Raw genomic sequence first — 72,089 nt, 5'->3', positions numbered from 1 at the left:
ATACTACAACTCGCTCGCTCTCTCTCCATAGAGATGCAATTATTCAGATGTGTTAATGTGTCTTCCTTCATTTTATAAGGAATATTCATGAGTAGGCTATCAATATCCAAACAAGATACATTAAATTTTGCTCCTGGGGAAAATCTGTGCAAGGGTCAATCAGGCAATTAAGATCTTGTCTGCTCTTAAAAAGGATGATGTTTACTTCCCCCTGCCAAAGAGAGTCCAGATGGAAATGGAGATTTACAAAAGATGGAACTGCTCTGTGACTCATTTCTTTAGGGCTGAAGTTTGGCTCTCTGTAAGTCTTAAAATGCTCAGAAGATGCTTGTTCAGATTTCTCAAAGATTTATGATAGTACTAGCAATATCTCTCTTCTTCTCTCCCAAATCTGGAGGAGTAAGTGAATATTTTCTCACTGAAGCATTTAGAATAGGTAATTGCTTTCATACCAGGCATTTTTATGAAATCAAGTAATAAACAGGGTCTTAAGTTCTTTGTTTGCCTTAAGTTTCATGAGCTTATAAGAATTTCTATTGAGAATTTTATTTCTTATGCTGTCACTTTAATAACTCCATTATAGCCTTGCCTTTTCCCCAGATACCCAGCTGTGTATATTTGGGTATGGAATGTAATTTTCTCTGGTCACAGTGAAGAGGAAGCTTCTTAAAATGTTTAATTTCTTCTAAAATGTGAAACACAAACAGAATTCTCCAGGGAAAGTAATAGGTGTGATTGACTAATTCAGAGGTCTGTAGACTCTTTCTGTAAAGAGTCAGGTAGTAAATATTTTAGGCTTTGCAGACTAACACTCTCTGTTGTATTAACCTTATCCATGTAGCACTGAAGCAGCCACAGACAATATAACCAAGTGAGGAAGGCTGTCGTATGAGAACATTGACATTTTAATTTCATATTATTTTATATGCCGTGAAATAGCATGAGTTTTGAAAACTCCCTCCCCCAAACTTTAAAAAATTTAACAATTGTTCTTTGCCATTGGCTCACACAAAAATTAGGCAGCAGGCCAGACTTGGTCATTGAGAAGTAGTTTTCTAACATAAGTATTAAGTTATTGCGTCAATAAAATATTTTTCGAGTATCCGATATGTGCAGGGAATAAAACAGACACTTCTGGTATAGAAGAGAAAACTATTGGCTATTGGAAATATTGAAATCAAGAACATTTTCAAGATTGGGGAAAATGGTAACTTAGGTTTTGTACTGTCCCTTGCAGTGTTTCCCGAAATCTTGACCATTAGCTGTTCATAGGTGTTATCTTAGGCATCACTAAAAACTGACAGTTAATTGACTCAAGATTGATGGTATTTCTGTGCTACAGAAACATTTTCAATCTATGAAATGCAGGATTTAATATCTCTTCACAGATTCCAACTAAAAACTGTAAACTCCTTGAGAGTTGGACATTATTCTTGATCTGTGTCCCTTCCATAAACACTGCTCAGCTCAATGAAAAAGGTCAGTGAGTAAAAGCACTCAGATTTCAAAAAGAAATATGCTGTAAGACATGGTAGCCACTGGCTCCTCTGTATAGATTTAAATTAATGAAATGAAATGAAATTTAAACTTCAGTCTCATCTGCATTAGCCACACTCAGGGACTCAATAATCACGTGGATTGGACTGTGTCCATGTAGACTTCCATCATCCCAGAAAGTTCTTTTGGACAGAACTGCTTTAGAACATAGAGTTGCTTTGCTTCCCTCTGTTACTGCACTAAGGCAAATTCATCATGAAAGTGAAATCAGAGTTCTTCTAATTCTAATTTATGTTTACATGTTTGCAAGAATTCAGCAAACATTGATTACGTAATCCATCCTGAAAAATATACCAGAGAATGAACTTCAGATCAAAAGAACTAGGGAGGACATTTACATAAAGACTAGTGGGCATTAGAAATAGTATTAAAACCAGTTAACAAGGGAGAGAGTATATAAGGTATAGCTGTGATAGTGTGGAGATGGCACAAATGTGTTTAAAAGTAGGGGAGAAGAAAACATATGTAAGAAATGATTTAGCAGTTTTTAATAATCATATTGGCAGTCTTGGTATTGGTATTCTGAGCTGTTGGGAGTATATTGTGAAATGAAGCAAATAATTAATCCCCTGTTTCTGAGGATTTCATTAGGATTCTCAGAATGGAAGAAATAAGATACAGATATAATGTACAAAGGACCTTAGAGCCCTTTACTTAAAGTAGAAATGACTGTATAAATTCATTATTTTATCTTGTAAGTACACATTTGTAATGGGAATACATATAAATCTCAGCTCCTTACACTTAAAAACCTAGAAATAATGATTCCCCATTAGTGACCTAAAAATATTTCCTATTAAAAGGAATCATGACTGATCCCTACCCTGGGGCAGAAAATGGGAAAATAAGCACTGAGCATGTTGTTAGTTAAGATGCCCAGAAAGTTCCAAAGCCCACTAGGATCATGACAAAAGGATTCGTTGACCACACTGAATAAAATCCCATTTGCCAAAGATGGCAAGACATCTGCTTCAACATGGGTAATAATAACAATGAATTAAAACCCACTACTATATTTTATGTCCATGAATTCATGATAATAGTTTTAAAAAACTAACTGGTAAACTTCATGGACTTTTATTATCCTAAAAACTGGTAAATAGGGCCTCCCCTGGTGGCGCAGGCGGTTGAGCACAGCGCTGTGAAGCTGTCCGCAGCCTCTGCAGTGCCAATTCGATTCCAGCCAGCCGGAAAGAATCCCACATGGCACAGCAGACCTCTCCTGTCTCGCCTGCTGCTCCCCTCAGGAGTGTATTTTGTCAGTCTGCCTGTTCTGTTCCCTGCTCTGTCTCTGGTGAATCCTCCCACCCTCCTGCGCATCTGGCCTGTACCCTGGTTCTTGTATGCATGAATAAATAAATCTTTAAAAAAATTTTAAATATTTTTAAAAAGTGGTAAATAAAGGGAAAGAATGATCTTTTGATCCTTTTTCCATTTGAACTATTCTGCTGGCTAACTGATTAATAGATGGGAGAAAGCATATCTATAAAATCATTTCAATTAAAAGCAGAAAAGAAATGTTGCAGTCAGAACATTTTGAAATTCCCAATGAATTAACACACCTGGACATTTGGATTAATAGCTGCTAACATCACAAAAAGAGATGACTAGGGAGCTGATGCCTCTTGATGAAATAGCATAGCTTGCTCACCTCTTGCCATCAAACTGGAGTGTGATCGAGTCTTGGGATCCAGCTGCTGTTTGCAGGAAACATACAGAAAGAGAATGTGCTGAACTGCATGGCCCAGTCTGCACATTCCGGGCTGTTGGAACAGTCCGCAGGATACATGACCCAGGCTTGCTTTTGATTTATTTATTGATGCATACAAGAGCTGGGGTGCAGGCCAGAGGTGCGGGGATTGAGAGGATTCACCAGAGACAGAGTGGGGAGCAGAACAGGTGGATCTACTGAAATATACTCTGAGGGAAGCAGCGGGTGAGACAGGAGAGGTCTGCTGTGCCATGTGGGTCAGCTCCCTGGTGGGGATAGAACTCATGCAGCAGTGGCTGTGGATAGCTTCACAGTGCTGTGCTTAACCCCTTGTGCCACCAGGGAGGCCCCACCCAGGCTTTCAACACATAAATGCAAGGACAAGGAAAGGATGGTTGTGACTCTGGAGATAAAAAGAATTTCAAAGGTATATCAAGTCATTTTTTAAATGGGGAGGTGAAGCAAGTCTGCAGGGTTATACACTTGGGTGAAAAAACTAAGAAGAAACTCAAGGAAGTGTTCACTGTCAGTGTGGAGGGGACTGTGATTGGAAAGGGCACAGGAGCAGCTCTGGGGAGGCTGACGAAGATCAATTTCTTGACTTCTCTGGTGGTCACAAGGATGCAAACCATATCATAATGCACCAAGCTGGACATTTGTTTTGTGCGTTTCTCTGTCTCTGCTTAATAGCATCTGTTTCCAGGAGGCTGGTTTAGCTCATGTCTCAGGACAGGTAGCTGTGTCTCCTTTACCCCCAGGGAGAGGACCTGAGACTCACCAGTTCTATAAAACCCCCAGGTGATGGCAAAGCACAGTTAGGGCTGAGAAGTGTCAGCCACACTTGGTTCTCCAAGCATTGGACTAGCAGCCTCAGGGTCACCTGGGAAGACTGTAAGAAATGTCAGTTTTCAGGTGCGACTGCTACTAAATCAGACACTCATGGCAGGTAGAACAATGTTTTTAAACAAGTCCTCTGGTCATTCTGAACCTAGGTCTAGTTTGAAAACTACTGGGCTACTTATACCTAGAGCTTTTCTGCTCCCATTTGTCAAAGTCTCACACGCATGCAGTGATGAAAAGGCCAAAAGTTCTGGAAAATGCTTGATGACTATAATGTTCAATGGGATTCATCTGTACAGAGAGGCCCTCCAGAACCAGTGGAAATGCAGATGCATGTTTGAGCTATTTTTAAAATTACAGCAATCTGGTAAATGTAATCTGCCTGATAAATGTAATATGTGGCGATGATGATTATTGCTTTGGAGCAGGCATATTTTCAACTCTAAGCTGGTTCCATTACTGAACCTTAATGAATCTTGATGGTAACATCGCTGAAATGTGTATGTAGATTTAATATGTGGAAATTATCCTTTTAGAGCAACTAAACAATAACAGCAACAACGGAGCATGAATCTGTCCTCATCTGAGCCCTCCCAGCACTGCCATCTCCCAGCCCATTAGGAAAAGCGCACAGCAGAAGCTCGGGCCCCACAGGCGGAGGTTCTTGGCCAAGAAAGTCATTTCTTTCTTATTTGTAAATGCTGGGGCAGGTTTTCAGCAATCTTTATCTGAATGGTATGTAAGCAGAAATGTCTGCAAATTGTTGCTTTTCTTTCAAAGCAACTTTTAGAAGACCTGGCTCTACAAACTAGCTACTTGATTCCATTTGATTATTTGCAAAGAGATATATTTAAAGTAATGTCATGAAACGAATGTAATCCTCTCCACCCCCCAGCTATGCCTGGGCTCTCTGCAGTCAGTCACTAGCGAAGAGCTGGTGTCCCTGCTGGCCGTGCACCAGGAAAGCACAGGTCTCGTGCTGTCTCTGGGACTGGGTGACACCTGCATGGACACGCCAGGGGTCAAGAGTCAAGGGCTCTTCTGCGCCACAGCGCTCCTGCTCCAAGATCAGCATGAGTTGGAGAAACCTGTGTGGCAGGCCTGGTGCCAATGACTTCTTCCTATCACCTGTAGACCCTGGGATGCCTTTTCTAGAATGGATCATAAAAGAAATTGGAGAGAATGACTTTCTCCAGAAACATCTGTACCTTCGTTTTCTGTTTTCTGAGATTAGGGGCATTAATTGCATCAACACTTACTGATCAAAGGTTTACAGCATGACTAGCGCACCAGGGTCCATGCAGACAAGATGGACAGATAACTCCTGGCCACAGGGTCCTGACAGCCTAATGGCAGAGAGACTCTAGAACAGGAACAATTCAGTGTGACGTGTGTCTTAGCTCAGAGAGAACATACACAAAAAGTCCCTTCCTGGGGAAACCAGGGATTGCTTCACAAAGAAACTAGCCTTTACACTGGGGTGTGAAGAATGAGGGGCCCTAGAGTAGGCAGCAGGAAGGTGCTTCAGATATAGAGGGATCAGCGTTGGCAAAGGTTTGGAGGGTGGAGCCTCATCATCTGGTTTATTCTGTTTGATTATAAGCTGCAAGGTGGGGAGCAGAGAACTCATGAGCAGAAGGTCCTGAAGTTAAGTTTTGATCCAGCTGGCAAAGGATGAGTCTTTGAAGAATTCTGGGCAAAGGGAGAACATGAACATAGTAGTTATTCTCAACATTGTCATTGCTATTGATGCCTGTCACTGCACTAACCGATTCAGGGAGATCTTACAATGGCTCCATGAAGTGAATATTCACCTCCTCACTCAGAGACGGCAGGCAGCTGGCCTAGTCACCACTTGCTAAGCCAGAGCTGAGTCCTGACTAAGACCCAGGTTGGTCTGACTCCAGAGGCTGAGCCTGTGAACTCTGCGACTGTTTAGACTAGATGGAGTTGTTGGGGCTAGAAAGAGGGGTGAGCTGCCACATGGGGGATGGTGGTAGTGAGTTAGACCTAAAGGTGTATGAAAATAGAATCTTTCAATAAAAGTGGTTTGACTGTGCCGAAGTTACAGCCTCAGCACTCTGCCTTCTCTGTTCATTTGCCCCCTGTGTCATCTGCCAGGCACTGCACAAGGTGCTGGGGACTCAGGGTGAATGAAGTGTGCCTGGATGCCTGTACCCCCCGGGAGCTTAAACGTCAGTGGGGATTCAGCGATTGATCAAGTACTTACTCAAACAAGGTTTATACCAACAACCATGGCTGGCACTCTGAGGCAAGGCCTTGTGAGCTTCGGGGCCTTGGAAGAGGGGGATGCGGGAGCCCAGTGTTGGCGGAGGGGAGGGCCAAGGAAGGCCTCCCAGTGGTGTCCTTATGGTCTGAAGGGTGGGAGCAGCTGAAAGGTGAGGTGGTCAAGTGGAGAGGGAAGGACACTCCCTGCAGATGGAAGTCCACTTGCCAGTGCCCTGTGATGAGAGAGATAATGGTGAGAGGGAAAAAGAAAGATAGAGTAGCCAGAAAGCCAGCAGACAGAGAAGAAGGGGCTGGGAGGGAGAGGAAGCTGAAAGGCAGCCGGCCTTTGGGTTAAAGGGGCTTTGGATTTCAACCTTGTCACATGGTGGTGTCACCATGCCAGCTTTTAAAATGCTGGTTCCTGGGCCCTGCCCCAGAGGTTCAGATTTTGATTGGGGATCAGGATTTGAAAAGGTGATCGTGTGATTCTCATGGGAAGACGAGCTGTGTCTCTGTGCATACGTGTCATCCGATCTCCACTTGGACCATCGGTCAGGCTGTCCTGCAGAGCACAGGTGGGCGGGGCAGGGTGGCCGGGGAGGGAGCCCCAGGAGCAGGCTGAGCACCACCTTGCAGCTGGCGAACCGGCCTCTTCAAGGGCACTTCACTGTCATCTCTGCAGCCAGACATTTCTCTCTGAGTGCTAGGAAGCCGTGGGGGATACTTTTCTTCTGTCTTTCCTTTTTAGCTGCCACTTATTTTTAAAATATTACGTCCAGTCTCTTTAAGATTTGAAAAATGTTCATTCTTTGGGACAAGGCAGAGCAAACCGCCACGTCTGCGTGACAGCTCGTCAATCTGGCCGGTGGTGATGACGGCCGAAGCCGCCTCTTTTTACACAAAATGCTTGAAGTGAGAAATGGTTTCCCATGCCCGTGGGGTCTCCAGCCCTCCACGGAGGATGTGTTCATTTGTCACCAACATGTCCTCTCCAGATCTGCTCCTTTCTTGTCACTTCATCATTTTCTTTCTCGATTTTGGATAAATAAGCCATGTCAGCTACTGAGGCAGAAATGCGAAGAGAGGATCACGTCTCAAAGCTCTGAGGCTCAGAATTACCCACTCGCCTTGTCTAACAAATGACACACCTTTCTTACCCTCCGGTGGTTTTGACTTCCATCTTCAAAAGCAACTTTGCATCCTATTCAAGAGCAGGGCCCTTATTTTAGCTCCCAGGCAGAGAGTAAGCTCTGTGATGGCCTCTGCTTCTCCCATGCTGCGGCTGAGCCCAGAGGGCGGAGACTGGCCACTGGGTGACCTGACATCTGAGCTGAGCCCTCTCACAGGTGGGCTGTGACAGCATCACTGCCTGAGCAGTGCCCGTCCCCAGCCAGGGCAGCGGTGCTGTTTTTAGTAGGATCATGTACATGGTGTTGAGATAGCCCCAGCCATTAGCTTTGATTTGTTTGGTGCTAAATAAGCCTGAACAAACATGACACTATAAAATTAAGACTTCTTTGACTCCTTAATATCATCACTATTGATGAGTAGCTGTGAATGCTAACTCAGAAGAACTGCAAATGGATTATTTATGTATGTATGAGACAGGTAGATGTTGGGATGGGCAGGACATTAAAATGCTGTTACACTGCTTAAGGTCTCCTGTTACAGGTCTACTCGGGGGTCATCTGTTTTTGAGACTCTTTAAACATCAGCTGCCGTGACATATGCTAGGTATCTGTTTTGTTTTCCTCTTGTAAAATTCTTATTTTAATTACAAATCACATTGTGTGGTCTCGTTTGGTTTGGATTTTTTTTTTTTAAAGATTATTTATGCATATAAGAGCTGGGACACAGGCCAGAGAATCGGGGGTTGGGGGTGGTGATAGGATTCACCAGAGACAGAGCGGGGAGCAGAACAGGCAGAGTGACTGAAATACACTGCTGAGGGGAGCAGCAGGCGAGACAGGAGAGGCCTGCTGTGCTCCCTGGCCGGCCAGGTATCAATCTAGGGCAGCAGATTGCTTCATAATGCGGTGCTTAACCCCTTGCGCCACCAGGGAGTCCCCAGAAATAGGCTTTTTAGTGCCTGCCAGGGTTCCTTCCAGATGCAGGCCATGGCTCTTGCAGGCAGTGCTATTTCCAAGCTTGGAAGTTGGTTCATTTGAAGCCTGTGTGTTGCCCTGGGTGTTAACTCAGCTCTCACCGTTCACTTTGATTTGTCTGATGAGTGGTCGTCCATTGCATGAATGTATCGTTGTTAACTATTGTTTTGTTGTTGGTTATTTAGATTCTTTCAGATCTTTCACTACAAATAAACACCGTCATGTTTTATTTAATATTTATAAATATAAATGAAAGGCATTAGGTCTTGTCATTTCTAACAGTAACATATTTTAAGTAGATAAAAATATAAACAGTGCAGCTGTGATTTAAAGATCAAACAACAGAGCAATGAAATAGGGACGACGACTCAGAAAAAGACCCTAAAATGTATAATGTATCATGTGACAAAAAAATGCTCCCACGGCAGCAGGGCGGGCATGATTATTCAGCAAGCAGCGTGGGAAATCTTAACCTTATACTGTACCAACCAAATAAATTTTTTATAGATGAATGAATTAGATACTTAAAAATTGAAATCATAAAAAAATGCTAGAATAAAATCTTAATGACTCTTTGTTTCTCAGGGTTTAGAAAGACTAGGAATTAAAACAAGGGAAGAAATCAATGGGGGAGATGTTTTTGCCTCCACAAAATGATATAATTTAAGTCATGAGCGAGTAGATTTGCTTGGGTCTTGGGATACACTGGATAAGTGGTGGATAAAACAAATCTCTTCTTGGTGTGTTCAGGAATCATGTTGTTTAGTTGAATATGGTTTCATTGTTATATTGACGAGAAAAATAATCAATTTCCAGCCAGGGCCACTTCTGTGTGGATTTTCTCCTGGAACTCCAGATTTCTCCAACATCCCAAAGATGTGCCAGGAGGTTCTTTGGCTTCTCCATTGTCCCATTTGCAGTGAGTGGGGGGTGTGTATGATGGAAGGGCCTCCTGTCCAGGACAGGGTCCTTCCTTGTCCTGGGAGCTGCTCAGTGGTTGCTCAGGCCCCTGAACTGGGATAAGCGGGTCGGAGAATGAATAAATGAATAGATACAAATTAGTGTGTAATAATAGAATTGTTTGAAGTCTCTATTTTGAATTTGGTGATATGTTTGTGACCAGAAATGTGCTGTAGGAACTTAACGATTGTTTATATCAATTACTTTATGGTCAAATTTGTTTCATTCTATGTGGTTTCACTTAAAGGCAATTTCCAAGAACCTATCTTAAGCGAGGACTTACTGCCATGGAGGAAGACAGCAAACATAAATGTGTTCAGAAGAAAAAAGTAGGGTAGAAAGAATGGACATACTTTCTTTCCTTTTATCAGCTGTAGTGATGTAGAAGGCACACATTCTGATTTTAATTGTATTCATAGCAACTATTAAGTCTTTAAGATAGGTTTTAAGTTATGGTTCCCTTATTACCCGAGATGAGATGCAATATTGTCTTTTTGTTCTGTCTTATTTCAGACAGAGAAGTTAGCACATTTTTATTCCAACCATCATCCTTCCTACTTATTTTCTGTTAATATAAGCTGTGAATTATATAAACGTTGCCTTATACAGTTTTGTTTTATATTACCCTTCAGTAATTACTCTGAAAATTTCATTTGATAATTAGATTTGCAGTTGGACTTAAATTTTTCATTAACCTTAGGAATGACCACAGATACTTTGTACCAGCATTTCCCCATATTAAGTACTTAATTTTGAGTACAGCTCCAAGGGAAAAAAAAAAAAAAAAGCTTGTTACCCTTTGAAACAGGGTAACAAGCTTTTGTTGTTATATCTTAGTAGTTTTCTTTTTTAAGATTTATTTTTTATTGATTTATGCATACAAGATCTGAGGTGTAGGCCAGAGGCATGGGGAGTGAGAGGATTCCCAGAGACAGAGTGAGGAGCAGAACAGGAGGATTGACTGAAATCCACTGCTGAGGGAAGCAGCAGGTGAGACAGGAGAGGTCTGCTGAGCCATGTGAGCTAGTTCCCTAACTGGGGATCGAACTCATGCTGCAGTGGATGGTGGGTGATAGCTTGATAGCCCCGAGACTTCAATCCCCGCACCACCAGGGAGGCCCATTGTTAACTTCATTCTGTTTTGATCTTTAGCATTATAGAGGAGAAAACCCACACCATAGTTTTTAATTCTTTATAAATAATCAATGGCTATTAGGCTTGATTTGTTTTAGATGCTTGTGGAATTTAAAAAAAAATAATTTTAGAACATTTTTAATTCACAGCATAATTGAATGGAATGCACAATGATATCTCTGCCCCCACCAATCCATAGCATCCCCGATTATCAACACTCTCCCACAGATTAGTATATTTATTACAATTGGTGAGTGTATATCACTACATCAACATATTATTGTCACCCAGATTCTATATATTACATAGCACTCACTCTTGATGATAGATGATTAATTGAGATAGATAGATAGATAGATAGATGATAGGGATTTTGCATAATACATAATGACATGAATCCATCATAATAATAGCATAAGACATTGTTTTACTGCCCTAAAGCACATTTCACTGTGCTCGTGTATTCATTATTCTCTCACTGATAATTTTCTTTCTATCCCTTTGAATAGATGTCATAAAAAATGAGTTTCCCAAGTACCTTACTACCAGGACTTCAGTCTCAGACCCCAATTGGCACTTTATTCACCAATCAAAAACAATCTCAGGATACATGCTTCCTATCCCTGTCTCTACCACTCTGTGTTCTGTTATTTTCTTTTTTTAAGTTTAATTTTTTGACTCATGAAAAAGGAGAGTTGACGGCTGGGGCAGATAAGAATGTGCAGAAGGAGGTCTGCCCAACTTTCAGATTGGTATAGCATGTGGTGATACAATTTAAATGTAAATTTAAATGAAATGTAATTGTACATTTAAATTAAATTTAAAATTCTGTGGGTTCTAACCATATTTCCAGTGCTTTGTATCCACGTGTGCCTGGGGCTACTGTGTTGAACAGCACAGACTGGAGAACATTTCTGTCATCACAGCAAGTTCTATAGGATTTAGCTCCACACATGCTGGAGGAAAGTATCTATCACCATCACCTCCAGAATCTTCCTTGTTCCCCTTTGCTTTTTTGTGGTTTGCAGCAAGAATACTTAATAGGCGATGTGCACAATATAGTATTGTTGATAACAGGCATTATGCTCTATAGCTATCTTTAGAACAAATTTATCTTATGTTAACTGAAGCTTTATTTATTTATTTAAATTTATTTATTTATACAAGAACTGGGATATAGGCCAGAGGCGTGGGAAGGTGAGAGAATTCACCAGAGACAGAGCAGGGAGCAGAACAGGCAAATGAACCAAAGACACTGCTGAGGGGAGCAGCGGGCGAGGCAGGAGAGGTCTGCTACGACATGTGTGTTTCTCCCTGGCTGGCCGGGAATTGAACCTGCGCTGCGGAGGTTGCGGACAGCTTCACAGCGCTGCGCTCAACCCGCTGCACCACTGGGGAGAACCTGTTGACTGAAACTTTATAGCAATTGAACAGCAGCTTCCCATCCCCCCATACCCCGCCTCCTCCCACCCCAGTGCCGGGGATACACTCTTCCCTGCTCTGCGTCTACTAGCTTGACGGTTTTTGATGTCTCACATACATGGAGTCATACAGTATTTGTCTTCTGCTATTGACTTATTTGCCTTATCATAATCTTCTTCAGGGTCATCTATGTTGTCACAAATGATGGCTTTTTTCTTTTTAAAGACTGAGTAATGTTCTCTCTCTCTGTTTCCTATATTCAAATAATTTGAAAATGCACATTTAAACTATTTATTTATTTATTTGCTTGCTTGCTTGCTTATTTATTTATTTATTTGTTTGTTTGTTTGTTTATTTATTTATACAAGCACTGGGTACAGTCAGAAGCGCGGGAGGGTGAGAGAATTCACCAGAGCCAAAGCGGGGAGCAGAGCAGGCAGAAGGACCGAAGGACACTGCTGAGGGGAGCAGTGGGTGGCAGGAGACGTCTGCGCGCCATGTGGGACCCTCACCGGTGGCTGGGGATTGAACTGGTGCTGCAGAGGCTGCGGGCAGCTTTGCAACCCAGCGCTCAACCGCTGCGCCACCGGGGAGGTCCGCTATATTTAAAATTTTTATAGATTTGTTGATGGGGTTTTTAAGACATTAATGTGCTCATTTTCTCTCCAGTATAGTCGTGTACTGGATATATTTCCTTTAAAAAGAAAATTTAATCAGGCAAATCTCAGCATTCAAGATGGGGATCAGATGCCTCCTTGCAAGCTTGTTGACATCCTAGATGATGCCCTTTGTTGAGATGACTCCTTGGGGTGGGGCCACCCTGTTGTCCTGTGGACTCAAATAAACCCACAAAGAATATAGGAAGCTTCTGTCAATTCAGGGTGTACACATGTTCTCCATCCACAGAAGAGATCTGGACACATGGGTGCTTGAGCTTGCAAATGCATCTGTCTCCCATCAGTCAAAAGATACTAACCATTGAGCCACATGCTCACCTCCAAGCCCACATCCTTCTCACTCCCAACCGTCCCTCTTTCTTTGTTCTTTCTCTGGGGGCCACTTATATGTTGCAACATAAAACAGTAAGGACTTTGAGAACTTGTAGCTCTAAAAACTGTGATTAATTCAGAAGGTTTATTACCAGGCAGCAAAACTGTCAACTGATGGGGCTGCTATCCATTGCTGTTCAGCGGAAGGCATGCTCAGGAGTGGTCTTTCCCGCCCTCAACGCGGGAGTGAGTGGAGACTGGGGACCTATTGCTTTTTGATTACTGACTATAGCCCTTGCTCCTGCTTCTTTCAGGCATGGGATAAATGCCATTAGTCTGAGACAACACTTCCTCTGTGAAAGCTATTTGTTTGTTCCAATCAACAAGCGTTGGCCAGGCGCTTAATGAAGTGGATCCCCATTATTTTGTCTCTCTCATCCCTTCCCTTTATGAATCAATCCTTCTCCTACTTTATATAGTTCTGAAAGCTGTTTTTTTTGTAACTCCCCTAGAACTCTGAGTGGGGAGAAGCTTTTGGATAAGAAAGGCTTCAGGGCCTCCCCGGTGGCGCAACGGTTGAACGCTGGGTTGCGAAGCTGCCTGCGGCCTCTGCAGCACCAGTTCGATCCCCGGCTGCTCCCCGGCCACCAGAGGAGGGTCCCACATGGCGCGCAGACCTCTCCTGCCGCCCGCTGCTCCCCTCAGCAGTGTACTTCGGTCCTTCTGCCTGCTCTGCTCCCCGCTCTGGCTCTGGTGAATTCTCTCACCCTCCCGCGCTTCTGACTGTACCCAGTGCTTGTATAAATAAATAAATAAATCTTTAAAAAAAATAAAGGCTTCAGAAGATAGAACGGCAAATAGCAGTTTAAAGGGGGACAAGCATCAGTGACAGCCACACAGTGGACGTTGGCCGGGGGATGGAATTCTCACACATGCTCTGAAATGCTGTCTAAAGTCTTAGTCCTAAAGGAGGAGAGGACTTGTATTAGAGATAATCCTCACTTGGGAACTGTGACCTCCCTTGGGGGGACAGCTGTGTCTGATTCAACTTCATGTCCCCTTGTATCACCATTTACTAGGAGGTGAACAGATATTAAAAGCATTATTAGATGATTAAGCAATTAATAACCACCACTCTGTATACTACAAGCCAGCCTCCTCACTAAGTACACCATTGCCTTGATTCTCATTCACCCCAGATGGTGCTGGTGCCATCTTCCCTGTTATACAGATGAGGAAAGAGGAGACAGAGGAGCTGAAGATACCTGCTGGGGGACAACAGCTGGAAATGACAGAGCCAGAATGGAGGCAGGATCCCTAAGGGCAAAGTGGGTGCTCCTGATCACACAGGCTGTACAGAGAGCAAGCAGAGAGGAACCACTCAGACACAGGGTTGGGTAGGGAGAGAGTCTCTTCCTGAACCCAAGTTAGAGGTGACACCAATGGACAGGGGAGTCCCGTTAGGAGACATAGCTGGAAGTCCTGTCCACCGTCCTCCACCTGCCCCTTGGCGCCCCTCTTTGGGAACTGTGTCTTCATCTGAGTACCCCAGTGCCGGGGTCTCTAGGGCGTGCGGCACACCTTACTCATCTGAAGTGGGAGCAGACAGCTGCTTGGTGCTTTGTGTTGGGCACTCCAGGCTCCAAGATGCTGAAAGGCAGCATGGTGCCAGATCCTCTTTGCTTTCCCACAGGAAGCATGTTCCCATCGGAGCTCAGGAACACAGTGGTTTCCAGGAGGAGAGCGCTCAGCTCTCTTGATCTAACAGCTTCCGAAGCATTTCTTATTTCTCAGCTGCAATACTGATGGATGCTTTTATTCAGCTTTGATGTAGTATATTTTAAAGCCAATATTCTTGGCAGCAAATATCAAAACAAATTTAGCCAAGCTGAGATTTCTACTTACAGACTTCATACCTGCAGCTGGTAAACATCTCCCGAATTACACAGACATAAACTCAGCAATTCATTCTTTCAACTAATAATACAAAAACGTCATCCAAAAGTACTCATTTTCCTTTTCACTGAGTTGAGATGAGGTCATTTTAACTTTGCCAAAAGGCATATTTATTTTATCAGTGAGTTTTAATCCATCTTTATAAAATAGCCCCCTCCAAAAAAAAGTCTTTTCACTTGTTAGTTTTATTAATACTTTCAGTTCAACTTTAGTTTTATTTTACTGTCATTAAATAAAAACCTCAAATAAAAGTAGTTAAGGTTTATAAAACTTAGTTTAGTTCATTAGAACATTTAGTTAATGAAGTATCATCCCCAATGGAAGAAAAAAGTTAAAATGAAAAATTAAGCCTAGACGATATGCCAACTAAATGCTACCTTGGAGCAGTCTCCTTATAGGGAAGCCTGGGTTATAATGTAGATTTTTCTCCCCTCATAGAAAGAATTTGCAGCAGAATGTCAGTGTGAAATGCTGATTTTTCCTATCTCACCACCTTCTGTGGGTGAGGGCATTCTGGCCTGTTCTGGGCAAACATTTCCTACTTCATAAGGCTGGAGAAAAAATGATTTCGATGAAAACACATCTCTGCACTTTATTCACAGTTCGCATCTTATTCTGTCCCTATTTTGAGATGCATTTAATTCAAGAAGATGCCATCAAAATGAGTTACATTAATTTTTCTGGATGAAGGTATTTCTCACAAAGCAATTACACATTTACCAAGAGTAAACATCCACCTCATTTCTATCTGGAACCTCTTGTTTACTTGCAAAATGGAAGATACAAAATTGGTTATCTCAGTTCTAAGAACAGAGGATGTGTTTCAATTACCTAAAAGATGTTTCAGGCCAGGATATCTAAACTGATGACTGCAGAGTGAAGCAGCCAAAGAAAGGAGTCAGCATGGACTCATTGGCCTTCTCAGAGCGAATTTTATTCTGTCTCCTTTTCTTATTCTAACCTTCTCATGGAAATGCATCTACTGAATCTTAATGTTCAGTCTATCCTCTTCTGATTGTGTGGCTTCTCATGACAAAAAAAAATTAGCAAAAGGAAAATAGGAGTTAAGTATATACTCTTGTTTCTTAACATTATGGGGACTGATGATGGCACAGGATGATCCTGTTTTTAAAATCTTTTGGATTATACCCAGAAGCATGAATATGCAAAACAAAATTTGGTTTTGCAGACAACATAAAATCTCCATTTTATAGTTAGCGCATACTTGATAAGTTGTTCCATAATACTAGCAAAATTCGATTTCACTATGGCGATTCAGGAAAGCAGTTGGTAGTCAGTCTTGTTTGGCTCCTGAAGTTGGGATCATGATGAAATACAATTTGATGCTTGGCTCCTACTGTTTAACCATGTTGAGTAGAAACTGTTACTCTCTTCATCAGATGGTGAAACCTCTCAAGTAGCTAAGCTTACCGTGCATCTAGGTGATGCAACACTCAGGGCTTTCTTCCTGAAGCCAACTACTTTTAACCCTTCTAACCATATTCTTTTGCATTTGCCTGCATTTTTCTAAGAAGTATGCTTGCATACTTTCATTTATCAGTTTTAGGTAATACTTACTGACATCGTGCTGTGATAGCTGAATATTTAGCTTTTACCATCATGAACAATGGACCTTCAGTTGTCACAAAGGTGATATCACAATTCTCAGCAATGAGGGTATTTTGGGGGCCCAGGGGACTTTCTTCTCCACACCTGTGTGCACCTACTTTGGAAGGCCCATCTAAGTCCAGAGGATCTTCTCCATCCAAGCATGACCACCAGGACTCATTTCCAAGTCTGTATATCATCAGCTGAGTGAGGCTGGGACAGGCAGAGCTGGCCAAGGGCCTCCATTCCAGCCCTGAATTCACAGACAGTCAGGGAGTTCTTCCTGCTCTGCCTCCCTGCCCTCTCCCGCCCTGCCCCTGCCTCCTGTCTTGTATCCTCTGCTGAGCCTGGGAGCTGGTCAGTCCCCCTACCTCCTGCCTCTCCCTTGCTCCCTGGAAGTGACTTCTAGCAACATCCACAGTGTCCTTCTGCTTCAGCAACACCTGATTTTATTGGGAACAACAGTCTATCCTTCCCAAAGTGACATTTCCTTCTCTTGTCAAGCGCCACACTTCTAACCAAAGATGTAAACAGAAGTTGTTGGGTAGATTTTCTAGTAAAGTTTCTTGAAAGAGGTGGCCTGCCTCCCTTGAATATTTATATCTCTGCCTCATGAGGACAGATGCCTTTTCTCCCCCTCCGCCCTGACCACGTGGCCATGCCCATCAGGAGAAAATAGATGCAAAAATATTAACTTTTGCAACAGATGATCTGATTCATCATATTACTAAGTGTTTCATTTTACTCAAAATACTACCCACTTGGTTTCTTTAAATATCATATATTCCTCCTAATTCAGTCACATTTAAAATAAAATTTCAGAACCTTATTTTTCAGTGCCACATAGTGGTTAGGGACACACTCAGCTGGACTTGAATCCTAGGTCTGCTATTTCCTGCAGGCGAGTAACAGAGACATTCTGAGCTATGGGCTCCACATTGGGAAAATAGCGACAGAAATACCATTATTCAGAGACTCATAAAGAGGATGGAATAATATCCATGAAATGCCTGGGTTATAGAAATAGTAACTAATGGTAGTAATAATTCCAATCGGTATCACTGATCACAAATAGCAAAAACACATTGATTTAGCCCAATGCATACACGGGGAGAGTCATCTAATTTGCAGCAATAAAGGCAGCATTCATAGTGATTATGCAGTTTACTAAATGCGTTTTCAGAATGATACTTGGGAAGTAAAAACATTTTATCTTTCTTGCTTGGAAACATAATTCTGGCTGCCTCCTCTAGAGTCCCCCCCCCCAACCCCAACCAGTCCTGGAAATATTTTTGTCAATAGAACACCTGACCAATATTTTCATAGTTCCTAGGAGAGGTAGGGTTATTTTTATTATTTTTATTTGAGGTTCAAAATGTGCGAGCTGTCAGTATTCAGTTCCAGAAGTTTTGACAATTTTATAAATCAATGTAATCACAATCCCAAAGAAGATAGAGACTACTTCTCACCCTGGACGTGTCCTTTGCGGTCAATTTTTCCCCAATTTGTGATATTACTCTCAATTCCTTTTGACTGTTCTAGAATCTCCTATAAATGGAATCATGTCACAGGTACATTTTTCTCACTTCTTCCGTGAGTGTGGGCTTGAGATCTACCCCTGCCCTTGCTGTGTGTCAGTGCCGTGTCCTTCCTTGTGGCCTCTCCATTGCACACGATGGGTAAATACATGGGGCAACTCTTCGCCCACAGCCCTGCCCTGCAGAAACTCCCATTTCCGCCACTAACACTAACTCCACCTACATTTCAGATTCAAGTCCCCAAGGGCTGGGCTGGTGGGAAAAGTGAACTCAGCTCTTCTGAAGTCTCTACCCGCTGCACCTCCAAGCTCAGACCCCCACCCCCACTGCTGTGCTGGGGGAGGGAAGGAAGACATGGCAGTGATCACAGTGACCGTTGCACAACAGTGACCACAGAGCATCCTCTGCCTGACCTCGGGCCCTCTCCAGGTGGGGGCTTGCTGCTGACCCCGAGCCACCCACGATGAGGCCTGCTAGCTGCCAATGCGAGCCACGTCTCCTCTATTTTTGGACCCATCATCCGACAATTCCCTTCTCAACTGCAGCCTCCTACTGGCTTCCTTCTAAGGGTCCCGGAGGCCTGAGTACCCACCTCTTTCTCTCCCCACAGTTCTCTCGGATCTCATCCTTTCACTGATGTCTCCCTAATACTCCCCTAAGCGCTTCGGGGGATTTGGCCTGTTTGGGAAGGGAACCACTTTGCCGGTCGTATCTTTCTATCTGGTAATTGAGTCACTGGGACGAGCAAACACAGAGCTTTTCTCTGCTGAAAAGGCATGGAGGGTAGAGAGGAATGGCGGGGGAGGCAGAAGGAGCAGAAACATCAACTAATTCCTCAGCTTTGTACATCATGTGACATGGGCTCTAACATCAGTCGTTAAAGTTAATGACGTGGGAGATGGTCACCATTTACAAGCTATAAAGAGCAGACTCGAATGAGTATGTGTCCAGGAAGCATTTCTGAAAATTATGAATATATACATTTTAGGAAGGAAACCTCTCCTTTCTTAGCAGACAGCAAAAGAGTTATCTTTGTTCTTTTTTAACTTTTTCAGGGTGAACTTGCTTTAGTTGTGTGAACAAAGGGAATAAATGAGAACAGGTAAACATGTGTATTAGGAAAAAATAGCTTTGAGACGCCTCTCTCTTTCTCTGTGTCTCCCACACAGCCTTTCAGGAAGGGCTGGGAGTGGCTGGTTCATGTCCTGTAGGGAGTCATCCCTGGCAGTCACTGTCCCAAGTTTGGGGACTCTGCATCTCTGCTGGTGGGGAGAGGGACCCACGCATCTCTGGCAGTGGCGTCAGGCCTGCCCAGCCAGCTAAATCTCACATGCCCTCAGGGGTCCCCACTTTGGAAAGGACTCTTGCCCCAACAGGCTCATGCGGCCATGTGGGGTGTGGGTGGAGTGGGTTCTGTCTCCCGGGGTGGTGAGGACTCAAGCTGAGTCAGCTGGGTTATGAAAGCACACGCGTGGCAGCCAGCATGCATGTTTAGTATCTGCTCGTGGGCTCTCTTGACTCCTGGGCAGCGAGTGTCCCGAGGATACAGCAGGAAACCTGCACTGCGGCTGTTCCCAGCCTCACCCGTGACCTCAAAAAGCACAGCTTCCACCCTCAGAACATCTTTTTTCAGCTAAAACCAAAGTGGCCTCTAGAAGAGAGTGATGGAAAAAACAGGCAAATCATTTTTATGCTGTGCTTCGGAGCAGAAGTCACTAATGAGTCTAATCCATCGACTTTCCAGATGCCTTAGCTGTCTGCGACTCGCCCTCAGAGAGAGAGAGAGCCCTAGCAAACCCCTTTGGATGTCCATTCATTTACCTGCGGCTCTGCCAGACCCAGCTCTTGAGATTACTTTTCAAATGATGGAGTGTTCCAGAATGCTCTCTGCAAACCAAACCAGGCTTTGTAAATGTGAGGGCTGATGGTGGCTGGCATCTGTAGCTCACAGGGCTCATTCCCAAGTTGCAAGCTTCTCTGTTGGAAGGAGACGTGGTCCTCCATGGCGGCCAGGCTTCTGACTGTAAGCAGCAAGATTGATGGAAAGTGTTGGTGGAAGTAATTTCTTCTAGAAGCACCAGGACCCTTTTCCTCTCATCTTGGACTAAAATACAAAGAAAGCAGCAAGTCACTTATTATTTATAGTTTAGCATCTTTCTGATCTCTTGGCATACATTTTCTTTCACCCTAACCCAGTTGCCATCATGACAAGTCAATTTTAAGTAGATACCTGTCTGCATGGCATGTGAGGTGATGGCCGGTTGTATCAGCAAAGGTATGGAGCATGGAGGTCATTGCAGATTTAAGGCCATCTCATGGAACTGCCTGGATTGCTGGTTATTCCAAGTTTCCTCACCACACTTTTTTGAGAATGCAATAATGGAAATGAAACTAACCCTATTAGCAAAGCTGGTTTCAATGAATTTGGCTTGTTATTAAGAAAGAAGATTCTTGACTGATTTCTCAGCCAGCCAAGAGCTCCAAAATTATTTCTTAAATGTCTGAGGCTGAAAGGTTTTGGAGATTTCTAAACAGTTCTGACAGTCACGTCATGAGCTCCCCTTGGTTCTAGGTGGTTGCAGTGTCCATTGTTCCTAGGGAGGTTGGGATCTGTCCTGCCCCTGTAGCTGTTGGCAGGGCTCTCTGGGGCAGCCGGAATCTGTGGGAATGACCTGAGTGTCAAAAGACCACATCTTCAGTATTGTCCTGTGGCTGCAGGTGAAGCTTCCAGGTGCTCATGATGTCAGGAAAACAGACTCCATCAGGAGCAAGTGTGTGTGAGATCCAGGTTCCTACATCTTCCAGTGATTCTACCACCACCATGCACTTAGCATCTTCTCTCCAGTGACCTTGTGGTCACTTGACTCAGCCTAACTTGACTCACCAAGTTCCAAATTACAGGTACTCGACCTGTGCCCATCAGAGTTACACGGTCAGTTAAAACAAAAGTTTTAAGCATAGTTTTGAGCCTAGTCAAGCCCCATTATGATCCTATTTGTGGCTACACCAATTCATATTACAGATCAAGCCATTTCCTTTCAAAACACCTCTCCTATAATCAGAGGGAACTTGACAGTACCAGCTGAGGAGCCCATCAGCTCATCAGTAGTCAAGGCTGTAGATGGCACATGCCCCAGCCTCACCCTCGCCCTGGGCTGAAGGTAAGGCCATTTCAGAAGATGGATGGTTGTGATAAACATCCCCTGTCAATGACAAGCATCAAATCAAGCCCATCACTTGGTCTGAATAAAGCAGGAGAATGTGAGGAAGGGAACATAATACCAGTGGACATTAGTGATGAGCTTGTAAGGTCAAGAACTCCAGGGAAATGACAAAAGGATGCTCAAATTGATGGGCTGCTGGGGACACTTACTATTTTGTATACAGATTGCCAAGGGCCACAAGACATGCAGAATGCTTCTCAAGCAATTTTCAGAACAGCAAAATATCACTTCCTGCTCATACTCGGTGATAGGACTTTTTTCTACCATAAAAGGTAATGGGATTATTTTTTCCCATGTGGGATAGGAGAAAGGAGAGAGAGTAGGAAACCACCAGGAGATAAATCTCAGAGTTTGCAGGTGTTCATGAAATTATTTCAATTTTGAAAAGCTTGCTTAAGATCAAAGAAAATATGTATCTACCCTTAATTTGTCTAGCAAGGAAATATGGTGGGAAAAAAAATGTAAAACTGGCTGAATTCAGCTTCCAGAGGATGATTTTAAGAAAGTCATCATCATCATCATCGTCGTCGTCATCATCAGTACCTTCAAGAGCCATACCAGAATGAGTGGAAATCTCCATTAAACTCTAACGTACCACATAAAAATGCAAAAGCCACAGATGCAGGCCTCTTCTCCGATGTGCTTTTGTGTGTATGAGAAACTAATGAAAGTTTTTTAACTTTTCAAGAAAATTCACTGGGGTTTCCACAAAGCCATCTTCAGCGTGAGTGCGTATTTCCTGAGCACAGTCTTGTTCTCCTAACCTGACTCACTAGGTTGGTTCCCAGCCCCTCCCTACAGGTAGGAAGTCACGGGGACTGTCCTCTGGATGTGACTCAATGAATAACTGACCAGACTCCCTAAAGCAGGAATTTTCAACCAGAAGTGAATTTGTCCCTGTTTGGCAAAGTGGGAGATTTTTTACAGTGATCGTAGCTTGAGGGCTGGGTGCTCCTGGAATCAAGCGTGGGGAGCCCGTGGAAGCAGCTAAACACCCCACATGGCAGAGGGCAGCGCCCCACAACAAAGACTGATGCAGTGTCACCTGTCAAGTGGAGACAGGTGGAGAATTCCTGTCCTAGTGACATGAGCTTTCTTCCGAAAGCGTGGAGCAGGGGGAGTCAAGTTTCACCCCAGAACTGTGAATTTGCTGTGCTGTGACAGTGTGACAGCAAACAACTGTTGTGGGAAAGCAAACACGAAGATCTATAGGAGCCTCGAGCTGGTGGGCATGACAAGCAGCAGCAGGGAACGAGGAGACGGAGATTACTTCTGAGAGATGCCAGCTCTGGAGGAGTTTGAACAGGAGGCTGATTTAGGTGAGAAGGCAGCCCCGCTCTCCATTCCAGAAGGGGAAGGATTCCTGGGGGCAAGATAGTGAGGGTGTGGCACCAAAAGGAAGGTGGTGAGAGGTCTGAAAACTGACCTGGGGCCTGAGAACTGATCTTCCCTTTTAATGAAGCAGTTGCTGCATTAGCATAAAGGAGAAAAGAATAGTAGCTGTAAGCTTAGCAGTTTCTTCATTTGGGGGCTAAACTCACTCCTTCTTGGAGAAGATGCAAAGTTCATCTCAAGGGAAAAGTTGTAGATTTGGGGTTGCTATAGAGACTCCTTGGAGGCTGCAAATTTTAGCTGAGTCTTGGAAGACAAGGAAAGCTTAGCAGGGAGGACACTGAGTATTCCATCACTGATGGTTGAATAAAGTTGGTCAGTCCCTTTAGCCCAAATATCTTCATTTATCAAGTGGAGATTGTTGCACAAAATTGGATTCAAAAAACTTGTTGAGAGCATTGCCTGTCTGCAGAGGGATAATGAAGGATGCACAAATGAACAAGCCCCTATCCTGCACTTGAAGGGCTCCAGTCTACATGATGTGGAAGGTCCCAGCTTTTGAAAGTCCTCAGAGAATTAAAATTCTATTTACAATTCCACTTTCAGCAATTTAGCATTCATTTGATAAGACCTTTAATCCTTAAGAATTGCACATCTGGAACTTGCAGAAGGGGAAAAGAAAAGGCAAGCCCTACCCAGTAGTAGCAGATAAGCGTCCACCAGCAGAAAGGGAAGGAACAGGCCAGTCGTCCCTGCTCCTTTGCAGGAGAGCCATGCAGGGCTCCGAAACCTGGCCTTGGAGCCAGCAATCACACGGTCAAGGGCCTGCGTTCACCTATCTCTGAAATGTTCCCATAAGTTACCAGAAGTAATCTGGTTGTTGGCCCACACCTGCATGCACCTGTCGAGGGGAAAAGACTTACTGGCTTTTAGAACTTGGGCTTCTGAGCTATAAAACCCATGTATTCTTCCGACTTCACCCAAATTCTAAAAGCCAAAACAAGTGAAAATGGAAATAACTGGGACGTTTCAGAGAACAGTGACCAAGACCAGAGTTCCCATTTGGCTAAAACAAAGGTGAATCACAGGAGGTCCAGGAGACTCACTTTATATGCCTCTTAATACTCATGGGAAAAATTATGAGTTTCCCTCTCTAATTAGAGACAAACTGAAATGGGCCATTGTGACTACTGTGCAGTTCTTAAGTAAGTCCCACTGGGGCCTGTAGGTACCTTTCTCCCAAGTATGAATCTCTCATTATTGCACCAAAGGGAACACATGATGGTTGCAAAGTTCATCAGAGAAATCTTTCCCCCAGGGTTTTGTCAGCTGTTTCCCAGGAGAGACAGCACAGGGCCTGCCTTTCAACCATCTCCAGTGGGCTGAGAGGGTTGTCCTAGTGTTGAGCTACTTCTGTTGACCCCCTAAACAAGGCAAAGGGTGAGTCCTGTTCTGCTGGGACATGTGAAAAATCTGACCTCACAATCAGAAGGCTGACACTGGTGCAAATGTCTCTAGAAGGTGGATTATATTGTTTTTATTGAGAAGAAAAGGGGCAGCAGGGTAAGACTGGCTATTTTCTAGGTCTCCTGGTATCATGCAATTTCTAAAGAAAAATGTAAGTTCAGCTGAGAGGAAGAAGTTTACCAATTTTGTCAGGTGTCTGATGCAATAAAAGTTGAGTTCTTTGAGGCTGGGATTTCCAAAGGCCTGGGTCAGTGTCTTGACATCCTGAAGTCAAATGGCATCATCCCATTACCCTCTCTGCCCATAGAAGATGCAGAATGCATTGAGGTTTGTTGTTTATTGTATTTTTTTTTGATAATAGGAAGCAATGAGGGAAGGGATGGTGCTTGTAGGGAAAGTAATCATCTCATCCAAACTAGGAAGGTAGTAAAAGACTGGAAGAAGGTATTGTTATATATGAAGGATATCAAGTCTTGAAAAAGGACCTAGAATAAGATAAAGTGAATGTCATATTTTCTGAAAATTATTGCTCAGAGATGATTTATTTCAATTGTAAATTTTTGTATATCCCTGTATGCTTCCTTATCCAACTGCGGTAACACTAAATGCCTTAAAGATCTCTTATAATTCCCAGATTTTAAGATTCTTCAAGGCATGATAATTAATGTGAAGTTTATGTGATGCTTGATAAAAGTGAATACTTTTAAAAATTCTATCTACAAATAAACTATATACATATTAAAACAAATCCTGAGAAGGGAGACTTAATGCCAGCCATATCGATAGTTACATTAAATGCAAATGGACTGAATATCCTAGTTAAAAAACAGATTTCAAATGGATTAAAAAATGAAAGACTCAATTATATGTTGTTTGCAAAAACACATTTCAAGTGCTTTTAAAGAGCTGGAAAAATATATTATACAGAACTAAACCTACGAAAGCTGGTGTGGTTATGTTAATATCCTATTAAACTAAGAAAAAGATTATTAGCTCTAAAGATGAACATTTCTTATTGATAAGAGGATCAATTAAACAAAATCAAGTGGAACTTCTCATGAAGCAAAATGATTAAGTATGAACTGTTCAATATATTCCAAAGCGAAGAGTATTTTAAAGCACATGACACTATGATAAGTCCATATTCAGTGCTTAATCTTGAAAGTGAATTTGCTGTCTGTAATTCTTATATGACCAGACAACAGATTATCTTGGTAACAAGAAACTGTCTCTCAGCAAAAGAATGTAAATGAGCTAAAACTTCTCTTTGCTCATTCCACTCTATCACCCATTTGGCAGAGAAATAAAAAAATTAAAATGAATGGGCTACTGCTTATCTTGAAGGAATATTTTTTAATTACTCTGTATGTGAGTGTTTCCTGCAATCTAGAGGAACTTAAAGAAGCAGAAAGTACTAGCAAGACAGGATCCCTTCTCTTACCCAAATATGAGAGGTGAGAATAGGGGAATAAATTCCAGGGGGTTACCCCAGTTCAGTATTTTCCAGCCTAATTCCATTGACAGGACTTTCTAGAAGACTAATAAACACTTTAATCCAGGAAAGAAGTGAACAAAGTTCTGTAGAAAAACAATACCATCCCAGAGCCACCAAAGCAGAAAGGCAGCATATTGGGACAGATGCTAGCAGACCTGCACAGGAAAGTTGAGAGTCCGGTGATAGTGCACAGAGAAGAACAAGGCAGACATGTCACCCAAGAGCTAAGGAGAAAGAGGAGGATCAAAGTGACAGTGTCAGAAAATGGAAGAGGCTCTAAAGGAAAGTACAGTTGGATGGTGGAGTGTGTAAGGACTGTCTGACTGCAGGCACCAGAGACCCCAAAGCCTGCACCAGCTCCTGACTGATGGGAAGGGATGGGCTGACCCAGTGGAAGAAAACCCAGACCAAGGCATACAGTGACACCCCTCCCCATGAAAGGGAACCCCTTCTCTGACCTCTCAGATGCAGGTGGATCTGAATCTCAGAGTGTCCCTGTCCCTCTCTCTGCAATAATCCACTTCTGCCCAATGCAATACTCTCCCCTTGGTTATAGACCTTTTGAGTAAAGTCTCCCCTTGCCTAGTCTGGATTTGGTTTTTATTCCACAGCCTAGATACATTAGGAGGGACCTGCGCCAGGTCATTGTCTGCAGAATGACTGTGAGTCCATTGAAGCAGCACCATCTCTCTGTCTCTGGTTCCTGAAGTCGTCCTTTGGTTCACGTTCCTTGTTAGGGTGGGGGTGGCGAGGTCCAGTAGAAAGATGGGATCTGTGTCCTTAATCTCCTATCTGTCAATTATGACAGGAACCATGGCTGTGCGGGTTGTGTGGCTTCTTGGACTCAATAGAAATAGCACCTTCAGACTCATCTTGAATTTCACTTTAGTTCTAACAGCCACAACTTGGTGATTGATTAGCTTTTTCCTGTCACTGCCATCTTGAATCCTAATAGCATGTCTGTCCAAATCTTTCACTTATGCTCATGTCAGTGAGCTCTGTTGCTGTTTAAGGGTTCCCTGTGTGCATGTGTGTGTGATATTCTTAGGAGACTGAGATTCATTGTCTCAGTTCATTGTCCATGATATTCTGGACAATGCATTAGATTATCTTTCTCCCGTCAATGACTTCAGCTACCTTAGTTTGCTCCTTGGCGTGTTTCCCTTGAGGTGGTGGAGGACTTGGCCCTGGCATTGAATTACTGTGAAAGAAAGAGCAAGGAAGGGATGGAGGAAAGAAAGTGAATCATTTTTTATAGGTGCCAAAGCACTACAAATTCATCTACCTATGACTCCAACATTTTTAAAATGCAATTTATAGAACTATGATAGCAGTGCTGCTATTAATACACATTCTTTTAAGATCAAGCTTTAAAACTGCATTTTTGTTTCAAAGGAAATTAGTACTACTGCAAAAGGATCATCTCTTTCTCTTGGGAAAACACCAGAGATTATAGATAGGTAAGAATCTGAATAAAAATTTAAACTCCGAATTACATCATTAGTATTATTACCCCTGCAGGTGACACTCCTTGGTGGCATGGCATGCATCACTGCCTGGAGATTATGAAGTAAAGAGGAGGCAGAAGTGTTGCAGCTGGTGGACTAAAGAAATCCATCAGGCTGGTTTAGTGTTGTGCCTGAGAGACACCAAAGCCTGATTATCTAAACTTATTGTGTGTAGCTTGAATGTGTCATTTTTCCCAAGGCTGCAGAATCAGCACTGTTCACCAGATCCCCTGGGATCAACCTGGCTTTTCCACTTCCCAAGTCGTTAGTTTGGGAGCACGTGACTATGGGTTTTGACAATGGGCCAAGGAGGAAATTGCAGGTGTCACTCCAGTCTGAGATGTTGAAGAGCAGGGCTTTGTCTCCACACCCTCTCCTCCCCAGGTAGTCCAGGAGTTCTACCTGCAGAAGGAAGCATCATTAGACTGTACAGACTAGACCATAGAGATAGAGTGCATTTTCATTACATCATATCTAAGGTACAAACTATCAATATGACTTCTCACTGCTGATGCTGACCTTGATTCCTGGGCTGACGAGATGTTTCAAAGGTTCCTCCACTGTAAAGTTTCTCTTCCCTGACTCCTTTCCATATTCTGTTTTGGAAGAAGTCACTGCGTGTAGCTCACACTTAAGGAGTAAAGAGTGATACTCCCTGTAGATGGAGTCTCCACATAAATTATTTAAAATTCTTCTGCATGGGATATTTGTCTATTCTCCTCCATTTATTTACTCAGTATTCCATTTATATTTGTGTGGACAATGGATATTTATTTTATGGTTTGCACTATAATCTAATGCTTCTTTATTTTGTTGCTCAAGTTGTTCTAGCTCTGCTCATTGAGAGTTTCAGTTGACTCCTCTGTCCTTCTGGCATTCTGCATTATTATGTATTTTGCTTGTTGGTTGGTTGGTTTTAGTTCATTCTTTCATTTTGGCATTACTAGATGTTCCAGCTTCCATATCCATTTTATATATCTTATATGTCAGATAGAATCAGCATTTCTTCAAGCTTTAGGAGCTATATAGGTTTGTTGCTACTAAACTTCCTTTGCTTCCAGGTTCCTCAGCTAGCAGAGCAAGGAAACATGTATATGGAGCCCATGTACATACATCTATGAACATTCCTATATGGAACACTTCTTTAGTTTTTTTTTTAATCGATATGCTTAATTTATTGTTTTTCAAATTTTCTTGTTTTTATATAATGTATGTTTGGGGTTACAAAATTCCCTCAGTGTGGCATTAGCTATATCCTATAAATTTTGTATGCATTTTAAATTATTCTACACATGAAAATATTTAATAATTTTTATTGTGATTTCTTAACTAACCCATGAGTTTAGAAATTAAAATTTTTTTCAAACATGCAGATTTTATATTTGTCTACAACAGATTCATAGATTTATAGTTGTATTGTGATCAGAGAACAATGGTAATTATTTAAAATTAATTTGTATCAATTTTTGGTAATGTTTTGTGCTTGAAAAGAATATCTGTTCTGCAGTTCTTCATGCATGTTTTATATGTATATATTCATTCTGTTTTCTAATGATGGTATTTGAAGTCTTCTAAATCTTTACTGAATTTGTCTGTTTGTTCTATTGATTACCAAGAGAGTTGCATTGATTTCTCCCGTGATTGTGGATTTGTCTTTTGCTCTGTAGCCCTGTCAAGTTGTGCTTTTGTGGTTTATGAGTCTATCCTTTTAAGTATTTGCAAATTATGAATAGTTATATCTTTCTGAACACTTGAAACAGTATATATTATGAAATGTCTTCCTTTATCATTTGTGATGCAATTTGCCATAAAGTATGTCTTGTCTGATATGAATGTGGCTGTCTTTTTGTAGTTTGAATGGCTTATCTTTTACTTGCATCTTTTTTAAAAACTAATACATGTCAGTCATCATTGGATCTTTTTCCTATTTTGACAATCTTTTTCTTTAATCAGATAATTTAACCTGTTTATATTGAGTGTAATTACTAATATACATTTAATGTACCTATTAATAATATATTTAGTAATAGATTGGATTTAAGGCTACCATCTTAATTAGTGCCTTTTGTCCCCTCTGTGTTGTCATTTCTCTCCTTTCTTACCTTCTTTTAGATTGGTTGAGAGCTTTTACTCTGCCATCTTCCACTTTTTTCACTTGCATATTATCAATTCTTGATGCCTTCAAGTTAATTTTAAAAATATTTTGTACTACTTTTCTAGTTGGTCTCCACAAAAAGGTTGGTCTTGTTTTCTTTGGCTGTATTACTGGAAACAGAAGTTCTGTGCGTCTCCTTTTATCTCTGTAGACTTGATATGGTGTAAGCAAGTAAAATCTCCAATTCTTCTTTCAGGCTTTTTAATCAGTTAAGCTGAAGGAAATCCAAGGACTTCAAAGGAAGTGTTTAAGCTTTTGTTATAAATTTCCACCATTTCATTGTTATGAAACAAATATTTTTCAAAAGTACAAATGAAAACAAAATAAAGGGTCTTTTCAGTCTCATTCATCGTCTTTATAATGAATGTTATAAGTTTGAACACATGAAATAAGAAGCCAATGAGACTCCACATTTTTTTTTATTTTCTTGAGATTAATTTTGATAATAGGCTTTTCATGCTCAGAATTTATCAGTAAATCTAGACAACTAACTTGAGCAAACTATAAAAGATCTTGGTCCTCTGTGTTAGTACAACAAATAAATCAGAGCATTAAAATGGGAGTCTACCTGGACCTTAATCCAAAGTAGAGATGAATAAGAATGTCAAGATAATCCTTCACATTATTTTAAAATGGCAGATTTAGCAATCCATGAAATAGAGGTTTCTAGCTGATAACTTGTGGACCAACATATTTTGCTTTAGAATCTAGCAACAGCATTTCTCACATGACAGTATTGGACTGGAACTTAATAGATGCTGTCACCTCTTTGGTTTCCTAGGGCAGCCGTAACAAAGTATCACAAACTGGGTGACTTAGAGAAATTGATTGTCTCAGTTCTGGATGCTAGAAGACTGAGACCAAGATGTGACAGGCTTGGCTCTTTCTGTTGGCTGTGAGGGGACATCTGTTTCATGCCTCTCTCCACACTTCTGGTGGTACACTGGAAATCCCTGGCATTTCTTGACTGTAGACTCATCAGCCTCGTCTCGGCCTTCATACTCACAGGATGTTCTCCCTGTAAGTGTGTGTGTCCAAATGTCCCACTTCAATAAGGACACTAATTATGTAGAGCTAGGGGTCCACTTTACTATGACTTCATCTGAACTGATTACATCAGTAATAACCCTACTTCCAAATCAGATTACCTTCTTGGGTACTGGGGATTAGGACTGAAACGTATGAATTTGGGGGAGACACAATTCAGTTCATAGGACCCACTTAAGCAGGACATGCTTTCCTCTGTTTTCCATAGTTGCAATGTGATCAAAGATTTTTTTTTTCATTGCTCTCCTGGTTCATGATGCAGTTAAAAGTTGGTGACATTTGTCCTAATTCTGAAGGGCTGCACACCTGACAGGTACATAGGCCTATATCCTGTGGAATCAGGATCATGGGGTGTCAGAGCAGAAGGAACCTCAGAGATTGGCTCTTGTCACTCACTTGCCATATAGCAAAGGGATCAGTCTAAGCAGGTCTGGGTTGAGCTGTTTCAAAACCGCTTTGACAAAATAGGTTCCCGAATTCTTACTATTTGCTCACGATTTTTAAAACTTCCATTGCATTGAATTTATTTGAGGAGGGAGACAAATGTGACAAGCTCTGCTTTCAGGTTCATTACATAGGAAATAAATCTTTCTACTCTAAACTTTCCCCAAGAATTGGCACTGTGAGATTTGGTTTATCCAGCAGGCCCTAATTTGTATTTTTTGTTTGTTTGTTTATTAGAGTGTTTGTCATGGATTTATTCCTTAGGAAATAAGAGGCTTTCCAAGTAAATGGTACCACTGTGTGCAAATTAGAGTTCAGGACAGGATGCTTCTCAATGGTCCAGCTGTTTATAGGCCACTTAACATACTGCATGGGTAAACATGAGTTCCCATCTCTCAAGAGTTTTTATAAATTTATAGCTTCCAAACAGCCATTAATTTTGATACCAGATGGGTCACAAAAGCAAGCCGATACATCTTTCCTCTGCACTGGATCATGCCTTCCCATATGCATGCTTATTTTTGTAATCCATGCATTTTTCACCCAGGGCACAATTGACCTCGCACAAAACCAAGCTACTACGTGAGAAGGAATCAACAATACCCAGCGCCCATCTGCTTTTGACAAATTCTGACACCTCACGTTTTCAAAGGAGACCCCTAAAGAGATCCTGATGTCACCCCATATAACAAACTATTATAAAAATGGATGCATAATACAGCTTGACCTTTAAGAAACCACTGATTTGCATCAAAGCCAACAGTAATCAAGCTTTGATCAGAAGTTATCTATGAAATTCCTTTCTCCTCTTCAGAAATTTTGACGTTCATCTTCTCTTTCCAGAGCTACAAAGGAATAGAATCGTTGTTCATTAGTATCTCATAATAGCCCAAATAAGCCCCTTTAGGTATTTGCTGTCAGTTTCGAACTTTCACATAGCAAATATTAAACCCCATATTCCTCTGCTTCACACAGTCATTGACTATAACTTGTATGGCAAGACTCGATTGTAATGTCAAGTGTATGGTACAATTTACATAACAAGAATGAGCGTGTTCTTGCATAGAGGATGGCAGGAGTCACAGAATCACCAATGTACTGACCCTTCCTGGTGTTTGACATTTGGTATTAGAAGCGGGCCTCCCCTGTGGCGCAGCAGTTGAGCGCTGGGTTGCGAAGCTGCCCACGGCCTCTGCGGCGCCAGTTTGATCCCCGGCTGCTCCCCAGCCACCGGAGGAGGGTCCCACATGGCGTGCAGACCTCTCCTGCCGCCCGCTGCTCCCCTCAGCAGTGTACTTGGGTCCTTCTGCCTGCTCTGCTCCCCGCTCTGGCTCTGGTGAATTCTCTCACCCTCCCGTGCTTCTGACTGTACCCAGTGCTTGCATAAACAAACAAACAAACAAACAAATAAATAAATAAAACATGCCTCTGGAAAAAAAAAAAAAGAAGGTTCTAAGAATGAAAGATGTCTTGCAATACAGATGGTATTTTATAATTCGCCAGGTGCTTTCACAACATTTGCTTCAGGTTTTTCAAGAGGAGTAGTAATTTTAAGAAAGAGCTAGGGCGATTTCTGTTTCCCAAAAGAAACTGAGCATCATGAAATCTAATGACTCATCCAGAGGATCCAGTAGAAGAGCAAGCTGGGTTCAGGCGCATGTTTCCTGCACTCCCCGTCACCCCAGTACACTGTTCTTTCTTTTTTTTATTATTTTTTTTTTTAAGATTTATTTATTTATACAAGCACTGGGTACAGTCAGAAGTGCGGGAGGGTGAGAGAATTCACCAGAGCCAGAGGGGGGAGCAGAACAGGCACACTGACGAAGTACACTGCTGAGGGGAGCAGCAGGCACAGGATAGGTCTGTGCACCATGTGGGACCCTTGCTGGCGGCTGGGGATCAAACTGGCGCTGCAGAGGCTGTGGGCAGCCTCGCAACCCAGCACTCAACCGCTGCGTCACCAGGGAGGCCCCAGTGTTCTTTCGTCTATACTATGTTGCTTCTCAAAATACTATGCCTCAGTATTTTTTTAAACCCATTAATTTTAACAAGCACCACTCCAGGGCACACTAAAAAGAGTGGCATACACTGTACATTGTTGTTTGCAGGCACTGTACTAGTCTTTCCAGACAAACAGCTGTGTGCTAGGATTTACTTATGGTAATTCTGCCTCAGTAGGAAGAAGCTTAAGAACTCCACGTGTCAACAGCCACCACAGACGTGTGTTCTCTGCCCTTGGTCAGGGTGGGGCAGGGGTTAGATTTGAATTCAAAGAGAGAATTTCCCCTGTAGCTTCTTCAAAAGGACAAATTCAATTCCAACAAGAACATCTTTAAATAAACTACACTTGTATTGACTTCCTTGCATTTGCATAGAAATTAAAGGAAGGCAGTATTTTTGTTACAAAAATAACTTCTTAATAACAGCTTGATATGAACTAATTGCTTACAAGGCTCTGCAAGCAGGGGCAGGAATTATGACATTGATCGTGCACTTTGACTTCAGGCTTGCCCAGACTTGGCGAGGGGCTCAGTTCCCAGGAGAGTCCCCAAAGTTTTTTTCTCTCCAGATAAATCATTTCTGTGCCCACTTTGCATTGACTGGTGATTCATATTGACTATGAAAATACCATTGGCCCTACCTCCATGGATTGGCACAATTTTATTTAGTAATAATGAAAATAATAATTATAGCTCTATTTTTTGAGCATTGCTGTGTCAAATGTTGGGATTAGTGCTGTCCATAGCACACAGATTGAAATCAGACCCTTCCTCCTCCACTGACTAGATTTGTAGCTGGAGTTTTTATGCCTCAGTTTTTACATCTATAAAATGGGAACAATAAATGTATTTAGGTTTTTGTAAAGGTCAAATGAGTCATATTATACCAAGCCCCTTAAGAACAAGGGCACAAATGGCAGTTATTGTCATTGTTATGATGACAAGGAGGCAGTTGACCTCTACTCCCCAAAGAGCTGAGAAACATTCACTCTGACTTTATTCTTTTATCCCACTTTCAGGAAACTTAAGGCTTAAACAAAATTTTAATGACTTGCTCAAGGTCTAACAGCTACCAAAAGGCTGAGCCAAGAGGAGGGATGATTTATTTGCCCAGGACTATCACATTAACTGGCCACATCAGCCAGTCCACGGACCAAACTAGTCAACAGCCAGTGGTCATGACACAAAAGGGGGGTTGGGCTGTCCATGAGCTTATGGTCTGTTGAATGGATCTTGGATTTGGAATCTCAGTCACCTGTCACCGGCTCAAGCCAGTTCACTTCTCTGAGTTTCGATTCCTTCATCAGTAAAGTCACCCCTGATCTAACTCATCCGAAACAATTGATCTGAGAAACAAAGAAATAACATTTGAGACCATTTTTGTAAATTAAAATGTCATGTACAAGATCATTCATTAATTTTTGAGGTCTGACATGGTTTTTGCCTTTTTCCTCTTAGTTATTGATTAGCCTGACTAAGTCATTTGGTTGTTTCTTGCCCCATAGGCAGACTCCAATAGTTACCTGAATCTACAAGCACTCAAAGCAGCCTTAAAACAAAGGATAGAAAATATCCCAAGCCATAAAAAAGAAACCCTGCCCCTCTCTCCCTAGGATATGAACAATTTATTTGTCCACTGATTGAATAATGTATCCATCAATGTATTGTACTTCCTTCATATACCAGGCATTATGCAGGATATCAGTGTGAATAATGTACAGTCTTTGCCTGAGGAAGTTAACCAACCTCTTAAATAGATCATCGTAATCCACTGTGTTAAGTGTGTTGCTAGAAAATTGAGTTGTACTAAGGGTTTCTCTGGGAATTAATAGAAGACTTCCTGGAGGTGGTGGCATTTTTAGTATCTAAAATAGGGGTCATTTGACCATCCAGGGATAAAAGGCAAAACATGGTGTGTAGACTGCCCTTACTGATCTCTAGCCCTGAAATGGCTAAGGGAGATTAATAACTTAGCTAAGACTATTCTTCAATAATTTGCTGACTGCCTAGGGCTGCTCTGTCACCTGCATGTCAGCACAGATGTGTGCAAACCTGGCTTATTTAGCTTGAAAAATTTCTACAGTGGCCCATGTTTGCCTTTAGTTAATGGGATACTTTTCTCTCCTCAAATGACCATAAAGAAGCACTCACATTTATGTAATGCAGCTCCTTGCTAAGGCGGAAGATAAGAATGGATTCAGATGAAACTCTTGCAGGCACTAAAACAAAATGAAGGGAATAAGATGCAATCAGAGCAGAATTATGGAGCGAGTCAAATATACATCTCCACCTACAAAGAAATCATCTCATTATCACTCTAAAAGATTCTTGCATTGGAACACCCTGTAAATATTGTTCCATAAATACCATTTAACCAGCAGTAAGAAGAATTGGGTCTGCACCAGCTTGAGAGTTTATTGACTTTTCTAAAGACAAAGAGACAAAGGCTTTGGGCTATTAGGATGGAGGGAGAGGTAGGACAGGATCAGAGAAGAGACCCAAAGCCTGCCAAAGACACAGCCATCTGCTCCACAGTTGGGCCAAGCAGAGCCATTTCTGGTTCCCATATGCTTGCTAGAACGACTCAGAAAAATGGGTTGAACTTTTGGCATCTGCAGGCTAGGAGCTGCTTGTTTTGTGGCTAAGAAATGTGTGTCCCAAGACCAAAGATAACCAGGTAGAGGTGGGTACGGTGGCAGGGGGGGACCTAGTTCAGGCTCAGATTTAATATGGAAGCGGTGGATCTGGACATCCAACTACAAATAGGAATTTGCCCTCTGGATATTTATACCTAAGGTTAGTGTTCACATTTTAGTGAGTGGTGTTTGGATAAATACCATAAATAAATTGTTGTAATAATTGCAGTGGTAATGCACACTTTGAGCTAAGGGGAGTGTGCACTGATGTTTGCCTAGCAGATTTCAGTACACCATCTAGTGGAAGGAGGTGAGATTTTCCAATTGTCAACGTGATCTTGGTAGCGGGACTGTTTCATGAAATATATGCTAAATGGGTCCTCTCCCGGGGAGTCAGTTCCCCGTGGTGGAGTGTGGTTAAGATTGTTTTGAAATCCTTCCATCATGTGAGGTTGTTGCCTTCTCATCTTCTGTTATCAGTTTGGTCTTCACATGGTGAGCTGAAGCCAATTTAGAGGGTCTTGAGGGAGGGGTCAGAATTTCCAAACAGAGGACAGAGTAGAACAAGGCAAAAGGACAGGTGTGAGCCGGGGTCAAAGGATATGAAGGAGCCCCCAAGGCCTAGTCTCTACCTGCTCCCCCGGAGGACTGCAAAAGGGGGCTCGTGAAGTGCCTGGCACAGATTGTCAGGTTTGCTGTTCCCACTAGAGGGGCTGAGGGTTTGGCATCGAGGAGCCACTGGGGTGCAAGCATGATGTGGTGTGACAAGAGCAGAGCAGAACTGCCAGCAGACAGCCTGGCAATGTGCAAGGAGAGGCCAGGGGCAGATGTCCATGAGCTGGGTGTGACAGCGGGGCCAGCCTAGAGTGGACTGAGTTACAGACATGCAATGGGAGGGAGTCGGGTACAGTGAGGGTTTTCCAGATGGGCTTGGCAGACTGGGATGCCTGTTGGGATGAGGAACGGGGCTGCAGAGGCTGAATGAAGGACAGTCTCATCACTGCTTCATCCAGGCACCTTGCACGGCAGGAACCCTGATTCATTGGCAGGTGCTGAGCAGCAGGTAGGGAGGGATCACTTCCACTTTCTCAAGGAGGAGGAGGGATGGTGTGCTGTCGAGGGCTTGGGAAGAACTTGGAAGGTGGATCTGAAGAGGGGGAGCCTCACTAAATCCTGCTAGTCCTGCTTGGACTGGACAGCACGTAGTGACAGGGACATCTGTTCAGCAGGGCTGTGCCATTCTCCCTGACCACCCACAGCTGCCATGGCAGAGAGAAAGATTTCAGAGGGCAGAGGAGAGAATGCATGCCCACCCCCCTCATCGTCACCATCCACCCCCGCTCCTTTAATACCAAACCATTCACTGCAGTCAGCCCCTGGAGGCTGACAGCTCTGTGGCTAAAAGCTGGTCCTGCTCAGCAAGGCAGATCTTAACTTTCCAAGCTTCAGTTTCTTCATCCGTAAGGTGGAGACAAGAACAGAATCTGTTCTGCTCAGTGTTGGCGGAGCGGAGGGCAGGCACCGGGACCATGTATACAAAGGGCTCGGCAGACAGCCCTGGCGCTGCTCTCAGAAGCTGATAGAGCAGCTACTAGTTTTTGAGCAATGAGCATCCCTGAGAACCTACAAAGATGTTCTGTGAAGAACAAAGAATACTCTGCATCCTCCCCACGCAGGGCATCGGGATTAGCACTTGCTTTCCCGCTTGAATGTCCGGGGCTATGGTTCTACCACTATCTCTTTTATTTGGTTTTTGTGTCAAAATATGACCCAGAGAAAGTTCAGATTGCGAATATTTGGGCAGGCTGCATTGACCCGGAGCAACTCCCTTCACTCAGTAGCCACATACGTTTGCACGGAGGCTAATACAAATCCCAAAATTAAATCCAATCTTGACTAATTGTGTAGTTAATTAGCACACTTCTTTAGGCTCTTGATGGAAGGAAGAGAAAACCCTTCCCCTTCATTCTGCCTGTGCCATTTGGATGGGGAAAGGGAATCGCTGTAATTAACACTGAATTTTAAAATAACAACCTGGGAAGAGAGCCCGATCTTCCCAACAAGGTGGGAGTCAGAGCCTGGGAGATGGTAAAGTGTTTAGGTAAATGTGATTTATGATACACAGGAAAGACCTTAGGAAAGGTAGCAAATGGGGAAATGAAGCCACACACCAGCATGAAAATTGCAAGCCACACTCCTGAGTCAGAGACAGGGTTATGACTCTACTAAAGGGACGTATTCCTAAATCTAAATCTAAATCTTCTGACCAATAAGGGCAGGTGCTGTTACCTACACCTCCAGAATTCTGGGCATCGTTTTGATGTCTTCTGTGCTTTGAAAATAACTAGAACCGACCCCCCCACCCCCACTGCCTCCAATTCTTGGATCATCCTTGAGGAGTAAAAGCTGAAGAATCTCAACTTCATGGAGTCCTGGAGACTATCCCCCAACTCAAGAAATAAATCCTGTGAGGGTTTTACTGTCACTTTAAGAACAAAGAAGTTTCCAGAGGGGTGATAAAGGGTACAAATGGAAGCGTTTACCAGGAGACAAAATGAAGGTTGTGGGTGAGGGAAATAAATCGTAGAAGAGCTACAATCCACCAGGTGTGAAGGAAACACTTTTTCTGCTGGCTCATGGGTCATGGGTTATTTAACCTGCCTGCATGGGAAGTGGGAGCACGAGGGGGTCCGGGTCCACCTGGGACTTGGAGCTGCAGAGTGTCATCATTTCCAAGGAGATTCTGATTGCAGCTAGAACTAGGATTCCCCAAACTAGACCAGACTTTCCTCTTGTCCTAAGATATCTGACCCTCTCCCATAAGTCACTTGCTTGAGCCTCATGGTGAAGGTGGTGATGGACATAGGGGACACTTGGAGGAAAGTGTACTTATCACCAATACTTTAACTACAAATAGCAAAAATCCTGGCCAGTATATGCCAGCAAATATGGGTTTATTTTCTTCTTTTGTCCACACATTGAAAAGTCTGCAGAGAGGTGGTGGCTGGCACTGGTTCTAGTCACTCCATCATGTTAGCACTTTCGGCATCTAGAATTGTCTTGAGTTAGATTCCGTGGTTGCAGAATGGTTGCAGCAGTGCCAGCCATCATGTTTATACTTCAGCAGAACAGAAAGAAAAGCACCTGCAGAAAGACAGTCATTTATATTTAATCAGTTACAACGGAGTCCTATGCTATCCACAGCAATAAAAGCAGGGGACTGAGAATTTTGTTGGCTGACCTTGATAACTGGCACCGATGAGGAGCACCTTTAGTTTTTAAAGGTCCTCTTGGTGATTCCAGTGTGCTCCTTCCTAGCTGTTTCCTGTTAATTAGGAGGCAGTGATCTTCTAGGTCAGTGGTATCAACTAAGGGCAACTTTGCCCCCTACCCCCAAGGGATTGCACTGGGCAATGTCTGTAGATATTTGTGACTCATGACTGTAGAGGTGACTTTGGCATCCAGTGAGTAGAGTCCAGGGATGCTGGAAAACATTCTGTAAGGCAAGACAGTTCTGCTCATGAAAATTTTTCTGCTCTAAAATGGCAATAATGCTAAGTTCAGGAAACCCTGTTATAGACCATTCCAGAACATCCAGGCCCCTGGAAAACCCCTGCTGAGTCTCCCTAGAGTTCTGCATTAGGGAACAGTCAGCTTTATACCACTCTTCCTGAATCCCTGCTCTAATCAAAATGACCTTATAAATATTACCAAGGTGAGGTGCCCAATCCTAAAAACCCAAATGCAAAGAAATCGTTGTAGTGTTCCTAACAATTATCCAGACTCAGCCTGAATACTTTCAGCTCTAGGAAGCTTATTCTATTTCTTCCCTAAACCTCTGCCTCTTCTTCTTTTTCTTTTATTTGAAATATAACTTACAAAAAGTAACTCATACCATTAAGTGTAAGTCCTATGGCACTGGACGTGTGCATGAGCCCCTGCAGCTGTGACCTAGAGCAAGACCCAGGGCATTGCCATCACCAAACTTTTACACTTGCATCTCTTACAGAGGACCATTATTTGGCTTCTTTAGCACATACAGACACCACCATCTATTTTTCTATTATCCTGTTCATGGACTTACAGATTGTTTTCAATTTGGAATGCTTATGAATATTTTTGTGCATCCCCGCCCCCCCCCATAGGTCTTCAGTTCTCTTAGGCACATACCTAGGAGTGGAACAGCTGGACAATAAGGTCAACTATGTTTAGCCTTAGTGTAAAATGCCCAACAGTTTTCCAAAGTGGTTGGACTAAATCAAAGGAAAATGTAGGGTTGTTTCGGTGGTTCCTTATCCTTGTCAACACCTGCTATTGTCTTCGTAATTTAACCTTTCTACTGAGTTCATACTCCTACTTGTTGAGAGTATTTATTTGTTTCCCCTAATAAATAATGATATTGAGTTCCTTTTAATATGCTTATTAAGTTATCTGACATCCTTGTTTAAAAGGTACCTGGTTTTTGCTCATTTTTTAAGACTGGTTGTTTATGTTTTTGTTATTGATGTCTAAGAATTTTTCATATATTTAAAAAGATTTTCTATTGACTTAAATTACTGAAATTTCTTCTTCTTCTTTCCCTTTGGAAATAAGGGCATGTTTGCAAATATAAACTGTCATGCACAGAAATTGAATGTGGCTTCTTGCTGTCAAATGATAAATTCTCTTGCTAGATTATAAATGAGAAGTTTGCCCTTTTGTAGAAAAGTAAGGGCTCCTGGTTTTTATTAGGATTTTGACATAGTATTAAGACACTCACTGTACCTCATAATCACCACCTCTTTGTGATTCTGTCATCTAGATTTTGATGGTCAGGGAAAAAAAGGCTTAATGGAAAAAATGAATAATTCTATAGTTAGCTCTTCTGGATCAAGAAATTGTTCAAGTCATCCATTTTAATATAATTGATTTTAAGTGGGCTTTTATAATAATAACACCCCTGGTTACATTCTTTGTACCATATTTTGACTAGGTACATTACATACTTTATCCTTATAAAGGGCATATATCTCTATATAGGAATTTATACACAAAGATTCATATATATTTATAACTTTTCTATAAATATTTATACACATATTTATAAATATTTATAATATGTACTTAAATATATAATATATATTTATACTTTATTATTTTTTACTACAACCCAGCAAAATAAGATGAAGAAACAGAACTACATAGAAGTGAAAATGTCCCCAAGGTCACAGGTGAAACTGGGATTTGAACCCACATCTAACTTCACGGGCCATCTTCCCCCAAAGAAGATATTATATTTTTATATGGGATGAAATTTATACCTGAGAATAAGCCAACAAGACTTTTGCTGATGAGCATACTATAGTGTGTCCAGATCTTGGTCCCTAAGTCTGTATACCTGAAACCTATATAATGTTAAAAACCAGTGGTATTTACATTTTATTTTAAAGATTTATTTATTTATACAAGAACCAGGGTACAGGCCAGATGTGTGGGAGGGTAAGAGGATTCACCAGAGACAGAGTGGGGAACAGAACAGGCAGACTGACGAAATACACTGCTGAGGGGAGCAGCGGGTGTGACAGGAGAGGTAGGCTGCGCCATGTGGGACCGTCGCCAGCCTGCTAGGATCGAACTGGCACTGCAGAGGCTGTGGACAGCTTCACAGCACAGCGCTCAACCACCTGCGCCACCAGGGGAGGTCTGGTATTTAAATTAAAAAAAAATGGGGAAAAATATGTCCATCTTGTCTGTGTCTTATCCTATAAATTTCTCTTTCCAGCAGAGTACCTTGGAGTTTGTGTGCCATTTCTGGCATTAATTTCCCATCTGTCTATCATGAATTTTCAAGTCAGTTTGAAGGCCAGAGTACCATGTATCTGATGAGCAGATGATTATTTAAAAACCACAGTGAGATGCCACCACAGGCCTGTGACTGGTCCACATCAAAAAGACGAGAAATAAGGGCCTCCCTGGTGGTGCAAAGGGTTAAGCACCACATTTTGAAGCAATCTGCAGCCTCTGCAGCACAAGTTCGATCCCCAGCTGGCCAAGGAGCAGCCCACATGGCGCAGCAGACCTCTCCTGTCTCCCCGCTGCTCCCCTCAGCAGTGTATTTCAGTGGATCTGCCTGTTCTGCTCCCCACTCTGGTGAATCCTCTCACCCCGCCCCACCCCACAACCTAGCCTGTACCCAGCTCTTGTATGCACAAATAAATTAATCTTTAAAAAAAAAAAAAGACCAGAAATAAGTGTTGGTAAAGATATGGAGGAAAAGGAACCTTGATGGTGGGGATGCAGACTGTCCAGCCTCTATGCAAAACAGTATAGAGTTTCCTTAAAAGATTAAAAATGGGCCTTCCATATGACCCAGCAATTCCACTCCTAGGAATGTACCTGCAGAATATAAAAGCACTGATTCAAAGGCAACTTGCACTCCTATGTTCAGTGTAGCACTTTGCAATAGCCTAACTATGGAAGCAACCTAAGTGTTCAAAAATGGCTGAGTAGATCAAAAAATGTGGTACATATACACAACGGAATACTACTCAGCAGTCAAAAATATGAACACACGACAGTTGTGGCAGTATGGATGGATGGATTATGCTGAGTGAAATAAGTCAGAAGAAGAGACAATATCAGACGGTGTCATTTTAGGTAGAATTTAGAGAAACCAAACAAAGAGTCAGAAAAAGCCAAACTTAAAAACTAACCTTTGAAAGCTGACCATAGAACTGAGGATTCCAGATTGGGAGAAGAGGGTGGGAAACAGGTGGAGAGGGAGCTCTGTGGACTATGGTGGTAGACTATGGGTGCTTTGGTGCTGGGTTACACGGTAATAACGCCTGAAGGGGGAATCTTATATCTTATATACAAACAATGATGTAAACCAAGATTGCCTCAATGAAAAAAAAAAAAAAAAAGAAAAGACTTCCTGCCTGTTGGCCTGGCGGGCGGGCGGCCCAGGCATGAAGGGAAGTGGCTGGGAGGAGGCTGCTCTCCCTGGTACCAGCTTGCAGGGAACTTGCATTTGTCTTTCCCTTCAGGGCCTGGCCATAAAGGCACTTCCCCCCACAAGAAACTCAGGCTTATTGTTCTGTTCCAACTGTCATTGTGAGCTGGAGTCTTCTTGCCAATTTGTTATCCCCATCTTCAACAAGTTTCATGCCTCCAAATTCTTTTCCTGGGGGAAATGAAATTCAAATAAAGTCTAGTGATTTCCGGCTCCCATTAAATGATGCTTCCCTCTGCCTTCTGCACCATGGGAAGGAATCGGTGCAGACCAGTAATGCACAGGAGGAAGACCGAAGCTTCCACTAATGTTATTCTAATGACTTCAACATGTCTCCTATGTTCCCTTAAGATTTGAGCTGATATTTTTTTTTTTAATCACCGGGTAAAATACAAGGTCGTGCTCATTAAAAGTTCCCCAGGAGTGATGAATGCCTTAGATGGCTTTAACTTGATGGGGTGGGGGGGGATAATTAAATTGAAACAGCAGTCTGACTTTCTCATGCGGATGGGTCGGTGGCCCAGGGTAAACCTTGGACTCTTTGTTTACATTTAAAGGTAATGACTAGTGTTCCCCCCACCTCCACCTGCCCCCCACAAACTCTTTCCTCATCACAACTGATGTGTTGACCTTGTGGCAATCACTTCCTTGACCTTCATCGTTTTAACACCTTTCTGTGCATCTCTAAACAATATGGCGTTATTTTCTTGTTTCAAAACTTTGTATGCGTGGAGTCCTACGTATATGTCCTACATATATGTCCTCTAATGATTCATGACATGCTCAATATTATATTTGTGAAATTCTTAGATGCATATGCCTGTTACCCTGCTTGCTGTAGTATCCCATTATAAAGCCATGCTGTGATTTATCCATTCTACCACCCTTGGGCTGATGGGCATTCAGGTTGTTTGCATTTCCTCCCAGGCTCACTCTTGCCCCCGTATTCTGGCATACTTGTGCAGACGTTTCTCTAGGATATTTTCCATTGAAAAAGTGTCTGGGTCATTAATTATGTGTAGCCACAAGTTTAATAGGGATGCAAAACTCTTTTTCCAAAGTGGTTGTGCTTTTTCACCACCCCATCATTAGTGGATTTGGAATATTTGAAGGCACCCTACAATTCTAACTGCAGGACCCCAAGATAACCCTGGTTGCCTGCAAACAGGGAGCCTCAGGTAGTCTTTGGAGCTTGCTTCACTCCTAGAAGTGCATCCTATTAGAATGTAAGCCCCATCCCACAGGATGGGAGAGCATCACACATTGTTTTTTAAAGATTTTATTTATTTATACAAGAACTGGGGTACAGGCCATATGCGCGGAAGGGTGAGAGGATGCACCAGAGGCAGAGTGGGGAACAGAACAGGCAGATCTTCTGAAATATACTGCTGAGGGAGCAGCTGGCAAGACAGGAGAGGTCTGCCGCGCCATGTGGGATTCTCACTGGCTGGCTGGGATCGAACCCGTGCTACAGAGGCTGTGGACAGCTTCACAGTGCAGTGCTCAACCACCTGCACCACCAAGGAGGCCCATCACACATTGTTAGTAAGAATCCCTGGTCTAATTTGGAAAGGCAGATAGATGATTTGATAGCTAATACATAGGTGTTTTTCCCTCCAAAATTTCAAATAAAGAAGTACAGTAGATAGGTTCTTGGAAACTGACTTTAATGACATATTACAGAATTTATTTAAATATAGACTAATTGATATAAGCAAGAGTTACATTCCTATGGAATATTTCTGGTTACCAAAAATCACCAAAATACTAAATAAAGACCCAAAACACTTCTGATATTCAACAAGAATTTATATTCATTCATTCATCCATCCATCCATCCATTTATACAATCCACTTACTCCAGTTAAGATTCTCTGGTGGGGCCTCCCTGGTGGCGCAAGGGGTTAAGCACTGCACTGTGAAGCTGTCCACAGCCTCTGCAGCATGAGTTTGATCCCCGACTGGTCAGGGAGAAACCCACATGGTGCAGCAGACCTCTCCTGTCTCACCCTCTGCTCCCCTCAGCAGTGTATTTCAGTCATTCCTCCTGTTCTGTTCCTTACTCTGTCTCTGGTGAATCTGCTCACCCCCTGCACCTCTGGCCTGAACCCCAGTTCTTATATGCATAAATAAATAAATCTTTAAAAAAAATGATTCTCTGGTAACTGGAGCCTTTCCTGGCTGCTCAGGCTGTATCACCCCTACACTCTCAACACACACACATACTCTCTCTCTCTCTCTCTCTCTCTCTCTCTCTCTCTCCCCCCCCCCCTCTCTCCTTCCCTCCCTCCCTCCAGGACAACTGAGACAATGAAACTCTAAAATTTTAGGGGCAAAAACATGTGGACTTGTCTGAAGCTCATTGGCTACTTACAAAGGCAGCTCCTAGATGAAGTCTGAAGAGGTTTTCATCAGAAAAAAAGAGTTTTGAATTTCTGTTAGTGGGTGCCTTCCCCTCCGAATAGCTACTCACCCTAATATTTGCAGGCTCTAGACTCTAGCTGGTCTTGGAGCTCTGCTCAATACTAGTTGCTTCTGATAAGACCCAGAATTTTCTTTCTGAAAGTAAACCTCAAAGGGAGAGAGAATTTTTTTCTCTCTCTTGTGCTTTAGGGTCTGAAACTAATGAAACTATTTAGTCTTGGTTTCAAGAAAACCAGCACTGTATCAGTTCAGGAGGTTTTTCCAAGAGAAGATACAGCTCTGTTTTGACCCTTTTTGCCCAGTGTGGGCAGAACCAAAGATCTGACATGACAGAAGAATTTCAGAGAATTCCATTACTGTCCTTTCATCAAGTAAATAAACCAAGCAGTACTGACCTCCTGCTCATTACGTCTTCTTCACCTCATATCTCTATTACCTAACACAGGCCTGGCACTCAAAAAAGTTGAATGACTAGAGAAGATGTTCTTAAAACCTTGAGCTGAGGAGACGTTTACCAAAATGAAGAAGCACAATTTATTAAAACTCCTATTCTTTAAGACTCAATCCTATCTGGTTACTGCCCTCACCAAAAAAGGGAAAAAAAGGTGGTGGTCTCAAGAAATTTGCCCACATCATTTTGTAAAGAAACATTAATTCGAGGCCTAGTTATGAGCCTTCAAAATATGTTATCAAATTGAGGTAACCACTAGCATGAAGGAGAGCTCCTTTCTTTCTCCTTCCTTGTCTGTTATGGTCAGCATTCCCCTATGTGTCTCCCGAAGTTATTGTTTGGAAGCTGGTGGCATTACTGAGTCCTCTGGAATAAAAATGCCCTTCTAAGCAGGAGTCCAGACTACAGGGCGATCACAGTGGAGGTTGAATCAACTACAATGAGAAGCTAATAACAATGAAGGAAATATCTGCTGAGACAGCAGTAAATCCTCTTCCCTTAATAAACCTCTGACAGAAAAGAATCACATGACATGTCAGTGCCCTGAATCTACAAATTAAAGCAGAGGCAGTGTCTTGTTGATGGATACTGCAGGTAATCAGATAATTGACCAGGCTTGGGCTGATAATAGATACTTTGGGCTAATTAGAGAAGGACCAATGAATTGAATTCAGATAAAAACCTGTGGATAAAAGCCACTCTAGAGAAAAGGGCAGGCAACTGGAGAAATGGAAGGAAATGGACATGCGGAATGGAGGTCACAAGTTCTAGTTAATGATTCATTTGTTATTCACTGAGCCAGGCACAGAAGCACCAAAACACAGGGAAACGCCCATGGATCTAAAATCCATGGGTCTAAGAGTGGGTTTGGAAAAAAATATTGAAAACTATATTTTAAGAAAGCCTTTATGTTTTGCCTTTGACTTCCCTTAAAGTGTGACTTGAGTATGGAATGTTCCCATTGGGGTAGGGGAGGCATTGGGAATAAGACCTTCAGTGGAACATGACTTTCAGAAATTAGGTCCCAGAGGGGGCTCATTTGATCTGAAGGGTACAATATGAATGGTTACATGTTCTAGGTACCAGGAGAATATGTTTTTGACCTCTCAGATAAGTAAGGCAATAGCTGTGTCACACTTTCCTCTGCATCCCATCTGCTCTTGCCCTACCAAAATGCATGCTCTCTGGTTTGGTTTACAAACTCACCCCAATACATGGAGAGCAAGGAGAGAACAAAGAGATACAGGCAGGCCACTCTGGATTGGCAGGAGGCAATTTAATGTGTAAGGGCACTTGCATATGAGGCTTGTCTTGGACAATTGAGAGATGAGTAATCTCCATACTCACTTGCCAGAATCTGAAAAGTTTATACAGAAACCATAACAGGGTCTAGACATTTATATCATCCATATGGGCTCAACAGCACATGACTATCTCAAGGCTGTGTCCTTGGGGCAGCTCCTAGTGAGAAGGCAAATGGACCCACATCTCAGGATAGGGGGTGAAGTGCCTGGACACTGTTGCAGCGAATATCCCCTTCTCATGCACCAGTAGGAGCAAAAGAATTGAAATTTCTTCTAATCATGAGTGTGCATGATTACAGGGAACTTGAAGTTATATCCCCATTAAATGCACATTGTCTAGCACATAGTATGTTCTCACTAGACACTCCGTCAATAGATTAGTAAGTTCATTCACAGATTTTTTAGATGATAAGTAAAATCATGTTTTATTTTAACTTTCATCTTTATGCTTTGTTTGAGAAAAATGTTATTGCTTCAGGTAGACTAAAAAGGTAGAGTGATTGCATATTAATAACCTAATCACAAGGAAAGCCCTAAACAGAGTGTAAGTAGTGCATGCAGATACAAGGCTGAGAGAGAATTCCAATTAAATTCACATTTTTCTTTCTGATGCCTAAGCTGCTCTGGCTCTGGGGTCTATTTCCAGGATGTATTTCATTATGCTAATGTTGTAAGACTTTCAGCTCTTATTAGTGCTATTATTTCCCTTTATACAGCTCCTTCTTCAGATGCTCTCAGGATGTTTTATAAGAGTGTACAGAATGGACATCACTTCCTTAAGTTTCACAAGAGGGTAGAAAATACTGAAGAAGAAAGGATTAAAAACTACTGCTTATTATTCCTGAGAGGAGTAAGAAGGAAGGCATGAAAGGATGGTAGGGAGAATGGGCTGGGAAGAGGAAAGAAAAAAGGAAAAGACAAAGGAAGGAAGGGAAAGACAGATAGTCTTCCCCTCTGCTCCTCTGTCCTCTCTCCTTTCAATTCTGCTCTGTCCTAACGCACCTCTGGCCTGGATTCTTCTTTTTACTTTAAATGGACTCTGTGTCGACCATGCAGTCTCTTTGCTTATCTCCTGTGGCTCCTTAATAGAGTCGCAGTGGCAACTCTGGGCCCTTTTATCTCTCTTCTAATAGTCCCCTCCCTGCTATGTTTCAAAGAAAATCATCCATCCTTTATTGAGGAAATTAAAATGTCCGTTTTTGCTTTGTTGTGTTTTGTACTGTTATTATTTTTTTACACTGATGCCTTATTGGGTTCCCCTATATTTCTGCTATAAGTGAAACCACCCGATATTTTTCTTTTTCCTTCTGGCTTATTTCACTGAGCATCATTCCTTCTAGCTCCGTCCACGTTGCTGCGAATGGCATGGGTTTATCTTTTTTGATTGCTGAGTAATATTCCACTGTGTATATATGCCACATCTTCTTGATCCAGTCATCTATGTTTGGGCATTTGGGTTGTTTCCAGGTTTTTACCTATTGTAAATTGTGCTGCAATAAACATAGGTGTGCAGGTGTCAATCATAAATCAGAGACATCCTGCAGGGAAGGAGGGGGGAGAGGGATCAGAGGGAGGGAGGCAGGAGCACAGGGGACTGAGGTGATGGTGCATGGGTGCACCGGTGAAGGAAACTATGGGGACTACACCTGACCGGGGTGGGGGGAAGCAAATATTGTTTAAAAATGAGCAATGATGTAAAAAATAAAAAAATAAAAAAGAACAAGTGAAATAAAGATACTTTCACCTAAAAAACAAAAAAAAAATTATTCATTTTGTCTTAAAAAAAAATTAAAATATCCATTGGACAATTGCAAATGACCCTTCTCTTTGCTAGATCATCTCTTTCTGTACATCTGGCCGCCCTCTTTCCTTGGTTACAGAAGGCCCCTTCCAGCTTGTCTTTCTCTTTCTTTTTTTGTTCCTGCTTTGACTTTCCTCTTCTTCCTCTTCCTTCCCTTCCCCCTCTTTGCTAATCAGCATCTTCTTCGTTTTTTTAAATTTATTTGTTTATGCATACAAGAGCTGGGGTACAGGCCAGAGGTATGGGTTTGGGGGGGTGGTGAGAGACTCCACCAGAGACAGAGTGAGGAATGGAACAGGCAGACTGACTGAAATCCACTGCTGAGGGGAGCAGCGGGCGAGTCAGGAGAGGTCTGCTGCACCATGTGTGTAGCTCCCTGGCTGGCCGGGGATCCAGCTGCAGAGGCTGCGGACATAGCGCAGTGCTTAACCCCTTGCGCCACCAGGGAGGCCCTAATCAGCATCTTCTTTACTGGCCATTTAATGGCACTAGGTGAAATTATTCATTTCATGAATTACCTCACTATCACTGAAATGTACAGTCAACATGTGGTACCATTACCTCTGTCTTACAGGAGAAGCTTTGGAGGCTCAGAGAAGTCAGGGGACATGTCCAAGGTTACACAGTGTTTAGCTGGTGATCACATTACCTCCTTCCCCTTGCTCTTGAAACATGAGCATGTTCTGATTATAAGTTACTGAGGAAATAAGTACACCACCTCATTTGGCACACTGTTCTAGTCCTCTCCCTTCTTTCATTGCTAATCTGTCAAGCAGGTGGGTTTCTATACTCACATCTCCTAGGCATCCCAAATGGCCTCCAGAGTCCTGACATCATTAGATGATGGCTCCAAAGTTCCCTGTGGCCACCTTCTCTCTAGATAAATGGACTTGCTGATCTTTCTCTTGAACCACTCTTAGCGGTTGATGCCAGCAATGATCTTGTCTTTGAAATCCTGGCTGCATACCTACCTGATGAAGCAGATTTCTGTGGTCATTCAGATGTGGTATAAGAAGGGACTCACCTCTGGCAGATAGGCCCCAAGTCCCTGACCAAAAATGTTCATTTCTTTTATGAGTCAAGAGGTGGGAAGCATCTTTTATGGAGTTAAAGCTATTTTTGTAGGAAAATAAATTATTTACCTTTTCTGAATGATACCTAAGCATTTGTGCTGACCATATATGTGTAAATATTAAGTATTAAGTCTAAAGGGCCTAGAGAACTAAGTAATATTTATATTTGTAAAAAAAATATAAAACAAAGTAACCCTGATATTATTACAGAGCTTTTGTATGTTTAGGGAATGAAGGGCGGCAGGAACAGGAGGAGTAATTCTCATCTTTATCGAATGGTTCAGGGGAAAAATTAATCTCCTGAGAATATTTTATATATAACTTTGACTGTGAGGTTTTCCTAATTACTCTCATAAGGGCTCAGCTGTGAATATCACAGAATATTTATTTTCTGTGAAGATTTCACAGTTTCTAAAATGAAAGAGTGGTTCCAATACAATTACAGATTTTGTTCTTCTACTACATGGCCCAGAGACAGTAGTGTTTCTGGTTGAGTAAAAGTGCAGTTGCTGGTGGTTTAGCATAAACCAAAAGGTATGGGTTGGTAGGTTCTAAAATGGAGTGTATACTTAACATTTACATAGAGCTTTACAATATCCAGAGCATGTTGATGCACATTATCCCATCTGCCTTCTCCCAACCTCCTGGCTAAGATGGAGATTCCGATCCCAATTTACAAATCAGAAAATAAAAGTTCTGATAGTTGACTGTATTGGACTGAGTCTCCATTAGCAGTAAAGACAACCTAGAGTCAACAGAGAGACCCCTGACCCTCCAGCCAAAGGCTAGTTCTCATCTGTCTTCCTCCAGTCCACTGTATGTGGTGATTAGTTTATTTCAGGGACTGGACTGTGGCTAAGTTGGTGGCACAAGCATGCGGACAACAGGTGTTCAGCTCACAAATATTAATGAACTGCACAGAAGGAGAAAATTTACTTCCCAATGAGGCAAAAACCTATTAAGTTGGTTTCAGAGGGCAGCATTATTCTGCTAAAAGGACGTAATTGGAACATGAGTCATTCTTGGCAGCCCCAATACAAAGGGCAGTAGGTATTTCCAAGTGGAACCTGTCAGCCTCTCTGGCCAGATGAATTTTCCATTGAGACAGAATCCCCAAATCCTGGAGGAGGTATTATTGGTATGCCCTGGTAATGTTCAAAGGGCACTTAGGAATCACCTATGTAACTTCTGGCTAAGGTACCAAAGTCTAGGCAGAGGGACTGATCTAGGAATAACAACATTAAAGTGTCAGAAGAATGGGAGCTTCTAACACTCTGAAATAAACATATAAAGAAGACATTTGGGGATGTCTGTCCAGTCACAGATCCCTGAGGATCACCACCCCCTGCACCACTCTGTACCCCATCACTCAGCCAGATCACTCTTGAATGGCAGAGCCCAGAACTGGTGAAGCTGGCATGGGAGTATGAAGTGAACTCTACACTTGGAAATAAACTCTACATTGGAAATAAACTTCCTAGGCTTACTGCTGCAATGGCCTCGTCTCCCCTCCATCCCCAGCAGCCACGTGTCAGCATCCTCCCTCTTCCACATCGACCATTGCACTGTGCATAGACCATATGGCAAAGGGGTTTAACCCACAGGGGCTGTGGAGTGGGACAGAGAGCTTGCAAACCGCAGCTCAGTTCCTGCGCAGCAGCTTTTGAAACCTTGGACATGTAATTTTCTCTCCCAGAGCCTCTATATATTTATGAATACATGGGGAAATTAAGGGCATCTGTCTCACAGGGAGACAGGATGTATTTCCTGAGATGACATCTATAACAAGCCTGCTGGTGTGTGGCACACAGCAGGACATCGTCACCATCTCCCTGATTACTCTCATTGAAGGTGAGGCGCGCAGATACCCAGCTACTCCCAGGCGGGCTGGGATGCCTGCCACAGTGGAGGTGTGATTTCAACTATTATTTTGGGGCAGGCTTCTCCTTTGGGAACCCAGCGTGTGTCCATGTCTGCTCCAGCAGTAATAAGGTAATCACTCTAAGGGAGAGGAGTGGCACAGAGGACTTCATGTTTTATACCCCAACATCCATTTAAGGATATGCAAGAGTTCTTTATGTCTGAGTAAACTTTAAAGAGTTAAAGGTATAGGCCAAGGAATGAGAAGTGTGTGGTGTGTTGTGTGTTTTGTATTTTATTGAGCTAACCTAGGTTTACATATACCTAGGTGTATGATTTAGGGGTATAGGTCCACACCTCTTTAGATGTTTGTTGTCACACCATACCCACCACCAAAGCCCCCATAATCTCCATTGGGCCTCCTTCCCGCTTTGCTCTGTACCCCTACTCTTCTCCTCTGGTAGCCTCAATTCTGCAGTCAGATTTCAAGTGTGTGTTTGGTTTGGAGAACCCTTTGTCCTTGACTGTAACCTGCCCAAGGCAGATGCCCAAACCTCAAACCTCTATCCGAGCCTGAAGCTCGGTAACTAGCTAGGTGACTAGCTTTTAGCTGACAATGCTGGAGAGACCACCATGTAACAGGCTACAAAGGTGCCATGCTGGCCCATTTATGAGTCGTTTTCCTCTGATTTGAAGAAGTGTGCACTGCTTCCAATTCAGAGACTACTCTAGGCATCATATTGATTTTATGCCCTCCCCTGCACCCCCACTCACATACCCTGAAACTGTGAGATTAATTGAATGGCTAAGACAAATTGAGTTTTATATATATCTATATCAGCCAATTTTCTAGTGGTCAGCACGACCTTTTGTGAAAGTGTCTGTTCAGCATTTGAAAGTGTATGTTTTCCAACATCTCATGATGAAATACATATCAGGAAGTAAAGCTTTACAGTGACTTTCTTTTGTGCTGACAAACTGAGAAGCATGAGCTATTCATTTGTCCCAGCGTCAGAAAATCACAACCAATTATGAATTCCAGGAATATCAAAATTGACTTATAACACTAATAGTCATGTTGATATAATTCCATTTAACTGGTTACTCAGCTCTTTTTGAAAGGCTTTATTAAGCTTGTTAGAGCATCTCAAAGGGAATCGGTTTCATTAAGCAACTAAACAATTAGAACTTTGAGTATTTAAAAAGATTACAGGCAGATAAATAGTGATGCAAAGTAGCCCTGAAATGCATTTGAGAATTCAGTAGGCAGAAACGAAGATTTGTAAAAATCCTTTCTAAGGTTGTATACTTTTCCCAATTACCATTAATGGGTTATTTTTTCAGTGACATTCATTATATAAATATGCTATATACTTATGTCATTTTTATAATGTTTTACAGATAAGATAAAAAAGAAAATGGACCATTTCAAAACAAACCCACTGCTAGTATCTTGCTTTAACTTTTCTAGAGGTTTGTATGCTGCAGCTGGAGGCTAAGAGCTTGGAGGTCCTGAGCTGATTCACTGGATTTATAGCCCAGCTCCATGACTTACTGACTCTGTTAGCTGGAAAATTCACTTGAATTTTGCTCAATTTATTGTCTTATCTGTATAATTGGGATAAAAATTGTACTAATTATATAAAAATGAGTAGAAATGAAAAACTAAAGGTCTGCTATTAATGGCAAGAATTATAGGTCTTATAAGTGCTTTACTCTTGAGACATTCAGACAACAATATATATTCATAGTAGATCTCAATATATTTCATAGTTCAACTTATTCTCTCAGAGAACAGAAACTCTCCTCCAAAAGTTTTATGGAGGAGCTTTCACACATTTGACTGATGTCCAACGGAGAAATCCCGATGGCAAACATCCCTGGCAGCTCTCAGAAGAGGCAGAGTAAATTTAGAGGGCTTGGCTCGTAGAGGTGGATGGAAAGTTAAAGCTGTGTTGAATCCTGCGCGCTGTCCCAATACTGAGGGTCTGTAGCACTGAATGCTTTGGTGACCCTCAAATCTCTTTTCTCACCAGGGGGACTTCCCAGGCAACTGAGAGATCGGCCCAGACTAGGGCACTTGGTCTGAGGTCTGAGAAAGAGGCACTGGCCAAGAGATTGAGAAAAGACCTCTTAAAGTCAATAGTGTGTTGCCATATTCACAAATACAGGGGAATAGAACATAAACATATCTCTCGGGGTGATACAGCTAAGCCACAGCTAGCGGGTCATGCCATCAACTAGTGCAGAGCCAGGGCTCACATCAGGCTGTGACTCAACCACAAAAGCAAAAATGGATGACCACCAAGTACGTGACTTTAAAGGTATGAATCCCATCCCCCCTCCCCACCCCGGACCTTTTAAGGAGAGCTTGCTCTTCTAGTTTAAAATTTTGATGGAATAAAAACCTGTATGCAATGGCACTCCCATAAAATAGTTACCCCTTGTTATGATGTGCGCTAGGGCAGTGGGCGCGTTACCTGAAATGCAGGCTCATGGGAGACCGACTACCCACTCAGGCTTCAAGGGAACTAATGCACTGTCCTCCCCTCTGCGTGACTGGCTCCAGCCTCAGTGACTCTTTTCTCCACATCACAGGGGGTCTCTTCTTGCCGGGGGTTTCCTGGCTGCGTCCTGTGGGGTCCTTGGGTCAGGAGGCTGTCCTAGGGAGGGGGGGGAGGCATTCAACTGAAGGCAGCCTTGACTGCTTTTGACCTTCAGACTGGAGCTTTTAGAGCACAAATTGACATGCCTGGTTAATTCTAATGTGCTTTTATGCCACCCCCCCTCACCCCTGCCCGCCACCAAAAAAGTCTTCCATCTTTTTATTCATCTGGGCAAAGAGTCCCGCAGTTCTGCCAGGACTGATGGAGGTGGACAGGAAAGGGGCTGAGGGGGAAGCCAGTCTGTCTCTCCACATATATAATATTCAGAGATTGGTAGATAGTGAACTAAAGTTACTGAATTCGTTTTAATATTCCTCTATCTGAGTGAGAACCTAAAACCCCCAAGAGTCCCCTCAACTACCCAGAGGGGCGGGATGGGGAAAAAGATGTTCTGATCGAATCCCTACATTATAAGGAAAGCAACTCTTCTGCATGTATCATTATTTTCCCATTATCTTAATGCCTCTGTTAATGAAGATTTTCAGAGCTCATTCATGCAGCCAAGCAGCTAGTTTCTCTCCTCCACCCTGTGGGTAGGGACCTGGCCTTGATGCAGACGTGGTGGTCTTCCTCGAATCAAAGTCTCCTGTCCCTCCCCACTGATCGGGCTGCAGATGCGCAGGTCTAAGGGTGAGAAGCAATTTCCATTTCTTCCACATGGGCTCCTCTCGCAGATCACCTTCCGTTTGTGACTTTGCTGCAGAGACAGCCCGTCAGGAGCTACCCCCTGTGCTGAGGAAGGCAGATGGGCACAAGGCTTGCAGGATGCTAGACAGCTCCTGCAGGCCACAGCGTGGGGGCAAGACCCCCCTCTGTGGAAGGACACAGCCTTTTTGATGTCTCGGCATTTTCCTACTTGATCTTCCGTAAATAAAGAAAAGTTTCAGAACTGCCAACTTGGCTTTTCTGGCCTCACCCCGTCCCTAATTTTGGAGCACAAAAAAGGGCAGAAATTATGCAACAAGTCTCTTTAAGAAAAGAGACCAGATCGAACATACTCCCAGGTAGCTCCATGGGAAAGGAGAGCAAGAGGGGAAGATGTAGCTGGATCTTGATGGGGGGCAAGAGGCTAAGGCAGGCGGGGCAGAGGGGCGGGGGCGCTTATGGGACTGGAGGGTATAAATGCCCTCAGTGCTGGCAGTGGCAGAGAAGAAAGAAAGAGAAGTTATAAAGGGGTGTTGTGGACTTTGCCTTTGGAGGCCTTGAGTGGTTGAGAAAAACCTAATGAAATGAAATCCCCAATCTAGGTTGCATCCTGCAAATGTGATTCTCTCGGAAACTCAGCACCTGGATTCCAGCTTTCAGATCAGAACATCTAGTTTGCTGACTTCTCTGTGTCCGTCTACGTTCCCAGAACCAGAGTCCACTAGTGGGGTGAGAATGCAGAGCTATAGGCTTCCAGCAGATGGAGGTGCAGGAGACATAATCCAGTCTCACACCCTATGCCCCCCCACCCCGTTCAGTCCAGTCCTACTGCCCCTCACCCAGCCTCTGCTGACAATTCAAACCTCAGGTCTGATTTAACGGTCTTCTAAGGATTGTAAATCTCACCCCTTGAATCAGACATTAGGGGCACTGAGCTCTTGCTCCCGAAGTCCCAGGTCTCTCTTCAGGAAATGGGTCACAGCAGTCCCTCTCTCAGAGCAACTATGAGGGGAGTGATGGCACAGGGGATGGGTTGTGCTCAGGAGGGACAGTGCCGCTTCTCATGACCCAGGGCCTTGGGGCTGAATCCACACGTTGATTCGATGCCCAGTCATTGGATGGGGAGGAGAGGAGGCAGGTGTAAGCATAAATATGAGATCTGACAAAAATGTGGCTTTAAAGTAAGTTCTGCAGACAGGCTAATACCCAACAGTGTTTAATTCATTCCAGGAAAGCATTTTCAAAAGACTGTCTATACCATGTAGACAGAGAACCTTGGCAACCCAGTACTATTGCAATCAATACCATTCCATTTATAATACTTTCAGGTAGTCACTTTAGATATATTTTTATTTAATGAACTAAATAAATATCTAAGTAAGTAAGAATATGTCATAGGAATTGGGAGTCTTAGAAAATCTAACTGTAGGGCCCCCCCCCCACCCCGGTGGCGCAGTGGGTTGAGCGCAGTGCTGTGAAGCTGTCTGCAGCCTCTGCAGTGTGGGTTCAATTCCCAGCCAGCCAGGGAGATTCCCACATGGTGCTCAGACCTTTCCTGCCTCTCCCGCTGCTCCACTCAGCAGTGTATTTCGTCAGTCTGCCTGTTCTGCTCCCCGCTCTGTCTCTGGTGAATTTTCTCACCCTCCCACACCTCTGGCCTGTACTCCAGTGCTTGTATAAATAAATAAATCTTAAAAAAAAAAAAGAAAATCTAACTGTACAAATAAAATAATGAAAAAGACTTCAAGAAAACACATTCCAAAATAATTACTTAAGAGTGGAGGAATTGGAGACATTTATTTTTCTTCTTTCTGAATGCCAGGATTTTCTAGAATAGAGCTTGCCTATCTTAGTCATAACAATCATAGTATGCCAGTATGCTGGACAGTTTAGTCCTTGGTTTGTGTGAGCACTTATGTCAATGATTCTATCCTTCACTGCCTCAGCATCTTCATCTTCAAAGCAAAGCAGTTCAGGCAGGTACCATGTGAAGTCCTTTCTTAAACGGACCCTATTATTCCAGAAGGAGAGAATTTCATTTGTCAGCAACAGTTGGCCACCCATTCAAAAAGCTTTTGCCTCCACAGCTAGATGATTTTCCATGGAAAAATCACACTTTTTGTTAACAACGATATGCATGTTGTCTCCAAAATAATAAACCAAAGAATGCCCGATAGATGTTCCAGGTTCTGGAAACCTTTGAGGTATAGCAGAAATCTCAAATTCTGACTTTGGCCACAAGAGGTTGCGTGTTATTTTACAGCACTTTTATGCCTGGTTTACTAAGTGAAAATTGGCACTTCACAGATGAGTTAGCATCCTTTGAGTCCATCCTCATGGTGGTGTGTAGGGTGCACTACTATTCATCGGATGCACACTGGTTGCTCATTTGTTCCCAGGTAGCTGCAATCGCTTGAGCTTGACTGAATGGTCCGGTGAGTCCTACAGACTGAGCTGTGGTTCCCATGCGCCGAAGAGCTTTTGTAATTTGCATACTTCATAAATATGAAACTACATCCCACAAGCTAAAAATAAAATAAAGTATTTGGAAATAGGCCCCAAGAACCACAGCAACCCTCAGAGAAACCCCAGGGATTGAGAGCCATACCTTTGGTGACTAATGAACCAAATTCAAGGTGAGTTTCTTTTTAATGTAGGTGCCTGTTGCTACAGTGCTATGGGATTCAAGAAAACAAAACACAACAAGAAATTCAGTAGATGTGACAGGGTCTGTAATACACAACATTTCCACAAAAGAGAACATTCACTGCACACTTGAAGACCATTTATATTAATCCTTGGAGTGCTGGATTTTTGTTGGGTGATGTGATGAAAAATACAATATTTAGAGCTCGGAGGCCAGGCATTATCCCTCGAGCTTCAGCTATTTCATCTGTCAAGGTTCTGTAGCTTGCTTTCTCCTTCCTTGGATCTCTTTAGGTTTCTTTCATTCGGTGATATGGTTTATAAAATCTCAGAAATAGTTTCTACATTCCAGCTATTTCTGTAATTCCTCTGAAACACTTTCTGGTCACACACTATCAACAGATCTCCATCTTAAGCTGGGCTTCTTGCCTGAGGATGAAAGGACTCAGGGGGGATGCCAGGGTTTCTCACCACTGTGATGACTACTTTGCTGGAGCATTTACATTAATAGCAGATCCTAGGTCTTAATTGTATGATTTAATCAAGGGAACAGGCCACCCAGCAATTCTGCCACCCAGCAATGTATACTGTGAGCTTGCTGCCTTGTGGAAGATGAAGTTGATTCCTGTAAGACTATATAACCCACATTTGGCACAGAATTTTTGTATATGCATGTGTATATATAAGCATATATACATGAGAATAGTGTGGGGAAAATATATGCATTTGCAAAAGCTTTTTAAGAGTATTTGGGGGGGCAGGGGAAAAAGATGGTGCTAGCACTCAGGTCCTTATAAGTGATAGTCAGGTTAAAAATAGAGCCGAAAATGGCAGAAACTCCATGTCTAGCTGCTCTGGATCCGTTGGTAGCCACCATTATCTATCTAATTTAGGCCAGAGACATTAAATACCCTGAGGGTCTTTGTGAAAAGGTTTTCCTCCTTGAGAAATAAGGGAAGGAGACTCACCCTTGCCCTGGACTTTGGGACTCAGAACGTAGCAGAGGCACCGACTCTGTGTCCACACACCACTGGGCAGCAGAGTCAGCCCCAGGAATCAGCTCCCTCTGGCCTTTTCATTATGTGAGAATAAAAATAACCCTTACTGCTGACGTGCATTGGCTCTGCTTTTAGGTAACTATTCCCCACCATCAAAACCATCAGTAGGGGATTCTCCCTCAACCTCCACGCGCTTGCTCCCTGCCTTCCCGCTTCTCCCCCTTTGTCCCAGAATAACCCCTGGGACACCAGTATACTGCCAAGAAAAATGATAAAAAGTCAATCTTTCCTCAATTCCTCCAAATGCACTGCTCCCATGTGACCAGCCAAGGTACATGAGGGCCCTAAATCAAATCTCTTCAGAAACCCCGATCAGGGAGGGCAGGGGAGAGGTGACCTGCACAAGCCAGCAAGTCTTCAGGACAAGCAGGAAGGAATGACCGGTGCAGGGGGCTTCATGACATCAAAAAGCTGCCCAGGAAGCTGTTGGCAGCCCCAGAGCTGCCCCTGGACCCTCAGTGGCACCCATGCATGTACGGTTGGTGGCATTTCCTTCAAATACAGAGAAGCCTCTACAGAGTGAGGCTGAGTTGCCATTGGCAACTGCTGTATGCAGTGTGGTGGCTGTTCTGAGACAGGGAAGCAGCTGCAGGGAGCTGGCCCTGCAGCCAGACATGCAAATCTGCAGGCTTTACCTTGATAAATGGGGCTCTGCAGGCCTCCTGAGGTGCAGGAACAGACTCCGCAGAGGCCCAGGCTATGAGGGACTGCTGAGATGCCAGCTTGGGGACTTGGTAGCTTGGATGGCCCTGGCTCTCTATATCTCTTCTCTTGACTTGCCCTGAGGTCTGTGTGGTAGAAAAATAATTTGTTTCTGTTTTATTCACCCCTCACTGTGGAAGGAAAATAGCTTTCTCTCCCTGGGAGATGCGGAGAGAGTGAAGGCCCCAAATCCAGAGCCGATCCAATCATAGTCCAGCTTTCACAGGGGCTGCTGCACAGGCCACCTGGCAGGGCCAGTCACTCTCCACCCATCAGCAGGTGGCCACCAGGCTGGCCAGTCACTGACCTGCCGCTCTGTCAAAAAGTGAAACTCTTCTAGTTATGGGCATTAGGGCATGATGCTTAATTTGTGTATACTGGTATTCTCGAGTTTTCTGAAAGGCTTCACATGTCTTGCAGACACTTAATAAATGACAGCTTCTCTAATTCTTTGTGTTTTGTGTATCTACACAGCACAAAATGAGTGGGAATAGAGCAAAAGAGGGTCAAGTTAACCATCGACAAGTTGATTTCCCTAACTCAGCTGTCAACCTTGCTTGTATGAAACCATGGCTAAATTTCCACAAAGCAGAGCCCACAAAAGCCTTGCCATTGTGATGATGACCACAGCCCAAACCATTGAAAGTGACAGGCCCAAATATTGGCCTCATTTAACCCTCACTTCCCTATGCAGTATGTACTTACTGTGGCTTGTACTCATTCCTCCTCATTCCCAGGTGGTAAGTCACAGGGCCAGGACTTAAAGGTGGTCTGTCTGATGCAGGGCCTGGATATGGGACCACCACATTGTCCTGTTAGCTCTGAATGGCCTTGGGAAGCCCCATCTTCCCCTACCCATCCCTACCTTGGCAAGTGACCTTTAGGAAGGTAGTTGATTGACAGACTCCATTATTTGCCAGGCAACTTGAGAGGGCAATCAAAGACCCATAAAAAGCCAGCAAGTTCTTGGAGGAAGGAGCTCCTCAAAGGTCATCAGCAATAAATTGATATCAAAGCCTCCACCTAGCGTGGCTGGTCCCAGGGTCAAACACCTGCACTGCTGCTCACACTACTCTCCCTGTTTCTCTAATGCAAATCAGATTGGAATTAGATTACATTTTGGCTAGTGTATGTGTGTGTGGCTATGTGTGTATGTATAATGTTAGAACATAAAATGATTTGTATGATACAGGTAAGAAATGTTACTGTTTTTATGAACTCAGCAATTCTTCATGGCTATCCCATTACCAGGAGATCTACACTTTAAGGTCTAACCCATACCTTATAATTCAGTAATGTAAATGAAGCCCCTATCACAAAACTTTTCTTGCTATACCAACCCTCATGGCTGACTATAAATTACAGAATTGGGTACTGGAATGACAATCTTAAATTCTAGGTAAGGGACTTCACAGAAAGGGAAATTAGATAGGATAATACAATCAACAATGGCAAATATTCTACCAAGTAAAAGAGGTGCCCAAAGACCTATCATACATACCTGGGTCTGCACTGGCCCCAGATTTTCCAGTCAGCAAAAGAATATGAGACTTTCCAAAATAATCCTAGAATCAAACTTGCTTTCCAGGCTTTTTAGACTCTTAGCTACTTTTAAGAGAATCAGTGTGTGTGAGTGTGTGTTGAAGAAGCTAAAGTGGATACTCCAAGCTACTAATACAGAGGACATTGTAAGAGGAATTTAATATTGCTTTGTGTACATCCTCAAAACAGAACAGCTTTGTGAATGAAACATTTTGAAGATCTAAGTACTTAAATTCAAAATGGCACAAAGATCAAACCTTTGTAACTCAGTCATTTGACTGGAAATGTCTACCCTGCCTGCATTTGAGCACCACAAGTCAAACATTTATTCTAAAGCTTCCTAAGTTGTCAGCAATACAAAAATTGAGAAATCCTGATTAAAACAATCATGTGCAACCCAACCCTTAAAAAAAACCCACTTTATTCTGCCTTTCCTTTTGGTTACACACCATCAATACGACTTCATTTTGTTTAATTCAAGATAAAAGATGTGAAAACTCCATTGACTAAGCGAGGGAATGATCCACTCTAAATCGTTAGTAATTATAAAGAGCATGCATATTTCATTGTGTGAGACTAGCTATAAATTCATTTTTTAGGCCATCCATTAGTGAGACTTATTGGCTGTGTGCATTAGTGGCTGTGTTCAACACATGATTCGTATTTTAAAACTCATATTTACTTCTCAGAAGCACCATGGAAGTGATTGTTTTGTTTATGCCGGAAACTTGATGGTGTGGTTCCCAATACATGGTTCAGACACACTCATAGGGCTGGGATAGCATGTGGAACCACCTCCCGTGTGTTTGCAGGATTATAGACTTTATCCCCAGGCAGACAATGCATTCCACCGGCACCTCCCTCTGTTCTATAATAACAGAAGTAGAGTGGAAACAAGAACTTAGCTCTTTAAAAAAAAAAAAAAGAGAGAGCTAGGGCAAGGCCACAGGTGGTGGAGGGCGAGAGGATTCACAGAGACAGAGTGGGGAGCAGAACAGGCAGACTGACCGAAAGCACTGCTAAGGGGTGCAGCAGGGGAGACAGGAGAGGTCTGTTGTGCCATATGGGTATCTCCCTGGCTGGCCGGGAATCAAACCCACACTGCAGAGGCTGCGGGCAGCTTCACAGCGCTGCGCTCAACCCACTGAGCCACCGGGGAGGCCTAGAACTTAGCTCTTATGGCCTGATTATATGCCCCCCCTACCCCATTCACATGTTAAACCCCAACTCCCAATATTTCAGCTGGTGAATGTAATTAGAGGTGGGGTCCTGAAAAAGGTAAATAAGTTGAAATGAGGCCATTAGGGTGGGCCCTAATCCAATCTGATTATTGTCTTTAATAATCATATAAATAAATCCTATTTAATTATAATCAATAAGAAATTAAGACACATCAGAGGAAAGACCATGTGAGGACATGGCTAGAAGACCATGTAGAAGTCAAGAAGGGACACCTCAAGAGAAAGCAAACCCTTCAATGTCTAGGTCTTGAACTTCCACCCTCTAGAACTATGGAAAAATTAGTTTCTATGGTTTACATCACCCAGTCTGTGTGGGGTATTTTGTTACAGCAGCCCAAGCAAACCAGTGCATCTGCCTATAATCCTTTGGGGTTGAGAGAGCTCTAAATGATGATTCTTTTTTTTTTTTTTTTTTTTTTAAATTATTCTTTTGAGTCCTAGCACAGTACTCTTTTTTTTTTTTTTTTTTTTTTTTTTTTTTTTTTTTTAATAGAGGCATTTTATTTATTTATTTGTTTGTACATGCACTGGGTACAGTCAGAAGCGCGGGAGGGTGAGAGAATTCACCAGAGCCAGAGCAGGGAGCAGAGCAGGCAGAAGGACCAAGGTACACTGCTGAGGGGAGCAGCGGGCGGCAGGAGAGGTCTGCGCGCCATGTGGGACCCTCCTCCGGTGGCCAGGGAGCAGCCGGGGATTGAACCGGCACCGCAGAGGCCGCGGGCAGCTTCGCAACCCAGCGCTCAACCACTGCGCCACCGGGGAGGCCCCTCTAAATGATGATTCTTGAAGCATGATCAGTGTGAAGTTGATGCTGGCCATGGAGGGCAGGTTGAATCTAGCCATGTCTTGATTGTGGCAATGAGTCATAGTTCTGTTGTGTTTTCATGAGTTCTGATTGGGACCCCCAAGAATTTTCTGATTCCCTGCAGGAGGGTGTGCCCTCAGACACCAGTTATTTCAAAAGAGAATTTGACCAGCCTGTAAAAGGCATGTCTAGGACAACTGGGGAAACTTGAATGTAAGTGGTTCACTAGGGGACACGTGTGCTGTGAGATGTGACCATGGTGGTGGTTAGATAGGAAAAGATCTTACTTCTTGGAAGTATATACAGAAAAAATTAGGTGAAAGATATTGTCTGTAATTTGTAATGATTCAGCAAAAATGTTGAGTAAACAGACAAAAATATTCAAAGTTATGCCAATTGGAGCATCCTGGGTGGAAGGAGGGGATCCTGCCACCCCACCCCAGAGAGAAATGCAATGATGCAAGGTAGGAATGATGACCTCAGCTCATGCTGGTCGGCCTGCTTACTCTCAGGGGTATAAGAACATGTGTGATTTTAACTTTTCCAAATCTTTCATCCCCAAAGTGGTTTTAATATTAAAAGTTTTGCAATTTTTCAGAGCCCAAAGATTTCTAAAGTCTGACCAACTGCACAGAGGACATTTGAGGGAGCTGGCAGGGAGCTGGGGCCCAGGACCATCATTCACTGAGTGCGAGACTTGACCAAGTCATAGAACCTGTGGGGATGCAGGCTCCCCTGTGGAGGCAGGGCTGGTAAGCCCTTCCTCAAAGAGCTGTGATGGGGGCTCCACCCATGCCCCACACCTGGGCTTGTGTGGGACACGTTGGAAAACCAATAAATTGATTGGCCCTGGTAAGGAAGGAGGAGGGAAATTTGATTTTCTCCCCAATGTTCAGAAAAACAAAGTATCCCTCAAAGAGATCTGACTATGAACTTTACTGCTAACCTCTCACGCCCGTGGCCAGATGCATTCCCACATTAATGGTGATGGAAACCCAAGGGTGTCCTGGAGCAGCCCTGTGACATTTACCTTGTAGAAAGAGCTTTTAAAAGAATATCAATAGAAGCAGTTTGCTATTTTTAGTTGGTCCAACCTGTGTTTATGGACAAAGGAATTTCAACCTAATATAAATTGAGATTCATGTTTCTGTCACTTCCAATTTTGAACCGAAAAATAATGATTTATCAAACTAGATACTATAGGCCAAGTATCACTGGACAGTATTAATTTTCATCTTCAGCACAAACTGTTGTAGTGGGTAGCACTGTAGAATTATTCCCCATTTAACAAAGGAATGGATAGCAGAGCTTGGTTCTGGGGCTTGGAGGTCATAGCTGCAAAGGCCACACAGACTTTGCTGAAAAGCACGGTCACCTTGTCATGACCAAATGCCACCCCCATCCTGGTCCTACTGCCTACCAGCCATAGAATAGGGCTCAAGAGCTCCTGATCCCCTGGATCTTCCCATTAACAGGAGAATGTCCGGAGAGGACGGAGTGAGTCCACGGGATACAGAGGGTTGAATGAGCTAATATGTTAATAACATGTCAAAGCATCTGGGCAGCTGTGGCACATGTTAATGTTCCCTGGAGGGAGGCCAGCTCAGCAATTGTAACCTGGCTAGCTACCCTGTGTGCTGCCTCTTGTGAATGAAGACACTCGGTTGGTGCCGCCATTCTTCGCTCACCCACGTCATTATCAAGAAAGGGCTGGAGCTGGGCTTCTGGCCCCAAAGACCACCTCTCAGCCTGGCTGGCCTTTGGGCTGACTTCATAGAAGGCTTTTCTCTGGATACCTGGCTGGTGTAGACCCCGCTGTGTCCCTGGCTGGCTCTGTAGGTGTGTGGTCTGTGCATCAGCCCCACCGTTGTCACATCCACCAAGCTCATCAGGGCAAGAATTCAAAACTCTGGCTCTGGGCCTTCATGGTGTTTGTGATCCTGAGAGCAGAGTTTGTCATATGTGAAGAGGGAATTCCCAGGATTGAGACTATCTTTTAAGGTAGAATTCAGCCAGAAATGCCCAAGAATAAACCAAGTCTCAAATATCACACTCTAGGTGCATAAACAACTGTCAACCCCCTCCCACGTGTATGGCAGTAATATTTGATGGATGGACTTCGGTTGGTGTGGTTTTAAAAATGTTTTATTATGTGTGTTCAGCACCAGGGTTTCAGGGTGGCTTGGAATATAGGGTGTGAGGGCTGTTGTGCATTGAGATGTCACAAAGCACTCAAGAAACGATTCAAAGAAACAAAAGGAGGGAATGATTCCTGAAGTAAAATGGGGAGTTTCTTCTAACCATGGGCATAAGAGCAAGCAGTTCCTTCCTTCTTTCAGCCCCTCCCCTCCCCTGACCCCTCTCCACCCTCCCTTCTCAATATTTATGCAGTAGTTGTCCACAGGGGCTCACCTATTGTGCTTTCAGTGTATGAGGTTCAAGCGCAGATGGATGAGCAGGCCTGGGCCCCTGCACTTGGGGAGCAGGTGATGGTACCGATCTGTGATCACACCTGAGCTTGGGTGGGGACCACGTCCATGTCCTGGACTTGCTTTCATCCCTGGCCAGATGGAGTCCAGCCTGATACCATCCCACCCACAGAAGCAGGTCCATTTCCCCTGGAACTGGGGAGGTGGTTCTGGACCTTCCTGAGAGTAGACTGTGGCCTGCCTGTGCCCCCTGCCCCTAGTGCGCTGCAGGGTCCCCACCCAGGTCCTCCTTGTGAAAGTTGGGCCAGAGAATTGCTTGACAGGCCACTCCTACCAATTCGCTTTCTTTCTCCTTTGTATTTTCTCTCTCTCTTTTTTTTAAAAGTCAGCTTGCTTGTTTTCTTTCTTTCTTTTTTTTTTTTTGAGATTTATTTATTTATTTATACAAGCACTGGGTATAGTCAGAAGGGCGGGAGGGTGAGAGAATTCACCAGAGCCAGAGGGGAGAGCAGAGCTGGCAGACTGATGAGGTACACTGCTGAGGGGAGCAGCGGGTGGCAGGAGAGGTCTGCGCGCCATGTGGGACCCTCGCCCAGTGGCCAGGGATCGAACTGGCGCTGCAGAGGCTGCGGGCAGCTTTGCAACCCAGCGCTCAACTGCTGCGCCACCGGGGAGGCCCTGTATTTTCTCTCTTTTCTTCCTTCTCTCCCTCTAAAGAATGAGCTGTAGATCCCTTAGGAACATATAATTAAAGAAAATTAAATCGAATGTGTCCCCACCCTATCATGTTCACGGTCATTTACTTTGTGCTCATCACTTGCTATTAATACACTTATTGATTGTAGCTTATACCAGGAAGAAGAGGGTAGTGGTGTTACTGTTGATAAGGAAAGCCCCGCCTTTCAGCCAGCATGGGATGCAGTCAAGCACTAAGCACGCTGTGCACCTGCTCTGTGCCGGGCTTAGTACTGAAGCGCGCAGGTGGAGAGAGACATGTGTGCCCGCCCAGCCAGTCGCCGAAGCCAGCACTCAGCCAGCCACGTCCCCTGCCCACCTCTCTCGTCCTGTCTTCATCAGTGCCCTGGACCTACCTCCCCCTGCTTTTTCTGATCAGCCCGATCCGAAGCAGGATGTTGGGTCACAGCTGTGTTGACGAGGCTGTTTTGCTCTGGGAGATGTTTTATGACATGGTTGGATCACATTTCCCATCTTTATTTCTTCTCTGTTCCTCCATCTCCATTCCCCTTCATCGGGGGAGCAATTTGTTCTTTTTTACCTTCTGTAGCCTCTAAACTATTTTTTTAATTTAGTGGTGTTTTCTAAAATAAAAAAAATTATTGCAATGGAATGTCTTTCTGGATGTTTCCTGCTTTGGAAAGGTCATTGTAAGTCGGTTAATACTCCTAGCTATCGTTTACGTGTACCAGTGGGTACTGAGAATGACAGCGAGTGTACTGGGCGCTTCTCTGGGCAGTTTGGAGAGGACAGCTGTGTTCATTTTGAGGAGGCTGAAGGAAAGGCATGCGGAGACAGGCCGAGGGCAGGGGCCAGCAGCTCCACTCTGGTTGGGGAGATAGCTGGGATGACCTTGATTTTCGGCATGTTGAATTTGGAAGAATAGCAGAAATTCCCACTACTTCTCGAAGTGTGGCCCTGAGCCTGTCCCTTAACTTCTCAGAACCTCACTTTTCTCCTCTGTGAAGTGGTCATGATGGTACTGCTGAGGTGGGGAGATCTCGGGAGAGTGGGAAGAATCGGAACCTGTCTCAGGTTCATGACTCCTGGTTAGCAGTGTCCCGCGTGGGGTGTCAGCTGAAGCAGGAGTCACTGCAGGCCTCCTCTTCCCCTTCCCCCAAAGGAACGTGGATTAAGTGCTTGACAGAGATGAAATATGACTTTCTTTGAGAGGCTGTTTTGTAAGGAGAAGGATAAACCTGTGCTACATAAGGAGTATTTGCATGATAGTTTACAGTGCTATCTGTGAGAACAGTAGGGAACTATTAATACAAGAAGTATGAAATCAGAGAAGGCATCTGGCTTTGAGTGTTGGTATCTGTGCTGTCCAATGCGGTAGCCACTCAGCCATGTGGCTGTTAAGTATCTGGAACGTGATTTGAAAAAGGTGCTAGGAGTAGAAAATGCATACTGGGACATAAGCATTTAGGGAGAAAAAAGGAATGCAGCAAGTCTCAATTTTTGTAATGATTTTATCTTGAAATACATTAGATTCAATTAAAATGCATCATTAAAATTTCACTTGCTTCTTTTAACATCATAAAATTTAAACATTTAAATTTTAGATAGCACTCTACTTCTTTTAAGCTGCACTGGCCTACACAGTATTATTGGACACCCTTTAATTAGTTTAAAAAGCATTTTTTAGAGCTTACTATGTGCTCAGCACCAAATGAAGCTATTTGTGTATGTAATTTTGCTTCATCCTTACAATAATTTTTTATAGGATTTATTATCCCTGTTTGATAAAGGAGAAAACTGAAGGTCAGTGAAGTTAAGTAACTTATCCAAGGTCACACAGCTGGTCTGAACTCAAATCAATCTTTTAGTTCAAAAGTCTGTGCTATTATCCTTTCTGCTACTGGAAATTGAGGATTTTCTAATCTCTAATAGATAGGTTAATGGGGAAGTTAATCTGTTTGCTGTTTGTTTTGGTAGCTTTTTATTTTGACATAATTGAAAACTTAGAGAAAATTTGTAAGAATAGTACAAGGAACTCTCATACTTCGCCCAGGTTCAGTTATCCTTGGGGAGGAAGGGAGACAAAAAGAGAGAACGAATTTTTTCCTGAACCGTTTGTGAGTGAATCTATTTACCCCTAAATATTTTCACATGTACTTCCTAATAACATAGACACTCTCTTATTTAACCACAACCCATTGATCAGAATCAGGAAACTGAAGAGTAATCCAGTGTCATTATCTAGCTGTAAGTCCAGTCAGAGGCCATGACTTATCCCTTTAATGTCTTTTTTGTGTCCCTCTTCCCTTTGGTTCAGAATCCAGTCTGAGATCACATGTTACATCTTGTTGCTGTGTCTCCTGATCACCTTTCATAGAGCGCCTGTCCTCAGCCCTATATCTTGCCCCAGAATCCACTTTTGAAGAATGCAAGCCCATTATTTTATATAAAGCTGCTCAGTAGAGTTTGTCTGGTTACCCCTCATGATTAGATTCATTATGCATTTTCTGCAGGAATACTGCAGAAGAGCTTCTGTGTTTCAACTGGCTGCTAGCTGCATGTAATTACCAGCTATAGAGCTTTGGCAAGAAATATTAGAAAATTATATAAGAAACAAGTCTTTCAAAAACATTTCTAGACTTCAAACTGACCCCAATAGTTATTGTGAAAAGGAAGAGTAAGCCCTCGGCCAAAAGTGGAAATACAGATGATAATAAATCTAGAGGATAATCATTATCATACTATTAGTTTGATTTTAATATTTTTCTGACTCTGTAGAGAATATTTTTAATTCAGTCTAGAAGCTAGAAAGATTAGAATGTACATGTTGGTGATGGATAAAAATGAGAGTGGATACGTAAGGTCATTTAACTGCCAATGTTTGTTTAATTTCAAGGCACCTATTGTATAAAGTGGAATAATTGCTTTGTTCTTCATTCTTTGTCTTTTCATCTCAATTCTCATGATAGTGCTTGAGTTAGCATCATCAAAGTGCTGTGGGCAAATCCTCCGAGATGCTAGATGAAGGTGTTTGTTCAGAAATAGCAGCAAACACTTATAATCTCATTTCATTCAAATGATGTTATTATTGTAATATGTAACACCAACAATCTGAACTGCCTTTGACAGTGTCATATTTCTCGTGCTTAAGAAACAGCTGTCAAAGGATCCAGATGAGCTGAACAACTGACAAATTATAGGGAAATTATATTTTTAATCACTTGCCTAAAGTCTTGAAAGCTAATATTTGCATTTATAGTTATCCAGACATAATATCATTAGAAATTCTTCATTCATCATGATGCATTTGGCTATTTTTATGGTTTTTCTTTTCATGTACGGCCAAAAAAATAATGTATAAAAAAGGGTGCACTTTAAATGTAATGACCTAGATAGTCGGAAAGAAAAAGGATGGAAAAAGACATATCCTGCAGAGCCTGTGTATATGAAAGCTGCCATCACTATATTAATATCAGTCAAAGTAAATTTCAAGGCAAAGACTATGAATAAAGAAAAAGAGGACCATTTTCTAGTGATAAAGGCTCAATGGATAAGTTTACCCTCAACACAAAATTGTATGGTTTTCAAAATAAATACAAAATAGATACAGAAATTAAAAATCCAGGAAAACAACAGTACTAAAGAGAGAAATAAATGCGTTGGAAATTTTAATACCACCTTCTTGGTAATTGACAGAAAAAGTGGGCCCAAGAAACCAGTGAGGATATGGAAGATTTTGGCTAACACTATCACTGAACTTGACTTAACTTGACCTACTGAACAATGGAGAATCACATTCATTTGCCAAGAACACACATGGAACATGTGAGAACAACTTAGACCATATGCTGGTTCATAAAGTCTGGCTCAATAAAAATCAAAATATTGAAATCTGCAAAGTGTATATTTGAATCATAATAAAATTAAAAATGGAAATCAATAAGGTATCTAAAATGTCTCCAAATGCTTTGAAATTAATCAACACATTTCTAAAGATGTAAAAAAGAAATCACAAGCAAAAAGAAAGCATTCTGCACTCAAACAATGATAATCAAAACACAAGGTGCATGGAGGTGTTAATTAATTCGATAGAGAAAGTCCCATCACAACATACACCCATGTCAAAGCATAGTGTCTACACTGGAACTACCTTACACTTTTATTTGTCAATTATATCTTAATAAAGCTGAAAAAAAGGCCAAGATAACAAAATTCAGAATTAGCTAAGCCATTGACAAGAGAAATATATAGCTTCAGATCTTAGATCACCAATGTAAAATCTTTGTTTTGAGCAAGTTTTCACATTATGAACTAGAAAAATAGTTCAAAATATATAGAAATGAAACCCAAAATATGTAGAAGGGAGAAAATTAAAGAGCAGAAACTGAGGAAATAGAAAATAGATAAATATTAGAGGAAATTAGCAAGGACAATAGTTGGCTCCGAAAAAATTTCAACATTCCTTAGCAAGATTGATTTTTTCTTAAACATTAATTTTATTTCTACAAGAACTGGGGTACAGGCCAGATGTGTGGGAGGGTGAGAGGATTCACCAGAGACAGCGAACAGAACAGGCAGACTGATGAAATACACTGCTGAGGGGAGCAGTGGGCGCGACAGGAGAAGTCTGGTGTGCCATGTGGGACACTCGCCTGTTGGCCAGAATCGAACTGGAGCTGTGGAGGCTGCGGACAGCTTCACAGCATGGCACTCAACTGCCTGAGCCACCAGGGGAAGCCCCAGCAAGATTGATTTTATCAGCTCAGGGTTTATCAGGTTTGAGCCAAAATGAGTGATAGAATAGGGGACTGATCCTAGGAATTTGATCTTATGCAGTTGGGGGAACTAGTGACACATCTAGGTTAAATAATAACGATATCAGTCACTTTTGAAAAGAAAGGGGAGAAGAAGCAGGAGAAGCCAGGACAAACCAGCACTAGCTGGAATGCAGAAACACAAACTGGAACCTGCGTGAGTCTTTCACTGCTGCTAAGCCTCCCACTGCAACGTCTTGCAAGACTAGCTGTGCACTAAGCCTGAAGCTGCATTATATACCTGGCCCAGAATTTGGATGCTGAGAAATCTGCAGGTACTGCTGCCCCACCCACAAGGTGAACGCTCAGAGAAGTCATACCATGCAGGAGCTGATCAGCCTTTGCCTACACTGGCTGCAGCTTCACATCGGCTTACAAATCTCTTGTAAATTTCCCTTAAGGCCAATCCTGGCTCAGCACCAAACATGGAAGAAAATTCTGGGAAATGTAGTTTTGCTTGGGCAGGTTGGCACAGTACATACTCTCACTGAGAAGACAAAGAGAGAAGACACAAATTTACAATGTCAAGTAAAAGAGGGACTACCACTACAGATTTTTATAGACATTTGCAAAAACAAGGTCAGGCTTTTTGTTGATTACCCTCAAAATTTCCCAGTTGCGTGTGCTGTAAGGACAATAGAAGTTTACACTGAAAAAGAAAAAGATAAATTACCCCTCCTTCTCATTTCCTTGCTGAGTAAAATGTTGCAAGGTAAAAGGGAAAACTTACACAATAGATCAATTCAAGTATCGAGCATTTACTTTGCAAAAGAATTCTTCAGCAGCAGAATATGGACACGCACATATTTCAGGTAGATCATTATTTCATTGACTAGCTCAAGGGCAAGAGCAATGAGAGTTAACATCATTAGCCCCTGCACATTAAAGATCAGTGAGAAAGGGGCATGGCATTTCTGAAATGGAAATTGATATGCCCATCTCACTTTCAAGCCAACTGCACATAACCTCAAGACCCAGGTATTGGTCAAGGTGGGCATCTTCACACATGCTCCAGCTCTTTGTTTATACTATTTTTTGCCTTTTGTAGCCAGGAATACATGGCATGAAATTCTTCACTGCGTAGATTTTTTTGTTGTTTTTGCCAATAGTGATCATGAGAAAGAAGTCCAGCTTCTGCTTTCTCTGACCATGCAGAGAGAACAGAGAGGCTTTCTTCAAAGTATCATAGGACTCTGTTGTAGCTTGACTTGTCAGATAACTTAGTTCATCCTGGAAGACCTTGATGAGAAGGGCAGACGAGTGCTTGATCATGTTCTTACCAAAGTCCCATTTGCCTCTACTGCCAGTGAGGAACTATAATCAATCAACCAATAATCATTTAATTCACACAGGAATATGGAGGTGCCTTCTGAGAGTCTTTAACTTTTAAAAACGATGCCTGGAGAAATTAACCACAGTGTGAGTTTGTAATGGAGGGATTTCAGACACTAGGGAGGCTGAATGGGGAGAGATTTAGGCAGAATTTTCAGAATTGAATCCTTACTTTCTTCCTGTAGACTTTCTTCCCTCCACTTCCTTCACTTCTCAGTGAGTCTACAGAGTGGCAACGATCTCATGGCCAAG

General features: G+C 42.8%; 1 long non-coding RNA gene across 1 annotated transcript; it reads right to left on the bottom strand.

Annotated features, from left to right (window-relative positions):
* Positions 1-57,075: 57,075 nt before the first annotated feature.
* On the bottom strand, positions 57,076-59,814 carry LOC119234354 (uncharacterized). The gene is made up of 3 exons (XR_005122595.2): positions 59,684-59,814; positions 57,181-57,247; positions 57,076-57,097 (listed from the first exon to the last, which is right to left on the bottom strand). It is a non-coding gene; the product is annotated as an uncharacterized LOC119234354 (long non-coding RNA).
* Between the last annotated feature and the right edge of the window lie 12,275 nt (positions 59,815-72,089).

Source organism: Talpa occidentalis, unplaced genomic scaffold, assembly GCF_014898055.3.
Source record: "Talpa occidentalis isolate TD23 unplaced genomic scaffold, MPIMG_talOcc4v2.1 talOcc4.8, whole genome shotgun sequence".
Lineage (NCBI taxonomy): Eukaryota > Metazoa > Chordata > Mammalia > Eulipotyphla > Talpidae > Talpa > Talpa occidentalis.
Note: the sequence above shows the minus strand (reverse complement) of the source record. Positions and strands in the feature narration are given on the sequence as shown.